The sequence below is a fragment of the Canis lupus genome, chromosome 36, assembly GCF_048164855.1.
Source record: "Canis lupus baileyi chromosome 36, mCanLup2.hap1, whole genome shotgun sequence".
Taxonomy (NCBI): Eukaryota; Metazoa; Chordata; class Mammalia; order Carnivora; family Canidae; genus Canis; species Canis lupus.
Genome location: NC_132873.1, coordinates 20,574,050 through 20,632,234, shown reverse-complemented (window position 1 = coordinate 20,632,234; position 58,185 = coordinate 20,574,050). Strand labels below are relative to the sequence as shown.

The 58,185-nt window shown below is 40.7% G+C and overlaps 1 protein-coding gene and 1 pseudogene across 15 annotated transcripts; one reads left to right on the top strand and one right to left on the bottom strand.

Annotated features, from left to right (window-relative positions):
* Positions 1 to 12,652: 12,652 nt before the first annotated feature.
* On the bottom strand, positions 12,653 to 17,847 carry LOC140625505 (L-lactate dehydrogenase A chain pseudogene; annotated as a pseudogene).
* CFLAR (CASP8 and FADD like apoptosis regulator) lies at positions 17,124 to 56,387 on the top strand. Of its 15 annotated transcripts, none has more exons than XM_072812796.1 (11): positions 17,241 to 17,450; positions 31,308 to 31,482; positions 32,377 to 32,785; positions 34,872 to 34,977; positions 36,538 to 36,673; positions 37,665 to 37,750; positions 41,481 to 41,538; positions 44,489 to 44,538; positions 45,309 to 45,390; positions 52,967 to 53,477; positions 55,163 to 56,387. In XM_072812796.1, the coding sequence occupies exons 3-11, from the start codon at positions 32,424 to 32,426 to the stop codon at positions 55,299 to 55,301; spliced, it is 1,530 nt and encodes a 509-aa protein (XP_072668897.1). In that variant the 5' UTR covers positions 17,241 to 17,450; positions 31,308 to 31,482; positions 32,377 to 32,423; the 3' UTR covers positions 55,302 to 56,387. The 15 variants fall into 15 exon arrangements, with proteins under 15 accessions (XP_072668898.1, XP_072668897.1, XP_072668899.1 ...); XM_072812786.1 differs by lacking the exon at positions 31,308 to 31,482 and adding an exon at positions 19,768 to 20,002 and having other exon boundaries at positions 17,243 to 17,450; XM_072812788.1 differs by having other exon boundaries at positions 17,243 to 17,462.
* Positions 56,388 to 58,185: the final 1,798 nt, after the last annotated feature.

Genomic DNA, 58,185 nt, shown 5'->3' with positions numbered 1-58,185 from the left:
CACTAAATTCTACTTCTGAAACGAATATTACACTATATGTTAACTAACTAGAATTTAAATAAAAACTTGAACAAGGGCACCTGGGTGGTCGGGTAAGTGTCTGGCTTCAGCTCAGATTATGATCTCCAGTTCCTGGGATGGAGCCCATCATCAGGCTTCCCGCTCAGCAAGGAGTTTACTTCTCTTTCTCTCTCCCTCTGCGCCTCCCCACTGCTCCTTCTCTCTCTCTCCCTCAAGTAAATAAATAAAATCTTTTAAAAAAAGACTTTTAAAAAGGGCAGCCCTGGTGGCTCAGCGGTTTAAGCGCCACCTTCAGTCCAGGGCATGATCCTGCAGACCCGGGATCAAGTCCCACGTTGGGCTCCCTGCGTGGAGCCTGCTAAGAGTACACTGATCTATTAAGTAATGATAGCATATGGTCATCATGATAAGCAAATATTTTTAAATGTTTAATCTTTGTCTTACCTTTAATTTCTGTGTATGTATAATTTTAATGTACATAGATGATAATATTTACATATTACATATAAAATGTTAAGGCAAAGATTGAGATTTAATATGATTTCTCATAATATTCTGTTGTGATTAAAAAATAGCATTAAAAAAAACTCATCAAGGGATGCCTGGGTGACTCAGCGGCTGAGTGGTTGAGCATCTGCCTTTGGCTCAGAGCGTGATTCCCGGCCTCCGGGATCGAGGCCCACACGGGCTCCCTGCGTGGGGCCTGCTTCTCCCTCTGCCTGTGTCTCTGCCTCTCTCTTTCTCTGTCTCTCATGAATAAATAAATAAAATCTTAAAAAAAAAAAAAACTAGAACATCTAATGGAAATTGCATTTACTCGCCAATGATTCTATCAGAATCTACTGCAAAAAGAAGTTTTACCTTAATTTTATAAATTGTGTTATACATTGAAGTATATACTAATATTTTTATGTTGTATTACATTATTGTATATTATAAATATTATATATAAGAACTATTTCAAATGCTAACTCAGATAAATATTTAATTATTAAGTGCCATCGCTTCTTAGCCTTTTGGCTAAGATCAAGTGAAATTATTAAATTTCATATATTGTCTTGGACTGATTTACCTTTGATATATACAATTTAAAACATAGCTTCAGGGGATCTCTGGGTGGCTCAGCAGTTTAGCGCCTGTCTTCAGCCCCGGGGTGTGATCCTGGAGACCCGGAATCCAATCCCACATCAGGCTCCCTGCATGGAGCCTCCTTCTCCCTCTGCCTGTGTCTCTGCCTCTCTCTGTTTCTCTCTCTCTCTCTGTCTCTCTGTGTCTCTCATGAATAAATAAATAAAATCTTAAAAAAAAAAAAAACAAAGCTTCAGTCATTTAAAAATAAAGACAAAATTGAGGTGCCTAGGTGGCTCAGTCCATTAAGTGTCTAACTTTCAATTTTGGCTCTTGTCCTGATCTCAGGGTGGTGAAATTGAGTCCCACCTCTGCTGCTTATACAACACTGAGTCTGCTTGAGATTCTCTCTCCCTCTACCTCTGCCTCTCCCTCTGCTTGCACACACACACACACACACACACTCTAAAATAAATAAATATATCTTAAAAAAAAAAGACAAAAGGTCTGTGTGTTTTTCTGTTTAATCTCACATGCAAAAATAAATAAGTAAAATGAAGTAACGCTTCTGAAATGTGGCCCCAAATTAAAAAACTAACTGAAAAGAATTTTGGTCATTGCTAAAGACTTATGTTTCTGAGAATCCATTACAAAATAGGAAGACTATATACACTTAAAATGTAATGTAAATCAGATTCTGTGCCATTTGGAAAAGTCATACATTTTCATTCTGTGTTTTAAAGCTGAATATATTTTTTTTTCATTTTTTTTTAAATTTGTTTTTGTAAACTCTACCCCTAACATGGAGCTCTAACATCATGACTCCAAGATCAAGCGTTCAGGCTTAGGGATCCTGGGTGGCTCAGCAGTTTGGTGCCTGCCTTTGGCCCAGAGTGTGATTCTGGAGTCCCAGGATTGAGTCCCATGTTGGGTTCCTTGCATGGAGCCTGCTTCTCCCTCTGCCTGTGTCTCTGCCTCTCTCTCTCTCTCTGTCTCTCATGAATAAATAAATAAAATTAAAAAAAAAAAAAAAAGGCACTCAGGCTCTACTGACTAAGCCGGCCGGGCACCAAAGAGTAATTTTTAATAATATTCCAAACAGTGCTCTTCAAAGCACATTATGGCTAGAAAGAAATATTTTGCTTTTAGAGCTTTACCAATTATAATATTTGTAAATTAATTAAATCTTATTATAAATAAGCATATACCCCCTGCAAACATTCCACCTACTCTAATTTTAACTACTCAATTCTCAAACTGAATGTGTAAATAATAATGGCATTAAAACTACATTTTCCTACTGATTGGTAATTTACCAAATATCTTTATAAATGTAGTTATTTAAATACATTAGTCAGGGATCCCTGGGTGGCGCAGCGGTTTAGCGCCTGCCTTTGGCCCAGGGGGTGATCCTGGAGATCCGGGATCGAATCCCACCTCCGGCTCCCGGTGCATGGAGCCTGCTTCTCCCTCTGCCTGTGTCTCTGCCTCTCTCTCTCACTGTGTGCCTATCATAAATAAATAAAAATTAAAAAAAATACATTAGTCAGACATTTTTACCTTATTGTAAAAGAACAAAGAGATTGGGGGAAAATGTTTGCATTATACATTTATTTTTTTTAAGTTTTATTTAAGTAATTTCCATACCCAATGTGGGGCTAGAACTCATAATGCCAAGACCAAGTCATAGGCTCCTCCAACGGAGCCAGCCAGGTGCATAATTCATTTACAAATTATGCATTCTTTTTTTTTTTTAAGATTTTACTTATTTATTCATGAGAGACACAGAAAGAAAAGCAGAGACACAGGCAGAGGGAGAAGCAGGCTCCCTGCAGGGACCCTGATGTGGGACTTGATCCCAGGACCCCAGGATCACGACCTGAGCCAAAGGCAGACACTCAACTACTGAACCACTCAGATGCCCCCAAATTACAAATTCATAATGAATTATGCAATTAAATGAATGTTGTGTGATTATAGCTCTTCTTGTGCTATATGTATATTTTATTTCATTTATTCTCTTGCTATAAAATTTTCATGGAAAATACTAACTGTTCAGGGAGATAATACTGAAAGCCAATTTTGTGGTTCATAGTAACCATACTGTCCTAAAAATAAAGAATGTCTGTGGTAGCACAGATGGGATAATTTCACTGAGGAAGAACTGGGTTCACAGACAGTGGTAGCACCTGGGCCTGGGAATCCAATGTCATAGTAATGTAATAATAAAGCATGAGGGTTTAACACAAATATAAAGTCTTAAAATTAGATTTTATACAGAGACTGGACTTTCTAGTGAAACAAAATTAAAACTAAACCTGTATCTGTAGATACTGAATAAATTCTAACAAGGAAACATGTCACAATTCATATATTTAACAATACAGGAATTAAATTCAAGGTATTCCTTAATTCATGAACTGTAAGTGCTTCCTTATATTTGATCTGGGTTTATCAGCAAGTATAAGTCTAATCTATCAATTTCTATGTTTATAAGATAATGAAAGAAATCTTTTATAACCTAAACCCTATATACACTTGAATTATAGCACTTATTCATTTACTTGCCTGTCTCTTTCATTAAACCGTGGCCTTCTTGAAGATGAGAACTATACCTGTGTGATAGGTGTTTAGGAAGTGTCTATTGAATGAATGAATTCGTTAGAGATATAAATATACAAGTGAGGTGACAGAGATGATTTGTTGCAGATCAACACCTCATTTATGAATCTATAAAGGTTTAGGGAATGAAGAATGGGGAGGTTTACATATTTTCCAATGTCTATGAGGCTTCCAGGATTCCAACTACCTATCAGAAAACTGACATTATTTACAAAAACCTGTGATTGGGGATCCCTGGGTGGCTCAGCAGTTTACACCTGCCTTCTGCCCAGGGCATGATCCTGGAGTCCCGGGATTGAGTCCTATATCATGCTCCCTGCATAGAGCCTGCTTCTCCCTCTGCCTGTGTCTCTGCCTCTCTCTGTGTGTCTCTAATGAATAAATTAATAAAATCTTAAAAAAAAAAAAACCTGTGATGATGACCTGGGCATGTGTACTGGGATTGGAAGCCCCTTCCCCAAAGCAATGCAAGGACATTAGAACTGAGTTAGGGCTAAGCTTTTGACATGTGCTATATAATCTTTTATTTGTTGAATTGCTGATACAAATACTAACCATCAGAAGTCAAGACCAATTTCCGCTGCATGGAACCAATCATTCTATGGCCATTGCATGCAATCAACATTTCTCCTTTAACACATTGGTCGTTTTTTTGTTTTGTCAAAATTACAGGGAACAGAACTCCCAAGTGCAAATGATGGAGTTTACTTGTCCAACCTTCCTCCAAGATCCAAGTCATAGAGATCCATGGAGTTGCAACAAGAAAAGAGGCAGACACCTCAGTTTCTTTTCTTTGAATTCTATTCATTTACTTAAATATTTAGTGAATTATTTAAATACACACACATGTGCATACATATATACCATATCTTTTTTATCCACTCATCTGCTGATGGACACTTAAGGTTGTTTCTACATCTTGGCTATTGTAAATGAGGCTACAACGAACACGGAGGGGTGAAGATATCTTTTCATGTTGTGTTTCATTTTCTTTGGATAAATATCCAGAAGGGAAATTTCTAGATCATATGGTAGTTCTACCTGTAGCTTTTTGAGAAACCTCCATACTGTTTTTCATAGTGGCTGCCCCAATTTACATTCCCACCAACAGTGTGCAAGGGTTCCCTTTTTCCCACATTCCCACCAACACTTGTTATCTTTGGTCTTTTCAATAATAGCCATTCTAACAGATATGAGGTGATTTCTCATTGTGGTTTTGATTTGTATTTCCCTGATGATTAGCAATGTTGGGCATCTTTTCATGTACCTGTTGGCCATCTGTATGTCTTTAAAAAAAAATCTATTCATCAGTTTTGCCTTTTAAATGAAGAGAATAAATTCTCATTTAAACTTTTTAAAAGGGATCCCTGGGTGGCGCAGCGTTTTGGCGCCTGCCTTTGGCCCAGGGCGCGATCCTGGAGACCTGGGATTGAGTCCCACATCGGGCTCCCGGTGCATGGAGCCTGCTTCTCCTCCCTCTGCCTGTGTCTCTGCCTCTCTCTCTCTCTCTCTCTCTCTCTGTGTGTGACTATCATAAATAAATAAAAAATTTAAAAAAATAAACTTTTAAAAAAATATTTTATGTATTTATTTAAGGCAGAGAGGGCATGGACCGGGGGAATGGGCAGAAGCAGACTTCTCACTGAGCAGGGAGCCCAATGTAGGGCTTGATCCAAGGACCCTGAGATCATGACCTGAGCTGAAGGCAGACGCTTAACAGACTGAGCCACCCAAGCGCCTCTCATTTAAACTTCTTATACACAATTACATCCATTGACTAATCCGCAAATCACAGGTTTAGCTCTAGTGCCATAAGAATTCAGAAGTTTACCGTCTAGTAACTTGTTGAAGCCCCAGGCTTCTCTGACTTCCCACATCCCTTTTCACTCCTTGTCTTATTTACTGGAACTAAATGTCTACTGAAATGAAAATAAAGTTGTGTTCCAGAACTTTTTTTGTCTTAGCCTCCTTTGGGATTACAAAGCTGCACCATCCATTCTGGTTTATTTTAGGATTGTACACATAAGCCATATATGACTCTACGTAGATACTTGAACATTGTTTATTCAGCAGAATAGCGTCCAAGTGTTTTTAGCAAAGAGCGATATGATCAGATATCCATGTACATAGGTTAATTTTTTAAAATTTTTATTTATTTATGATAGTCACAGAGAGAGAGAGAGAGAGAGAGAGGCAGAGACACAGGCAGAGGGAGAAGCAGGCTCCATGCACCGGGAGCCCGACATGGGATTCAATCCCGAGTCTCCAGGATCACACCCTGGGCGAAAGGCAGGCGCCAAACCGCTGCACCACCCAGGGATCCCCGGTTAATTTTTTAATGATAGCTATAGAGGCAAATAATCTCCACAAAATTAATTTTTGCAGTAGTACAAAAGATGTCCAAAAATACTTTATTCAACTTTATTTATATACAAGCATCATGTTACAGAGTTAGTATTTGTATCAATAACACTAGTAGTTATTGCTCAATTTTGATTGAGCCTGTAAGAATATAGCTACTTCTCTTAAAGCATAATTGATGTGAAGGCATATTTCAATTCAGGTTCCATATTTATGTAATAAATATGATTGAAATTCTCGGGAATCCCTGGGTGGCTCAGCAGTTTGGCTCCTGCCTTCAGCCTGGGGCATGATCCTGGAGACCCGGGATCAGGTCCCATGTCCGGCTCCCTGCGTGGAACCTGCTCTCCCTCTGCCTGTGTCTCTGCCTCTGTGTGTGTGTGTGTCTCTCATGAAAAAAAAAAATAAATCTTTAAAAAAATAATATACTTGCCTACTAATTCTGTTATCTGTGACATTTCTGGATATGATTCTATTGATTGATTGCTATCCTTATTATAGATTGTATTTTCCTGGTTCTTTACATTTTATAATTTTAAATTAAATGCCAGGCATTGTGAACTTTACCTGGTCAGGTGTTAGATGTTTTTGTATTCCTATGAATGTTTTTGAGCTTTGCCCTGAGATGCAGTTAAAGTATTTACCAACAGTTCAATCTTTATGAGGCTTGCTCTTAAGTTACATGAGTCTAGAGTAGCTTTGAGCGTAGAGCTAATTTTCCTCCACTACTTAGTGATCCATGAATTAAAAGATTTTCTGCTGTCTGGTGCAAACTTCATTCATTTTTGACTCTGGATGAGCTTTAAGAGCCTCTTCTTTCATTTTTTTTTAATTTTTTACTTATTTATGATAGTCACGCAGAGAGAGAGAGAGGCGCAGAGACACAGGCAAAGGGAGAAGCAGGCTCCATGCACCGGGAGCCCGACGTGGGATTCGATCCCGGGTCTCCAGGATCGCGCCCTGGGCCAAAGGCAGGCGCCAAACCGCTGAGCCACCCAGGGATCCCGAGCCTCTTCTTTCAGATAGTTCTTTCCCACACTTGGATGGTTTCTCCCTTCATATACGCTGAGTAGTAGTTAGCTGAAAACTTGAGGGGAAAAAAAAAAACTTCAGGGGAACTCTGAAGACTAGAGATGTCTCTCTGTACATTGCTCTCACCTCTGGTACTATGCTCTGTAACCTCTAGCCACTTTAGCCTCCCAGGACTCTGTCTCCTCAACTTAAGGAGATGACTAGACTTTGCCTGAATTCTTTCTCCCTGCGCCACAATTCAAAAACTCTTTCCAGGCAGCAAGCGAGGATAATCACAGTGCTTACCTCTCCTACACTGTTTGATGTCCAAAGTCTGCACACTGTTGTTTCATACATTTGGTTGGTCCGGTTTTTAAGTTGTTTCAGGCAGGAGGGGTCCTCTAGGCCTTCTTACTGTATCTTGCCAAAGAAGAACTATAAAATCAACAGAACCACCAGGGGTTGCATGAACCTCATCTGAGCTTCTCCACATTCTGAGATTTACATGGTATTGAATTTGCAAAGATTAAGGCAGTCTCAGAAGGATTATTTATTCATTCAACAAACATCTAAACACTGCGGTAGAGATGGTTAGCTGTGTACTAAAATCCACTCCCTCCATATTATAAAATTGTCCTTGGGAAGTGGCTTCCAGCTCAGGCATTGTGGTTTTCCAGACACCCCTTACCCTCCATCCATATACACACACATCTTGCTTCTCAGTATGACCATATGTTTGGTATTTACCAATGGAATGTGAGTGAAAAATGAGATGTATGATTTCTATTTTGTATGACAAGGATTTTAAGGCGCAGGTATGCCTTCTCTTTCTTTCTTTCTTTTTTTTTTTAAGATTTTATTTACTTATTCATGAGAGACACACAGAGAGAGGCAGAGACACAGGCAGAGGGAGAAGCAGGTTCCCCGCAGGGAGCCTGATGTGGAACTCCATCCCAGGACACCGGGGCCATGACCTGAGCTGAAGTCCGATGCTCAACCACTGAGCCACCCCGGTGCCCCACAGGTATGCCTTCTTCACACTCTTTCCCCTTCTGCTGACTGACTGTTGAAGATAACAAATACCTGGGGAATGATGAAGCCAAAATATGAAAGGAGTCTCAGTCTCTGAAATTACTGCATGGCAGGAAGCTGCCTGCCAAAAATACTTGCATTGTTTAGAAAGGTGATGAAATAAATTTCCATTGTACTAAACCACCACTATTTGGAGGCTACTTTGTTAGAGCAGTGAGTGTTACCTAGCTTAAATAGGGACCCACTCTATGCCAAGCATTGTGCTAAGTGCTGGATGTACAATGGGAAGCAAAGGAGCCATGGTCCCTGGTTCATGAATCTTAAAAGTTAGTCATGAAGGATAAAAATAAACAGGAAAAAAAAATCAAATATAAATAGTTACATCCTGCAAAGCACCTCCCTGATTCCTGTCTTCTCAGTGGAATATATCTTGCTTTTTTATATATATATATATCTTGCTTTTTAACAAACAAACTTCAGAGAACATATTTTCCTCTTGGTACACTGTTTTTTGACTAATATTTGTATAGGAAATATTTATATTTATATCCTTGCCCAAACTCAATACAACAATTTTAAAACAAAATGTGTATGAAATATCTTGCATTGCATTCCAAATACAATTGATAGAATATCAGAATCATATATAGATATTTTTTCAAATTTTAATTTTCAAGCATTTCAAGTCTGAAAACCTGAAAAGTTTAAAGAATACACATACACTTTTTTTAAAAAAGATTTTATTTGTTTTTTTGACAGAGAGAGAGAGAGAGCAGCAGAGGGAGAGGGAGAAGCAAGCTCCTACTGAACAGCGAGCCCAACATGGGACTCAATCCCAGGATCCTGGGATCATGACCTGAGCCAAAGGCAGATACTTACCTGGTGGAGCCACCAAGTGCCCCATATATATTTTCTTCATCTAGAGTCACCAATTGGTAACAATAAGTCATATTTGTTATACTCTTTCTCTACAGGCAGACACACACACACACACACACACACTTTGGTGAACCACTTGAAAGTAACTTGCAGGCATGATGATACTTTATCCCTAAATTCTTTAGTATTTTTTAAAAAAGATTTTATTTATTTGAGAGAGAGAGAGAGAGTATAAACTGGGGGGGGGGTGGAGGGAGGAGAGGGAGAAGCAGACTCTCGGCTGAAAAGGGAGCCTGATGTGGGGCTCGGTCCCAGGACCCTAGAATCACGATCTGAACCGAAGGCAGATGGTTAATGGACTGAGCCACCCAGGCGCCCCTAAATTCTGCAGTATTTATCTCCTGTGAACTAGAACAATTTTCTACATGATCATAATGCCACTATCACATCTAAGAAATTTGTGCTAAAATCCCTCCATTTGTCTATAGCTGATTTTTACTAACTTATTTATTATCACTTTATCTCCAAAATAGTACTTCTCCTACCCCTCAGTAGTTATAAGTCTTCTCCAAAACTGAACCAATCCTAGCTTGATCAATAAAATTCTGCGCAATTTCAAACAAAATCCTAGCAAATTACTTTATGGATATTGACAGGCTGATTCTAAAATTCATCTGGGGAGACAAAAGACCCAGAATAGCCAACATAGTACTGAAGGAGAACAAATTTGGGGGACTGTTGTTTTTTTTTTTTTTTTTTTATTTATTTATGATAGTCACAGAGAGAGAGAGAGAGAGAGAGAGAGGCAGAGCCACAGGCAGAGGGAGAAGCAGGCTCCATGCACCGGGAACCCGACGTGGGATTCGATCCAGGGTCTCCAGGATCGCGCCCTGGGCCAAAGGCAGGCGCCAAACCGCTGCGCCACCCAGGGATCCCCTGGGGGACTGTTGTTATCTGACTTCAAGACTTACTATAAAGCCACAGCAATCAATACAGTGTAGTATTGGCAATAGATAAGTGGAACAGAATAGAGAGCCCAGAAATAGACCTCCGTGAATATAGTTAACTGATTGTTGACAAAGGAGCAAAGATAATGCAATAGAGCAAAGGTAGTCTTTTCAACAAATTATGTTGGGATAATTGGATCATGTACATGCAAAAAAATTGAATCTAGACCCAGGTCTTACACTCCTCACAAAAATTAACTCAAGATGGATCATAGACTTAAATGCAAAATCCAAATTATAAAAATCCTAGAAGATAACACTAGAGAAAACCTAAATGACCCTGGGTTTGGCAATCACTTTTTAAATACAAAACCAAAGGGACAATTTATGAAATAAATAAATGATAAGATGAACTTCACTAAAATGAAATATTTTTGCTCTGTGAAAGATAATATCAAGAGAATGAGAAGAAAAGTCACAGACTGGGAGAAAATATTAGCAATAGATAGACACATTGGATAAGGGACTGTTATTCAAAATATAAAAAATAAATCTTAAAACTCAAAAAGAAAACAATCTCATTTAAAAATGGGCCAAAGACCTTCCTGGACATCTTACCAAAGATGACATTCAGATGGCAGATAAGTATATAAAAAGATGCTCCACAGCATATGTCATCAGGGAAATAGAAATGAAAACAATAATGAAAAAAAAAAAAAGAAAAAAGAAAACAATAATGAGATACCACTACACTTCTCTTAGAATGGCCCAAATCTGGAACATTTGACACCAAATGTTGGCAAGGATGTGGAGCAAGAAACACTCACATACAATGCTGCTGGGAATGCAAGATACCAGCACGTTGAAAAGTTAGTGCTTTCTTATAAAATTAAACATACTCTTGCCATACAATCCAGAAATCCTGCTTCTTGGTATTTACTCAAAGGAGTTGAAATTTGATATCCATACAAAACCTGCACATTGATGACTGTAACAGCTTTATTCATAATTGCCAAAACTTGGAAGCAACAACATGTTCTTCAGTAGATGAATGGATAAATAAACTGCGGTACACCCAGGCAATGGGATATTATTCAGTGCTAAAAAGAAATGAGCTATCAAGTCATGAAAAGATATTCAGGGACTTTAAATGCATATTACTAAGTGAAGGTAGCCAATCTGAAAAGGCTACATATTGTGTGTCCCTACTATGTAACATTCTATAAAAGGCAAAACTAAAAAAAAAAAAAAAAAGGCAAAACTATGGAGACAGTAGATCAGTGGTAGCACTATCTCCATAGGAAGTGGGAGGGGGGCCATTCTATTCTCAACATAGCTACCTCTAGTTACAACAGTCAACAAGCCTGATAGCCTGGGCTCTAGACTACTTTAGACTCCCTGCTTTTGAACTGAAGCTCTGCCAATTATTAAAACTCTGGTTACTTAATTATTACACCACTCTAAGCTTCAGTTTTTCGAATTAGTAAAATGAGGACAATGGTTCCTACAGAGAATTACATGAATTGATGGGTATATTAATATGCATATTAATGAGCATATTAATATACCCATGATAAAATCATAGCTATCATATGTCTATTCTCAAATGGTAGCTCTCCTTGTCAAAGTATCTTTGTAGGCCCCAGGGGAGATATGTGCATGATGGTCTCTCCACTGGAGTCTGCCCTGAGCCATGGGGGGTTAGCCCTATTTTTAACTTCAGTGTTAGGCACTGAAGCAGTGCGTACTCTTCGATGTCTGACTTCTTGCACTTAGAATAATATTTTCTTTTCTAACATTTTATTATAAAATGCTCAGTCAAAAGAAAAGGAAAACCAGAGTGTCTGAACATTTACTTTCTGTTAAGAAAGGGCTCCTCACTGTGGGGCAACAGCATGGAAATAGGTCAACGCAAGTAAGGAACAGCCCCAGTATGACCCTGAAATGCCACATCTGTACCTTGGCTTGGCCTCCATCTGCGTCAGCATCTCCCCCCAGGCCTGGGACATCACTGAACCAGCTGGTGGCCTTGGGCTCTGATGATTTCTCTTTCCCTTGACCTTGATTATCTCTCTCCCTGTACTCAACATATCCCTCTAGTGCTTCATGATGCAGATAACAGATAGGACTCCAACAGACCTAGGAGAAATCAGATAGACATGGAAATGAGAGAAACACAGTAGAGGAATGTGTGATCCCTGAGACAAAAGACAATTAGATCCTGGTTGACAAAAAGAAGAGGGTCAAGGACAGAGCCAATATTTAAGGAACAAACAAAGGAAAGGAAGTCTATCTATAGAGAGACTGACAAGGAATGACCAGAAAGGCGGGAGGTTTTCTGGAGAGGGTTGGCTCCTTTTAGGAAGAAAGCGTTTCAGTAAGTGGGGAGGGGAGCAGATCAATGTGTCCAACCAAGATGAGGTATGCCTCTCAGATTAGGAAATCTCATTGGTCTTTTTCCACTCCACTTGGGGAGTTCTGGAAGCCAGGCCTTTCTTTCCTTTGTAGGTGGGAGATTAAGAGTCATCTCTGCTAAATCTGAACAATTTAAAGGAAAACTTTGAACGTACTGACAATGGAGGTTCCCCAAGGAAATAGCTCAACCAGATACTCCACTGAGATGTTCAAAAGAGATTAGACCCATTTGGAAGCTCAGAGCTTCCAATCCACTTTTGTTTGCCTATTTGTTTTAAAATCAACTTTTTCAATGTGTAGTTTGCATAAATAAATGCACTCGTTTAAAGTGTATGGTTCAGTGATTTTTGACAAATATATACTCTCATGTAACTGCTATCTAATCAGTGTGCAGAATATTTCCATAACCTCAAATTTTTTCTTATGCCCCTTTACAATCAACACTTTCCTCTCAGGCAAATACTGATTTCCTTTCTGTCATTATAGATTTATTTTGTCTTCTAGAATGTTGTATAAATAAACCACACAGTACTTTGTGTACAGTAAAATAAACCATATTTGTACTTTTTGTGTGTCTGGATTCTTTCACTCAGCACAGTGTTTTCTTCCCAAACCTTTTGTTATAGAAATGTTCAATCATAGAGCAAAACTGAAAAAAATTTTACAGTAAACACCCATATATCTACCACAAGATTATACTACAGTTGACCCTTGAACAACATGGGGGTTAGGGGTGCCAATCACAGCCAAAAATCCACATACAACACTTTTTAAAAAAAATATTTCATTTTTTAAAAGTAATCTCTACATCTGACCTGGGGCTCATACCCACAGCCCTGAGATCAAGAGTCACAGTTTCCCCCAGCTTAGCCAGCCAGGTGCCCCCATGTATAACTTTTGATATTGTAGTATTACTATTTTTTTCATTCAAAGTTTGTTTGGTATTTTTGTTGGTATGATATTTAGATAATTGGTTGCATTGACTTTTTACATTATATGGTGATGTGCACTATTTCTGACATGTATAGTACACAAAACAAGATCCTTTAGAACAGTTATGCACAATACATGCAATATTGAATTTATACATGGGATCCCAGGATGTGACTGACTGTAGAAAAAAAAGATGGACTAGGCATGTTGAATGTTGGGTGAAAGAATCAGAAGTTATAGAACACCAGTAAATACACATCTTCATGTTCCCCAAGGACCCACCCATGATCGCTTAATGGGTGAACTCCCAGCCTTTCCCCCCAGTACAAACCAGGCTGAATGCAGTTTGCAACCACTTCCAATAACACGGTTTGGGGGGAAGCCACTTATCTTCCAACCTACATAGGTCAAGATATCCTTTGGCTTGGAAACAACAAGCAACTTACAGTTTGGGTTGTATTTTACAATATTAGGAATTATGATCTTAAAGATGTTCACATGATACTGGACCAGAGTAAGATGGCTTTCTCCCTCTTGCTGACATGCCCCAGCTGTGATAATAACCAGCTTGGTGTTTGCAGTCACATTATAGTCTTTGCCAGAGAAAATTTTTGGTGTTCTAAGGAAAAGGCTGCCATGCTGGAGATCCATCATCTCTCCCTTTAATTCGTCTTCCATGACATTAACAAGAGCAAGTTCATCTGCCAAGTCCTTCATTAAGACACTGATGGCACAAGCCATGCCAACAGCACCAACCCCAACAACTGCAATTTTATTCTGGGGGGTTGGGTCTTCCTTAAGAAGATTCTGAATCAGCTGATCCTTGAGAGTTGTCATAGTGTACTCAGAACCAAAAGGATTCAGGAGGGCTCATTGGTTGGTGTTGGTGGTGTGCAGGGTTGAGTCTTGAGTCTGGACTTGGAGGCAGCAGCTCTCCCAAGGTATTCCTGTTTAATTTTTGAGGAACCAGCATGCCTTAGGGCAGTGGTGGCTGCTGGTCCCCGAGGCTACAAAACATTAGCCTGGAGGAGCCCTCCACCATGTCCCACCTTGAACAACTACCTGATAGGTAGATGAGCATGCAAACAAAAACCTGATTGGGTGACAGGCAAGGGTTAATCAAATTTAAACAATCCACACGAAAGACCCCATAAAACCCCCCTAAATTTAAATGCCAGATTAGCAACCCTCTTGGGTTCCACCCTCTTCAGGAGCTTTGTACTCTCAACAAACTTTGCTTTACTATCACTCAATAAACTTTGCTTTGCTTCCCACTACTCTTTGTCTGGTTTACCTCATCATTCTTCAAAGCAGGCAAGACCAAGATCTGCAGGCACTGAAGGAAAAGAAATCCTGCAACAGAACTACCACTTCCTAGGCTCGGGTGAGGATGATTAGAACTCTAGTATTCTCAGCACTCCAGCCCCAGGTAGATCCTCTGTTCCAAGAGTGGGCTGGATGGAAAAAGGATCCTCCACTTCTCAACCACACTTATTCAGGACTTAGCCTTAGTATCAGGTAGTAGCTAGGGGCTTGGTGAGAATTGTTGACATCCTGCTCCTCCCACTGGGATTGTGGGGAGAAGAGGCTCTGTATTCTTGATTGCAGCAGATGGATCTCTGGTGAGTTAGGAGTTTGAAGTGGTCTTGATTGAAATACCACAGATTCTCACTCACATTTCTTATCAAATTTTCATAGATTTTCTTGAATATATGTTTTTTTTCATTTGCTGTTTTCTCATAGGACTATTTCCAAGGCTTTCAATGATTGTTTGTTGTTGGCTTGTTTTAAAATGATTTTCATCAGGAGCACCTGGGTAATTCAGTTGGTTGAGGGTAGGACTCTTGATTTCAGTTCAGATCATGATCTCAGTCAGGGTTGTGAGACTGAGCCCCACATTGGGCTCCAGGCTGAGCGTAGAACCTGCTTGGAACTCTCTTTCCCTCTCCCTCTGCCTCCCACCCCCACTCCATGCACGTGCAAGCTCTCTTCCTAAAAAATAAATAAATAATTTTCATCAGTTTCACTAGGGAGTGGGTCACCTGAGTTCCTCTAGTTGTCATGCCAGTAGTTAATCTCTTGGCATTATTCTTGTAACTTTCCTATAAGCTTAAATTGATTTCAAGAAAAGTTAAGAAATAAAAAAAAATCACAAAGTGGTTATTAGGAATAAATAGATTAAAATATAAAGTGCTTTCACATTTGTTATTTAATATTATTCCCATGCATTGATCACAAACACTAGCAGCACTTGCTTGCTCCTATGACAACCAGAACTACTTTAGACAAACACCCTAGGTTCGTAGCAGATTCAGTTACTGAGGAAGAGGACGATTTTACTTTACTATTCAAGTTTCTTTTGTCCGGTCTAAGAATTAAATTGACATATGACAGGAGAACATAAAATTTAATTGTGTACCTAGCAGGCAATCAGGCGAGTGAGGCTTACATGCTATCCAGAGAGGAGAGGGGATCAGAGGTGTGGGACTTCAAAGGGAAGGAAGAGAGTTCAGAGGAACAAAAGAGTAAATGGTAAACAAATGTTTGCTGGGCGGCACAGAAACAATTGGACATAGAGAGGAATTTTAACAAACAGACTTTGCTAAGTTCTTCCCGGTCTAAAACACCTAGTTCATATTATGCTGTAGTTGACTATGGTGATCTCTCCTTTCCCAGGGCAGGTCCTCCATCTATGTTCAGAGATTATATATATAATATATATCATATAATATGTAATCAGTTCTTGCAGCTGTGTTTTGGGAAGTGATTAAGCAATATTTTTCAAACCTGATGATTCTTGGGTATTTAGCTATTGTCCTCCAAAGAGTCATTGTTTCATGTTTTCAAAGATGTACTTTGTGCTGAAGGTTCATGTCAGTTATCCTGTGCTTCCAACACTCACCAATGTTTTTTACCTGATTGATCCGCCAAGGATTGTAGTTTGCTTTAACTTCAGAGTATTTTTATCTTCAAATTTATTTAATTTTGTTTCATTTTGTTTTCATAAGACAGTGTTTCAGCTATGTAATTGGGGCAAACCACTATAGGTTTATGTTGGATAGAAAAGTGAAATGTTACTAATGAGTTGAAATAACCGACTTTTGGTTGCCTATCACTACTGTTGATACATATATTAGAATGTATGTCTCAGAAGATGGTTTCTGTTTAAATTTTTTTTAAATTTTTATCTATTTATGATATCACACACACACAGAGAGAGAGGCAGAGGGAGAAGCAGGCTCCATGCACCGGGAGCCCGACGTGGGATTCGATCCCGGATCTCCAGGATTGCGTCCTGGGCCAAAGGCAGGCGCCAAACCACTGCGCCACCCAGGGATCCCGGTTTCTGTTTAAATTTATGGTCAAGTTACAACTGAATTCTAACATGGATTAAAAGCTCCACATTAAAAAACATATATATATATATATCTTGTCCTGTATATATGTATATGTCTTGTTCTTCTATATATATGTATGTATCTTTTTGATATATATATATATCTTGTCTTTCTATATATATATATGTCTTGTTCTTCTATATATCTATGTTCAGATATATATAGATAGATATATAGAAGGACAAGATATATATAAATCTTAACATATATAGGACAAGTTCTTTATATATATATAAAATATAATCAGTTATATAATATATATATTCAGATATATATCAATATATAATCATATATATATTTATATATATAATCAGTCAAATATATACTATCTATACACAGTTATAGGGAGGGTCAAAGTTCCTTCCAGAGTCTTGTTTCTCAAAAATAATCCCCTAAAGTAATCCACGTGCCACAGAGACCCATTTGCGGCCACAGTCTGCTCCCCTACACAGTGGAGGGGATTAACAGCTGGTTGGCTGTGGCACAGGAGTGCTTTAATTCACAGGGGCTCACTGGGGGCTGGTGAGTGGGGGGCTAAGGGGGTGTCTGGGCCCGACCCAGGGAGCGTCGGTCACCAAACCTCCCCAGCATGAACGCCGAGAGACGCCTCGAGGGAGAAAGGCCAATGGAGGCGGGCCAGCAGGGAGGCGACACGTCCGTTTGCAGGCTCAAGCTTTCGGTTTCCTTTTCTCCATCTTGCTCGGGATTTTGGGGCGTCATCGCCAGCGAAGTCGATAGGGCGCAGCTCGAGAAGAGTCCCGCGGTAAGCAGGCTGGTACGTGCCCAGGGCTTGCTCCCCCGGCTCGCGACTCCCCCCGGGCGCGGGCCCACCCAGCCAGCCGGGGAGGGCCTCGGGGGCCACCCCTCCCGCCCCTCCCGCCCCTCGCCGCTGCTGCTGCACTAGCTCCTTCCGGAGCTGACCTGGGGCGGGGGCCGCCAGGCCTCGGTTAGGGGAGCCGACGGGCTCCTGGCGGACGATCCCCGGGTTAGGGTCCTCCCTTGGCTTCCTCCGCCCGGGCCCGCGGGCCCTGCTCGGCCGCCGGGGGCACCCGCCAGGTCACGGTTAGGGGAGCAGACGGCCTCCTGGCGGACGATCCCTCGGTTAGGGTCCTCCTGCCGGCTCCCTCCCGCGGGCGCCCGCCCGACCTGCTCGGCCGCGGGGCCCCCACCCGGGGCTGCCGCCGCCCCCGCCGCCCCCGCCGCCCCCGCCGCCCCCGCCGCTGCCAGGCGCGCCCGGGCCCGCGTAACCCTTGCCCCACATCGAAGCTCCAGAGGACGAGCTTACTCCAGGGGACGAGTAAACGTTGCTTAAAATCCTCTTTGTGCAGGTGGCTCAATTCTTGGGGTAAACTGTTCCAAAGATTTGGCAATTAACTTTCGAAAAGCTGATGATGAGCCTTTTTCCCCCCTCCGTGATTACGTGTCTCTGCAGAAGCAGCCCGCCCGGCAGGAATTTTTACTTTATCGCAACAGTCTGGTGAAGTAGGTCAAGGGTTGCCTTTCACAACAGGGGACATACAGATCTTGAGAAATTGCAAGGAAACTTCTTTTGCTAAAGTTTGGAATGACTGGGCAAGGTGTTTGTAAAGCCGTCCCATGGACTTGCGCCCCGCGCCCCGCCTTGCCCCTCCTTCAAAAGGACTGGGAAGGAGACACACACATAGGCGGAGGGAGAAGCAGGCCCCTGGCAGGGAGCTGGGTGGGACTCGATCCCGGATTCTGGAATCATGCCCTGAGCCCAAGGTCTCAACCTGGTCTCAACCGCCCAGCCACCCAGGCTCCCCAGAGCTGGGAAATGTTGATTTCAAGATGTACCTGCTTGATAGTGTCCGGATTTGGGCAGAAGGACAAGTTCTTTTTAAACATTACAGGGGGGAAAAAGGAAAAACATTACAGGGGAAAGCAATAGAACAAAGGCCACGGAAGAGTGTTTTGGCCCTAGGGAACAGGAAATGAGTAGGGCGCGGGTTAGTAAAAGGCCCTAAAACCCCGAATTATTTTCATTTGTTGTTGACATTTGAAATTTACTTACACGATGAGACGGTAATGACAACAAAGAGATGGAATATGTCACCGACAAACCCGGATAATCTAAAACTAAGACTGGGCTCTGGTGGGCTTGGCCTAGTTTAGGTAAGATATTTCAGAGAAGTGGAACAGAATTTTTGGTATTTTTCCCTCCATGGTTCCCCCTAAGTAATCTTACAAAAAAAAAAAAAAAAAAAAAAGTTTCATTGGGAGAAAATTTGGCTGAACTCCAAAACTACAAAGAAGGCAAAAGAAAAGACTCGGGTTTGGAAGGGGATCTTGAATGTCACACGGAAATTTTTACTTTTCACGTATTTTTTTTAAAGGTTTTCTTTATTTATTCGTTAGAATACACACACACACACACACACACACACACAGAGAGAGAGAGAGAGAGAGAGAGAGAGAGAGAGGCAGAGACACAGGCAGAGGGAGAAGCAGGCTCCAAGCAGGGAGCCTGTCGTGGGCCATGATCCGGGTCTCCAGGATCAGGCCCTGGGCCGAAGGCGGCGCTAAACCAGGCTGCCCTCACTTTTCATGTTAACGTTTGTTTTGCTTTCAGCTTTTGAGATGCGTATCCTGATTAAAATGGCTTTTTCTTACGACTTCACGTTTTCTATTTCTGTTTGTAACTGACATTTGCACTTCGCTTTAACACTATATTCCTTACTAGCTTGCACCCATTTTCGACGGTGAAGCCGCCTGCAGGTCTGCAGGAGTGGGGTGCACCTTGCACCCCGCGATTGGGGGAGTGGGTGGGAGTATAGTCTCGGGCAGGGTTTTTGTGTGTTGTTTTTTTTTTTTGGTGGTTTTTTTTTTTTTTTTTCCGGCAGTAGCAGGGGCTTAGTGGAAGCTCGAAACCAAAATAGCTTTGGTCCTGGGGCACTTGAGTCACACAGCCCCGCTCCCTGCCAGGACATGGGGGCACAGCCGCAGCACCCACTCATTCTCCGCCAACAGCACGTAATTTCCCCCGAGTTCCACGTGGCGCTTTGCTTAGACAAAGAAGAGTTTCGGGACTGCCCCACGTACGCTTGCGGAGTGTTTTTTAGGTGCGGGGGCGGAGAGTTCTCGAACCGTGTCTCCTGTGGGCTGCCTGGAAGAGGCGCGCAGAGACTTAGCTGGATGCGGCCGTCGGGAGCCCGCTGGAGGGTGCACCTGCCGAGCGGGGCGACGCGGACGCCCAGTCTCTGGAATACCCGCAAGGCCTGCTTCCCGGAGCTGCGAGTCGGTCAGCGGCGGGTCTCACCCCCGCCCGAGGTCGGGCGGGAGCCGGGCTGCCCGGGCGTGAGTAGACTAAGAATCCCGTCCGCCCCTCCTCTCTCGACCTGCGCGTCGTGCTGGAGTCGCCTGGGCTCCGGGGGTGGAAGGACACTGTCCCCGACCCCCACCCCCACCCCCCACCCCCCGGAAAAGGATTGAACCGCTTTTTTAGCCCTTCTGGCCTGTTCTGGAGCCTTCTGGGGACTCACCTGCGGCAGTCAGATCACCAGGCATGTCACTTTTTTAAAATCTCAGGAATGGATTCCGTTTGGTTCTTTCTTTCTTTTGGGCCCCAAAGGCTAATTAAACTCGTGTTTATGGACTGAACTGCCTCCTCTCCTTTGATTTGATGTAATCCTACCAACATTATTGAGCTCCTATGGGCCAGGCCGAGTTCTGGGCGCTGGGGACCTAGAGATGGATCTGAACTTGGTTCCTTACCCCCCAGGAGCTCACAGAGCGGTTAGGGGAGACCGAGCAGTTACCTACACAGGTAGGTAGCCGTCCCAGGGGCCGCTGACAGCCACGAATGGGGGGAAGACTGTTGGGCCACGTTGGAGAAATAATGACAGATAACAGAGGGCAACGCCTACGTAATTACACTCATTCTTGCTTTCCTTACTATATATCAGTGAGATAACAAACATTATCGTTCTTGCAATGCCCTATTTCTCCTTTATGTTCAGCTCCTGTCACCTCCTCTCAGAAGCTTTCATAACCCACCACCACGTGTCCCCTTTCTCTATACTTTCATACACACGGTGGCTGTCTTTACGCTTACCATATGATTGCACTTAACACTCTGTATTGTAAATACTTTTCTTCAGAAACTTTTCAGTGAAGTTGTATTGTGATTATCTGTGTTTAAGTACCTGCAAAGTGAATAGAGAAAGCCCTCAGGAGCCCATTCCCTAAGATAAGAGAAGGTTGCAGTGTTTAATGTCTTTTTCAGACATTTAATGCACTTACATACAGACTTCTAAGTGTTTTAAAATATTTTTTTTCTTATTTTGTATGATGCTGTGTCTTCAATTGCATATCAGAACTGGTGTTTATTTTTTTCTATTAACATCTATGCTTTTCTCAGATGGAATTTCATTCGCCTCTAGCATCAGTGTTTCTAATGAAAGATTTTTTTCCTAATGACCACTTTCCTTGTTTTTGAGAACATATGTATCCATAATTTCCATTTAATTCATCTGCTTGTTCATATGGCCCCAAAGTTTTTTCTCCCTCAATTCTGGGTTCAGAGAAGTAATTTCTTCTTTGACTCCAAGTACATACAAATGAATGAATATATATGTCTATGTGTGTGTATGTATATATATGTGTGTATATATATATACATATACACAATATGTATATATATTCTTTGCAGATGAAACTGCTTCTTTCTCTGATGATCTCTGCTTTTAGCCACTTTGTCTTTATTTAAATTTTTGTGCAAAACAGGCAAACAGCTTCTTTGTTGTTTTCCTCCTATTGGGGTTATAATCTTTGGTAATTTAGTACTTAGAAGAACTAACCTTCACCCATGTGATACCACATTCATCTATATATTCAAGATGGTTTGTGTCTTCTGCAGTGAACTCTTCAATTGGAGAAATTAACCCACTTTATTTACATTAATATCTATATACTGAAATTTTTTTTAATTTTTATTTATTATTTATGATAGTCACAGAGAGAGAGAGAGAGAGGCAGAGACATAGGCAGAGGGAGAAGCAGGCTCCATGCACCGGGAGCCCGACGTGGGATTCGATCCCGGGTCTCCAGGATCACGCCCTGGGCCAAAGGCAGGCGCCAAACCGCTGTGCCACCCAGGGATCCCTATACTGAAATTTTTCAATGTAATTTTAAAAAATCCTCATAGCTACTTACTCCAAGGTTTAAAATGTTCTTCAGGCTAATGGCTTCCTTCTATTATTTGATTTTATAGGTGGGAACCCAAGCTTCCTTATCTAGCTGTCAAATTCTTGAGCTTTTTCTTTTTTTTTTTTTAAACTTCTTTTGGATCTTCCATTTAGCTTACTATATCTTTTTTGTTTGGTTTTGGTTTTGGATTTTACTTGAAGCTTCCAGAAAGTATAGTTTTAATAATCATTAATTTTGTTCTAAAGAGTAGGGACATGACAAATCTTGTTTGGATACTAACTATGAATAAACCAAATTCCTTGCAAGAATGACCAAAGCTTGATTCAAAGTTGAATAAAATAGGGATCCCTGGGTGGCACAGCGGTTTGGCGCCTGCCTTTGGCCCAGGGTGCGATCCTGGAGACCCGGGATCGAGTCCCACGTCAGGCTCCCGGTGCATGGAGCCTGCTTCTCCCTCTGCTTCTTTTTCTCTCTCTCTTTCTATCATAAATAAATAAAAATTTATTTAAAAAACAAAGTTGAATAATATAAATCAATAATAAGTGAATTCCTTCATTCAGCATTTACTGAGCACCTACATTTACTTAGTCTATCTTTTAGGTGGGTTGTCAACTGGAATGTCAAGGAACCTAGAAAGTGGGAGCAGACAGGAGATCAGAAGCTGGGTACCATTTAATAGATACCAGAGATAGTGATGGGGCTGGAGCAAATGGGGAATTTTTATTTTCTTCTGTACTTTTCTCCATTTTCCAGGTTTTCTTGTAGCACACAAGTAGTACTTTTTGTAATTAGAAAAAAGAATGCTGTGTAAAAAGAATTGCAAGATCTGTATATCTCTGGTATTATAGGTGACTTATGATTTTGAACAGGACTATCTCCTGATGGGCCAACCTTGGAGAATCCATTATATAAACTGAGCAAATATACCTGCTTGGTTGAATTTTTAATTCAAGCTAGTCTTGTATAAATGGGCTTCAGGGCAGAGAAATGTCTGCTAAATATTTTATTTTAGTGGGGCATAATTGATACCTTGGACATAGAGGATTGTTTCTTTTTTTTTAAGATTTTTATTTATTTATTCATGAGAGACACAGAGATTCAGGCAGAGACACAGGCAGAGAGAGAAGCAGGCTTCCCACTGAGCAGGGAACCTGATGCGGGACTCCATGCAAGACTTGATCCCAGCACCCCGAGATCAAGCCCCGAGCGAAAGGCAGATACCAACCGCTGAGCCACCCAGGCACCCCACAGAGGGTTGTTTCTTGAGCCTTAGATTCCTTTGATAAAAACTTAGAGAAGGATTGTATATTTTCCTGATTGTGATTGCATGGTGATAAAGATGACACTAAATGGTTCAGATACCTACAAAGAACTGAGGCTAGGTCACAGCCCTCCTTTGCAGTACTTGGGATTAAGATCTGATCTCTGAACTCAGGCTTTGCTGAAGCATTGAAATTTGGAATCTTGCTCAAACTCAGCTTTGCCTGTTGTTGTTTTGAGGAAATTGAAGCCTCAGAGTAAATTGATGAATGTAGGAAATGCTTCACACTGTCCTATGGCTGTTTCTCAATAACATGAGTGAAAAAGTGATAGCTCATGGACAATTAGTTGTGTCTTATACCATCTCATACAAGGTATTAGTAATTTTGGTGATGTCCTATTGAGGAAAAAATTCTTTAAATTTAGGCACTTTTGAGGCCATCATAGGAGATTTATACCACACACAGAGGACTGGCCCAGAGGTTTGGCAAAAATGAAAATCCTGAACATAAATCTTGTAGTTTTAGTAATTGTGATAAGTGCAAAGGATAGAATTTTAACTAAAGGAACAGGAGATATACCTTTTGTTAAAAGGCCAGGGGCTGTCCGGTGAGTCTGGCTAGAGACACTGGATTTGGCCTGTTCAAGATGAGGTCCTGCCAGCATGTAGGATGCCCTGCATGGCGGCTCACCAGGATCTTGCAGTCACACTGTAAGCCATTCTGAAACAATTGCATTGTTGTTCCTATATTTACAAAGCTTCCTTTCACAAGCTGTTTCCTGGATCTAACAGCCAGGTTCCAAGCATGATATCTACAGCAACACCAGCTCTGTCTTGCTTCATTGTAGGTTACGAAAGGATGAGTAGGCATCACACATGTGCGGGCTTGCTGGAGCTGTGTAATCATGACCAGTCTGTTCTTGGGGGGGTGAGCTTGACAGGCCTGGCCAGATGCACCACAGCCTAATGAACATGAAGGAGGACCTACCTATCCTCAAGGACTTTACCACATATGATAGATACCCAACTAGAATAAGATAAATATTGGAAGAGAGTAAAAACAGTGCTACAGAGCAGTGGGAAATGACCTGACTTAGGGATCAAGGTAAGCTTATGGAAGAGAAGCCTTGAAAGATGGGATAGAATTCCAATAGGTGGAGACTGGGAGGAGGAAAGGGGCTTTCCAAATGGAGGAAAATACTTAAACAAAAAGGTTGGGACAGAAAAGCTCTGTCCAGAGAACACTGAGATATTTATTTGTCATGAGTTAAATTACAAGTCGGGCAGAACTCTTAGGTATTCTTGGGGAGCTACTCTTAGGTACTTGGGCTACGTTGGAGAACTTTGCCCTCATGGAAGTTTAACTTTGGTTAAGATGGAATGGGCCATGGCGTACCTGGGTGCCTTAGTCGGTTAAGTGTCTGCCTTTGGCTCAGGTCATGATCCCAAGTCCTGGGATTGAGTCCCACGTTGGGTTCCCTGCTCAGTGGGAGTCTACTTCTTCCTCTCTCACTACCTCTCCCCTAGCTCGTGCATTCTCCTTCTCTCTCTCTCAAATAAAAAAAAAAAGTCTTTAAAAAGAAAGATGGAGTGGACCATTGCATTAAATGGATTTACTTTTATTGCGCCTGGTGATTCTGGGTATGTTTTTGTTGCCAAATGGATGTTTCATACTCTCCATCTAGATCCTTTCTTTTTCTGTGGTTCTTTCATCCTCTCATTTTCTACAACTTCTGTGCAAATGTTACAGATCAGGGAGGTGATTGGAGGTCATGTTATGTTGGCATTTGTGGGAGCTTCCCTGAGAGTCATGGGACTGAGCCTCATCAAAGAACTTTATAAAAGTATCTTCTAATTTTATGTCATTTTATAGTTGAGATTATCTGTTGTTTGTGGGCAATTTGCTATAAGTGAAATGATGACTTGTGAAGCTAAATAATGTTTTAATGTATATTTTTAGCTACTGACGCATAATAATGGTCAGTAACATCTCAAATTGGAAAGTGTTCATGGCTTAGCCTTGAGCTCAGCCTACATGGTCATCTAGACTATGTTTGAGTATGTATCTGCAACATTTCAGAAATCAGGAACCACATGATGATCTATTATTTATAAACCTCATTTTAAATATCTCTCTGTGTGTGGGGGTGTTATGCAAAATGGCATTTCATGCACTATCTTAGGTTTAAAATGTCTCAAATGGAAGAAGAAAGATGGGTTCATTATATTAGCTGCTTGAATTGTTACACACACAACCCACCTCCACAGATTCTGTACACAGAGAAGGAAGGTGGGTTCTGGTTTGAAATGACATCACAGAACTACATGAGATAGCCACATTCTTTTTGCCCAGGATCATGTAACCCCTTCTTGATCCTTTCAGAGTCTTTTGGGTGACTCTTTTAGGGACTTTATGTTCATGTTTCAGTGGGTATTTTCAGACACCTGACAGTTCCTTGTTTACATGCTAGTTTCTGCAGCTGGCGAGGCTGGCTATTCTCCATCACTACCCAGTTTTATGGTGTTGCTGGGAAATTACATTTACATTCATACTATGGCCATGCTTGTTTTCATTGCCATGCCATGGCTTTGCTTCAGGTAGAGAAGCAGTACAAAGAATGGAATATTCAGTATGTCTTTGGATAAGTTAAGGTATGATGGGAACCAGTCATGCTGGTGGCCGTGTTACTGATTACAGAGAATGTCATGTACTTTGGATACCAGACACTTTGGAGGCAAAGTTGACATTCTGTGAGAAAGATTGAGAAGCCTGACTTAAGTTAACCACATTTTACTGTCACCTCTTGGGGTCAATGCTGGGTACTAGGGAGGTATGTCCATAGCACTGTGATGATACAAAGAAGTTATTGGCCAAGTCCGTGTGAGTTCTTCCCAGGAAAGTTTTACACAGTATGAGACCTGAGAAGTGTTTTTGCTAGACAGGAAGTGGAAGAAGGTATTCCAAGCAAAAGCATAGAGGCATAGGAAAGAGCTCTGTGTTGGGGTTAGGTGGAAGCCAAATGTGCCAAGTGTGTATTAATGAGAGATGGGGCAGTTGCTGGACCACAAAGGGCCTTGAATGCAAAGAAAATTGGAACCTGCAATGGGAGATGAGGAATCACTGGAAGATTTAAATTAGGAAAATGACTTAGTTCAAGTGTGAACTTCAGAAAGTTCATTCTGATAGGAGATTGATTTGGAGGGGTTGAGACCATAGACAAGGAAAACAGAAAGGCCAGGGAAAAATCTGGGTGAGAGATAGGTGTTCCTTAAATGAGGATGTTTATGTTTTAATGTATATTTTTTCCTTAAATGAGGATATTTATCCTCATTTAAGTAACAGGTGCAGACGGAGGGTGCTGAGGACTCAGAGAAGGTTAGGGAGGGACTGTGTAGAATATAGTGGTGTGAGGTAAGCCAAAGGAGAAGAGTTTCCAGTAGGGATTAATCAGCAGTATCAGATGGGATAGAATACCCAGGTAAAAGAGAACTGTCAGGTGACCCTGGAATGTGGCCACTAGGAGGTCACCAAGTCCCCTACAAGAGCCACTGTCAGGACTGGGACACTAGGGTAAGCAGAGTGAGGCACTCGCCTCAGGCACAACCTTTAAGAGGGTGCTCAAAAACTTAATAATCAAGATAAAGTTTAGTGCAATGTTTTGAAAGAAATTGACACTCGTGCAAAAAATTCACAATGAACAAAATATCAGAATTTAAAATAGACACAGTGTTAGTTTACTGATTTTTCTTGTCTTGTTTCAGTATGGCTTGTTACTGAGTGTCCTTATGTAAAAGGTACAGCAAGAGGGAGGATGCAGGTAGGGGCATATTGAGGAGTGATTTGAAGTTGTAGGAATTGAAGCTCTGAGTGCAGACTCTTTCTTCATGAGGTTCTAGCTTTACATGAAGGGAAATAAAGTGAAAGGGTGGTTGGCCTCAGGATCCCAGGTGTAAGGTTTTTTTTTTTTTTTTTTCAGTTTATTTCTTTTTTTTTAAGATGAGAAAGACTTGAACATGTTACAAGCTGGAGGCAGACAGAGGTTGATGAAAGAGTGGTTGTAGGGGCTCATGGAGACAGGAGGGCACACAGGGAGTGGATGGCCCTGGCAAGGTGAGGGACAGAAGGTGCTGGCCCCATAGTGGGAAAGTGGAAGATTGTGGGAACTTGGTCCTGATAAGTGGCAAGGTCAACTGATAAGAAATGGCACCAGTGGGTGGTGTTTAGGTACAAGAAAGCTGAGAAGGTTGGAGCTGTCAGGCAGAGGTGGGAAAGGAGCTGACCAAGGTTCTGTCAAAGCAATTGCTGAGCAGCAATAAGGGGCCAGCTCTGGCTGTAAGCCACCAGGGTTTGGTGTGATCTTTCCCCCTTTCTTCAGCATGACTTGCTACTTAAAATGTATGAGTGGAGGAGGCTCACCGACAGAAGATGGGATACTGGGGTGGCCAACCATCCTGAGACTCCTGGGAGTGCGGAGTGTCCTGAGGACACAGATAGGACTTTAAGTGCTAGAACTGGAAAGTCCTGGCAAGCCAGGACCAGTCATATGTCGAAGGTGTTGCAGAGCTGGTGGTCAGGAGGCAAAAGGCAAGATAATTGAAGGTGCTGCTCAGAGAGAGAGAGTTCACATGTGCTCTAGGTCTAGTCTGAGGAGAAAAGGAGTGAATGAGGTCTTTACCTGGAAGGAATTTGTGAAACTCCATTTATTCATTGATTCATTCAACAAATATTGAATGCCTACTATGAGTCAGACACTGGGGTTCTTGCACAGGCTTTAACCACAAAGAAGGTATAAATGTCCTCATAGATTTTCCTTCTGTGTGGCTAAGGTCAGCTGGTGCTCATTCTCATCTCTATCTAGAGGATGGAAAGTTACAGACTGCATTTCCTAGACTCTTCTACAACTAGGATGTGAACTAGCCAACTAGGCACATTCAGGTAAGATGTGTAAACAGAAGTGAGGTAGAAGCCAATAGCTGGCTGCTTTTCTTAGTTTCTCTGTTGGCAGGCATGATGGTGGTGAGATAGGGATTTGGGCAGCAGCTTTGGAGGTGTTGGAAGCAGATGGGATGGTTGGCTGCTTTCTGAACTCTGGGTCACTTCCATACAGGTGAGTCCAGCACTCCCAGGGAAAGCCTCCTGATTCCCCACTGCCCTGGCTGAGACAAGATCTTTCAGGGTGCTATAGGTACAAGTAGAGTTGGCTTATAAATGATGTAAGAAAAGGATCCCAATTCCCCCCACCCCATATGCATCGGATAACCAGTTGTCCCATCCCATTTTTGGACATTAATTTCCTTTCTCTATTGATTGGTAGGACCACTTTAGTCATCTGTGTGTGGGTTGATTTCTGGGTTCTCACTTCTGTATTGGTTGCTTTATTTTATATCCCCATGCCATATTACATTTGTATAAAACCTTGATACCTGGTAAGGTAACTTCTTCCAACTGGTTGTTCTTAAAACTTGTATTGGTTATTCTTGGACCTTCTCCTTCACATAGATTTAAAATCAGCTTGCCACAGTCTGCGGCAATTTTTAAAAAATTTTTTGATTGTACTTATATTAAATTTATAAATTCATTTGATTGTTTATGTTAGCCAGTTTTTTCATATTATCTAGTGCAGGGTTTCTCAATCTTGGCACTATTGGTGTTTGCAATTGGATAATTCTTTATTGTGGGGAATGTACATCAAGGGATGTTTAGCAGCATCCCTGGCCAGAGGACCAAAAATGTCTCAAGACGTTTTCAAATGTCCCCTGAGGGGCAAAACTGCCACTGATTGAGAACTATTGATTAAGCCTCTTGTATTGAAAATTTTCCTTATTTTTCTTGAAAGTTTTCATATTTATTTAAATTCTTTCAGATTTAGATTCTTCAGATGTGAATTTTATTTGTGTTGTCTACCACCATGGTGATTTTTATTTTGTGCATGACAGTTTTTAAGCATGAACTTGCCTCCAGCAGAATGGATGTCTTATATATCTTGGGTTGTGCCTTGTGGGGTGGTTTTGAGCTTGCTTCTGAGGATCTTAGAGGCTTTCCTAGTTTGAGAGTGATTTTTATTTCTTGGTTTGGGATGAAAAGAAACCCCAACAAAGTAGTGATTACTTGGACCCTAACTCTACTTCTCCCTTTCATGTTCTTCTTTCTCAAGTGCCTGTCATCTTTAGCTACAATTAACTGTCTCAACACCACCCTAACATATAGACACTGGAATTTTGCTGCAGGTTGGTCTGACTCAGTACAGGATCTGTAGTTTTCCTTTTGATATTTTTTCTGAATATGCCAGATGCTACCACTGAGTAATTTGGATTTTGCTGCCAAACTATACCTCCATTAGTACAGAGGGAAGACAGCATGCCAGTTCTCTTGCTGGGTGTGCGTGACTGGCAGAAAGCAGTCCTAGCATAATGGTTGGAGGGAATGAACTGAACAGATTTTTTTTTTTTTTTTTTTAGCAGATAACATTTAAAAAAATGATTATCTAATTCTGGTTAACTCTTGACGGCATTGTTATATCATTGATGACTATGAATTACAAAAGTTGGCTACTGTTTTTAAAAATAGGAAACATTTAAGTCATGTGAATTTGGATAGCATCTCATTTATTCCTCTTGTGTTTAATGACTTCTGACTTATTTTATACCTTCTGGTGTGTATGAATATTTTATAGGTTGATTTATAACAACTACTAGCAAAATTGTGATTTTTAGTCAATAGAAAAAAATACTCACCTTCCTTCCACAGAAACTAGTGGTTAGGCTAAAGGATTGTTAGCCTGGGAATAAAGAAAGTATAAATGTAGGATCTCTGGGATGCATAAAATTGTTATTAAGCTTTCAGATTAAAAAAAATAAAGTAGTCTGAGTGCCAGTTTTTCTACTTTCATTGAGCAGTCATTTAGTAAATTCCATTTCTCCAGTTATTCATAATGGCCATATTTAAGTGAAGTTTGGATGAATGGGCAGGGGATTGGCATAGACACACTAATACTTATTAACAACTATCCATTAGGTAAAATGTCTATTTTTATTAAGAACTCACCCACTTAGGAGCACGTGGGTGGCTCAGTAGTTGAACATCTGCCTTCAGCTCAGGTCATGATCCTGGGGTCATGAGATTGAGTCCCTTATCAGGCTCCCCACAGGGAAACTGCTTCTCCCTATACCTGTGTCTCTGTCTCTCTCTGTGTGTCTCTCATGAATATAAATAAATAAAATCTTAAAAAAAAAAAAAACCTCACCCATTTAGCCAATGTGGAAGATATAAATGAATGGTCTACTTTAAAATAAGGCATTTAAAATTTTTGAAATAAAAGTTAAAATAAATTTGATTTTGTTACTTTTAGACACTGAAAATGCTTATTATTTTAATTGATGGGGAACTCTGGATCTCTATAAATTGTGTTTACTCTAAGAATCTATTTTGTCTTTTTGTCTTCGACAGCAAGAACTATTTAATGTCCCTTATACCTCTTTTCACTTTGACTGCCAGGAAACTCAGGGACAAATTTACAGTCTGCTAAAATCTGTTTAGGCCATTCTGGCCTGTATATTTGCTTTGTCTTCTCTATCCTTCCACCCCATTTTGACATTCTAACTTAATAGTTTCTTAACCTAATTTTTCCCCCTTGTCTCATATAAAATTTTTCTTGTACTTATTGTTGCTATTATAAGATGCCTCAAATCTATTGTGGACTGGAATTGTACATAAATAAAATAGCTTCAGTGTTCCTTTCATTAAACATAGTTAGATAAATATAGCAATACACTTGTACACAAATACATAGTAACAGCAGCTCTTAATGGGGTTGTGTTTCCATTTTTTTTTCTGCTACGATGTACTTTAATCTTAAAATGTTGTCTAACAGAAATAGACAAGATACTCTCTCAGAACACAAGAGTTTACTTAACATAAAATATAGCTATAAGGGCACCTGGGTGGCTTAGTTGGTTAAGCATCTGCCTTTAGGTGAGGTCATGATCCCGGGGTCCTGGGATCTGAGCCCTGTAGCAGGCTCCCTGCTCCGCGAGGGTAATGGGTGGGCCTGCTTCTCCTTCACCTCCTTGCTCATGCTCTCTTTTGCTATCTCTCTTTCTCTCTCAAATAGACAAAATCTTTAAAAATACAGCTATGAAACTATGGAGTAGATAATGACTACCATTTGTAACTTAAATTTTGAGAAAGAATAGGTTGAGTTTCAATGGAAGCAATTAAGAATATGTCCTTGGCATTACCTCCCATTGCTCCCACCCAAGTCCAGCCCTGGATCAAGAACTTTCCCCAGATTTTCTGTTCTACTTCCTTCCTTCCACTCATATCATCAAAAACTTGTGATAATTGCTGACCTAAAGCAGTGTATTGAGAGTAAGGGGCCTCTGGCACTTCTGTGGGCTCAGGGTCTGAAGCAGTGATCAGAACTTTGTTCAGCTAAGGTGGCATGTACTGTGAGCATTCATGATGAAGTTGTAAAAAGGACCCGGGACTTTGAGAGGATAGCAGCAGAGATTTCTGCTTCTGAGGGGTTTTAGGGCAGGAGACAACTGGAAGAAAAAGGGTAGAGTAGATCTGATACCCTGGAGAAGGTTTCTTGTCAAGACTTGTATTTGCGGGGATCCCTGGGTGGCTCAGTGGTGTAATGCCTGCCTTTGGCCCAGGGCCTGATCCTGGAATTTGGGACTGAGTCCTACATGGGGCTCCCTGCATGGAGCCTGTTACTCCCTCTGCCTGTATCTCTGCCTCTCTCTCTGTGTCTCTCATAAATAAATAAATAAATAAAATCTTAAAAAAAAAATCTTAAAAAAAAAAAAAAAGACCTGTATTTGTTCAGATGTACCTTATTGGTATCACCGAAAGTGGTATTTAACTCTGTGATACCAGTTTTTCTAGTCCAGTTAGCAGCTTAGTCATTGGGCTTTTTCTTCTTCCTTCCACCAAAGTTATTAGTATGTCATTTAGTTATTAACTCTGTCATTGTAACTTTCCTCTTACCGTCTTTGACATTCTCATAAATTCTGATAAAGTCTGTGGGATTTTTGGGAGATAATTTGTTTCTGGTTTCATTTCCTTTAAAATGTAGTTTATCTTCTTTGCCTGCCTTGGTTTTTTGATCAGTTGCTTTGCCTACTCTCTAAAGACGTAACAATATAAATTTATTCTGCTAGGTTAGAGAGACCAGCAAGAAAGGAAGAGCCTATACCTTGAATTTTAGCAATTGGTTACTTTGATAAGAGGATTAAAAAAATTCCCTTTTAACCATAGAACTCCTTTGGAAAGCAATTTGAAAGAAATGAAGAAAACCATCAGAAATGAAGACAGAAGCTTCATGGCCTTTTATTGACTGGAGTGGAGTTTTATTACTGCAGTTTTTTGGAATGACACTGTACAGAATGTCTGCTGAGGTCATCCATCAGGTCGAAGAGGCACTTGATGAAGACGAGAAGGAAATGCTTCTTTTTTTGTGCCGGGACGTTGCTGCAGATGTTGCTCCACTTACTGTCAGGGACCTTCTGGATATTTTAAGTGAGAGAGGAGAGCTGTCTGCCATGGGCTTGGCTGAGCTGCTCTACAGAGTGAGGCGGTTTGACTTGCTCAAGCGGATTTTCAAGATGGACAGAAGGGCAGTAGAGGCCCACCTGCTCAGGCACCCTCGCCTCATTTCAGACTATAGGTAATTAATTCATCAGCTCTTCTCAAGGCTGGACCTGGTGGGAGGGAGTGAGGTGATGTAGGCTTATGAACAATAGAAATGAAGGAAATAAGAAAAGCAGCCACGTTGCTTTCTTTACCCACAGATTCAACTGCCTTATGCTGTTACTTCAGTCCTTTGAAGTCTTTGAATTCTTAGAACCTGTTTGCTTAAAGTAATTGGGTAGAAGACCATAAAGAAAGTAGAAGGTCTGGGTATTATGTATTTGCCTGATGAACAGAATGAGAGAGATGACTAAGAGCTCGTAATTCTTGCCATCCTCTGGCCGTGAGATCTGCAGTGGTCTTTCCTAGCTTATTTTCTATGATGTCAGACTGGCAAATTCTGAGACTGAGAAAGGAAATAACAAGTCTGACAATGATCTTCCTGACCTTCGCAAAGCTCTGTGATCCCTCCCAAGTCCCCTTTGGCCTTTCCCCTCCTGAGGAGGTTAGTGAGGTGAACTCCCTTTCTTTGAATTTCTGTAACGTCCTTGCCCCCAGAGGCTCAGTGGGGCAGGGATGCAGAATGAACATCCCATCCATTAACCAGCTGTAGGTCCCCTTCAGTTCAGAGAGGAATGGTCACTGGAGTCCCCTTTAGTTCAGACCATCTTTGAGTTTTTCCTTCCTCATGTTCAGAGACTACTCTCTTGGAGGTTCAGAGGAGCACAGAAGCAACAAGAAAGGCTGCATTCCTGGAGATAGGAAGATACTTTGTAACCTTAAATTAATGGTTCCTTTTTCCCCAGACCACTAACCTTTAATTATATCAATGATGCACTTTTGGAGAAGATGTGTATTATCAAAAACTATATTAAAGAGAGTTGAAAGTAGCATAGACCTTGGAGAGGGTCTGAGATTTGAGGTCTAGAGGCCTATTTCAAGTCCTAGAACTATTAGCTACAGGCCACACAGGCTGAGCCAACCACTAACATTGGTTGGGCCTTCATTTTCTTACTTGTAAAGCTAAAAACAATGAAACCTGATTTTACAAGCATGTTGGTGAAGATCAATTATGATAATTTAGCAGGTGAAGTACTTTTAAAACTGTGAAGCCCTCTATAAGTGCAAGAGTTCGTTATTATTGTTGTTATTCTTGATCATCTTCTACGTCTTCAACTACCATATAATGTCTGTCACGTTCTTAAAACTTTTTCAGAGGCACTGGGTTTCAGTGAATAAGTTAGGGCACTCTCCATTTCCTGTCTCCTTGCTATGGTGAGTGTAGACAGTTCCTCAGAGCCTCTGGGCAGAGAGTCTGGGCAGTGGGAGGGGATGCTAGATTCATTGACTCATTTCTTTAGTGGCCTTTCTTTTGGATCAACATATGCCAGGTGTTTGGTCAGCGGTAGAGCAAAATGAAGGGAGCTGTCCTCAAGAATTTGAGAGCCTAATTGGGAAGACAGCTTTCTAAGCAGTGATGACAATGTCAAGGCAATAAAGCCAACCACAGCATGTCCTGGGAGCCCAGATAAAGTGTGAGGGTGGCTCCCCCTGGAGTAGAGGTGACTGAATCAGGAAGGACTTTCTAGACAAAGACATTGATGGTCACAATCTCCAGGCTCTCCATGCTTTTTACGCTTTGAGTTGGATACCCCAGGTATAACTTTGCTGTAAAAGCTTGTGACTCAAAGTATGATGCCTGGGTCTATATAGCATCAGCATCACCTGGGAACTTGTCAAACAGAGAAGACAAGATCACTTCGAAATCTATTTATGTCTTCCATCTTAGTCATATATGTTTTTTACTTACTTCATTGTAACATCTGGGGGAGCTAGGGGATTCCTTAGGGAAGTTTTTATTCTCTGGGTTGTTTTTAGAGCAGTTAGTTGGAAAGAGAGGTACTATTTCCTATTGAAAGTAGGGGAAAGGATGAACTTCCTTTTTGAGTTCCCTTGAGATATCTTACTGGGATAGCCTAGGCTTTCTGTTTGATGGGGGTATGTATCAGATGGGGGCCTGAATAGTCTTTTAACTAATTATTGGCATAGCAGAGGCATAGGCTCTTGGTGTTTTCACTGGGAATGGTATCTGAATTTACTTTAAAAACTTGTCTGGTTTCCAGGGTGCTGATGACAGAGATTGGTGATGATTTAGACAAATCTGATGTGTCCTCATTAATATTCCTCATGAGGGATCATATGGGTCGAAACAAAGTAGCCAAGGATAAGGTGAGTTTTCTCTTTCTTGGTTGATGTTCCCAAGAGCCTATCAGAAGGCCGGCTGTGGTCTCTAAGGTGTGAAGAGTGGGGAGAGGCCCAAGCTGGGGGTAAAAGTAAGAAGTGAGAAGAGTAACGTTTTTTCTTAATAACATTGATGGGAAGAGCATTGGTTTCTCAGTTGAGAGGAAGTAGAGTGGCCCTGGGTGTTTTCTTCATCCTTGTATTTATCTTATTTCTATAAAAGCCAGAGGGGTTTCTGCATTAGTTTCTCTCTCTCATTTGATAGACCATCTGGGAAGTTTAGGAAGTCCCATCTGCTCATGCCGAGTGCAGACACGTGGGAAGTGCGAGTCCACTCCTGTCTTGCCCTCCCACAGCCATCTATTTCCCCCCTCAGCTAGCTGAGGTCAGTGTGAAGTCATTAGGCTCCATGTGGAGATGGGGTGAATATTCTAGAATATTCCACAATATATTTTTAAAGGATCTGCCTCTGAGGATGGTCCTTTGGTAAGTTGTTACCTGAGAATTTCCTTATGTTCCTTAATAATTGTAGGTTTGTTTCTGAAATCTAGGCATATAGGACGACTGGATGCCCCCACCATCAAATGCATCTGATGGGAAGGAAAATGAAAAAATAGGACTTCTTTTTGGTGTCCCTAAATCAGTTTATCTGCCAATCACTTATATCACTTTCATGTTGATGATTATTTTAAAAAGTAAATATAGAGCCTCAGTAATCAAATGTTAAACAGAAGGGAAATAAAAGGCCAAAGCAATGAGTATTTCTGAAATATAGTTCTTTAATAGTCTCTTTGGTCCAGGGCAAGTGAGTAGTAATATCACTTTTTAATTTTGCTTCCTCGTAACTCTTGAGTCAGAATGAGTTGGAATGTCCAGAATTGATTAAAATATTTTAGGAACTTCAAAATCACATTACTGGAATTTTTTTTTTAAAGATTTTAATTTATTTATTCATGAGAGACAGAGAGAGAGAGGCAGAGATACAGGCAGAGGGAGAAGCAGGCTCCATGCAGGGAGCCCAATGTGGGACTCGATTCTGGGACTCGATCCTGGGCCTCCAGGATCACACCCTGGACCTCCAGGATCACGCCCTGGGCCTAAGGCAGGCGTTAAAACCGCTAAGCCACCCAGGGATCCCCACTGGAATTTTTCTAATAAGAACTTTCCCCCAGCTATCTTCTCTCTTCCCCTTTTAGGAAAGCCTGGCCTTTTGGAGGAGAATGACCTCAGGAGGTTTTTATTTTTAGGCCTGCTCTCTTGGTACTTCTTGATAACATAAAATGGCCCTTGTGTCTATCCCCAACCTAAGTACAGTTGTCCACCAAAAGACTTACCACCTCTTTCTCAGTAAAATCCAGGAGTGTAATTTGCCCCTGGCCTTCGAGGGACTATAAAGCAGAGAGGTCTGGTGTAGGATCACTGAAGATCATGGAAGGGGCTCTTCTTACTACATTTTCTTGCTGTCACAAATCATACAGCTTGAGGTTTGCATTTGGGGCTTAATAGTCAACCTTACTGACATTTGTGTCTTGTTGGTGGCTCTTTCAGAGTTTCCTAGATCTTGTGATCGAATTAGAAAAACTAAATCTGATTGCTCCAGATCAATTGGATTTACTAGAAAAATGCCTGAAGAACATCCACAGAATAGACTTGAAGACAAAAATCCAGAAATACAAGCAGTCTGGTAAGTAGAATTTTGGCCTCTCTGTGGCCTAAGGAAAGTACCCTGTGCATACTGGGTTTGGTTGGTAAAAATTTGTTGGATAAGTGGAGGGAACAGAACCCGAGTGTCATCAGCCCCCACTAGCCTATGGCTAGAGATCATATCCCTTTCTATCTTTCACATCCCAGATCTACTGACTTCATTACCCACACCCATGATCACAGAGTCTAAGCCCTCTGCAAAGCCCTGCCAAGAAGTTCTTAACATTTGGACCTTCAAGAAATAGTCTATATCTCCATTTTCTGCACAGCCTGGCAGCATTGTGGACACTCAGGGCTTTTGGGTATATGCCAAGCCCTTCTGTCTTGCTCCAGTGTTGGGCCTGACAACTATCCAATTCTGAATGACATCCTGTCATAACTGCCCTGCATGTGTCCTGAGTTTCATAAAACCTCCTCATGGAAAAGGGTACTTGACTCCCTTCATAAAGAAGGCTAGACTCACATTGGCCTTCTTTCTCATGCCACCCCTCCCCCATTGTCTTTTAGACTCAGTCTCAGCATGGGCTCTGTTAGCAATCCATTGCCACCAAAGAGTCACAGCCTAAAGGGCATAGCTGAGACTCAGTGACCTACAGATAACCTCCCACGCCCCAATGACCAATAAAAGACCAAGGGTCCATGTAGCATTTTTCGTCCTTTCTTGATGACAGTGGGAAAGTCATCCGATCTGATATTTTTGTTTTGTTTTAAAGATTTTATTTGGGAGAGAGAGACAGAGAAAGAACATGCATGGGCACCTGGGGGAAGAGCATGAACAGGGGGAGAGGGAAGGGGAGAAGAGGTGGGGGGGAGAGGAAGAGGGGGAGGGACAGGAAGAAGCAGGCTCCATGCCGAGCAGGAGCCTGAAGTAGGGCTCCATCCCAGAATGATTGACTCTGAACTGAGCCACTGTTGAATATTCACTTGACAAAAGCTTGTAAATCTTGTCAATACCTCTCTTCTGTTTACAGCTCAAGGAGCTGGAACAAATTATACAAATGCACTCCAGGCATCATTCCCAAATTTGAGTCTAAAGGATCCTTCATGTAACTTAAGGGTGAGTCTGGAGCAAATGTTTGGAATTCCAGCGTGAAACAGTTTCAGAACTTTGATAAGAATATACATATTCTTACAGCATGTACTTCATTTAATGTCTGAAAAAAATGATAGAACTGTGCATTTTAAAAAATATGTATGCCTTATACTTACAGAGCTAACCTGTGTTCATTGAAAGAATTTGGAAAGTACAGAGAAATATAAAAGAAGGAAAATAAATCACTTCTATCCCATCTAAAAATAACAACTGTTAATATCTTGACAAATTTCCTTCTAGTCTTTTTTCTATGCATGTTTGTGTATCTGTACATATATACAACTGAATGTTTTGTTCACTGTTCATTTGGTCTTCAGAAAATTTAGCTTTTTAAATATAAGTAAGTAGGGCATGCTTGTCAACAAAAATTTCAAGGTGTGCTAAAAGAATTTTTAAAGTATGTTTTCTCTGACCCCAATTCCCTTCCCCAAATGGTTGTTAACCATTTCCTTCTGTAAAATCCAGAGGTAATCTATGCACATATCATATTTCACTTTTTTTTTTTTTTTTTTTTTTTTTTGCAAATGGTAGAACACTGTACCCATTGTCCTGAGCTGAGAATTCTTAGAAATTGTTCTGTATGAGTCATATGGGACCACCTCTATTTAGTCATTGTTTCTAATGGTTTTACTTTCTGGATGTATCACAATGTGTATGACCCTTTTTTGTGTGTATATATTTAGATGCTTCCCAGTCTTTTGTTACTACAGTAATTCAAAATAAATATCAATATTTTCAGCAGAAGTGTTTGTGTTATTGAGTTATATTACTGAGTGAATGATTTGTGACCATACAACATAGTCACTTCTGTTTGTTATATTAGTAAATAGTGCAAGGTATTATCATAATTGTTCTTGGTTAGTTTTTTATTTTGAGAAGTTAATCCTACTATAATATCCTCATCCCCATATACAGATATGTGGAATTTGTAGTCAGGCTTAGGTCATAGTGCAGTTTTGTGGTTAAATTGTAAACCCTTTCATAAGAGTGTGTGAGGAAAACATTAACTACTCCTGGAATAGAAAGTTTTGTTGGAGAATGTGAGCTATGAGAGATAAACCTTAGCAAAAGAATTTCAAAGCTGAAGTGGGTATGAAAGATTATACTGTCCAACCCCCCTCATTGAACAAATAAAAAATTTAGGCCTGAAGTGCACTAGTGATTGCCCACTTCAAGGGACCACCAGAACTGGTCCTAGTCCATGCTCCTTCTTCTATACCATGGTATATTTAATAAACTACATACCAATCATACCATAGCTTAAGCATATCTGTCATTTTTTCAAGAATCAAAGATACTTCCTCTTGTCCTTCTGAATCTCTGTGATACCAAGAGAATAATTTCATGGTGTGATACCATGAAACAAAATTGATTTAGGTTTCAGATCCAGATTTCCTGAGCTTTTTCTACTGTTGTATATCTAATATAAATTATACTGTCACTCTTAGTTAAAAGCTTGCCATATTTTTACTATCGCCTTTCTATTTTGTTGACGAAAGTCAATGTATTCACTGTCTATGTGGCCTACTGGGAGCTCACATACTCTCTATATAAAACTCTCTTTAATTTGCTGTATTGATCTATGACCCTGATCATTAATTCATTTAGTAAGCAGAGCTGTGGCATATGGATTCAGTGAATTTCTCATAAAATTAGAAAGTGAATGCCTGGATGTTAACTCATGTAAGAGTGCAAAGTGCTTTAAAGATTATAGTGACATTAAATGACACATGGCACAACATATTATGGAATAAAAAAGTTGTGTCATTCTGCAATATAATGCTTTTTTAAACCTAGCTTTGATTTGATGTTATATTTCTCTAATGGCTACATAAATGTGAATGCACATCCATGTGAGGTTCCAAATTCTGTGTAGTATTAAGCCTCTGGCTAAGTCACTTATTATTCATGATAATAGCAACTTACATGTTTTTTTTTTTTTTTTAATTCAGACACAAAGATTTAATGAATAGTATACTTCTGTCTTTTGGCTAGGATAGCTTCAGAGGAGAACTGTCATTTGAAAGCTGAACCTATCAGATGGTTGGCAGTATGTGGTTTATGTACCTTACAAAGGACTTGTCATCCAAGAAGAGAAAGGGTCGGTTCAATCTTTCATTCTCTAATTTTATTCTAGCCCTCAGAATTGGTAGCTGATTTTTTTTTTTTTTTGGTAGCTTATTTTTAAGAACCAAGCCCACATGTGGTTTAAGTGCAGCTAGGCATTATAGGAAAACAATAACTAGACATTATAGAAACAAATTAATATGCTAGCACTTTGCTACATGTTTTGTGTAACATTTAATCTTCACAAAATATTTATAAGATGGCTACTATTATTATTCTCATTTTGAAGATAAAGAAACAGATGTAGAGGTTAAATAACTTGCTCAAGCTTTCATGGTTAGTAAGTGGCAGGATCAGGATTCATAGCCAGGTTTTTCTGGGCTAGAACTCCTCATGGTATTTTATTTTATTTTATTTTATTTTATTTTATTTTATTATTTTATTATTTTTTGAGTATAGTTGCCACAAAAATGTTACCTTAGTCTCAGGTGTACAGCATAGTGATTCCACAGGTTTATACATTATGTTACACTTAACAGGAGCACAGCTCCCATCTGTCACCATACAAGCTAATATCATTGACTATATTCCCTATGCTGTACCTTTTATTTCTGTGACATATTCATTCCATAACTGGAAGCCTTCAACCATTTTGCCCATTTTTCCACCCCCCTTCCCCTCTGATAACCAACAGTTTGTTCTCTGTATTTATAAGTCTGATTCTGCTTTTTGTTTGTTTATTCATTTTATTTTTAAGATTCCACATATGAGTGGTATATGTCTTTCTCGGTCTGACTTATTTCACTTAGCATAATATTTTCTAGGTCCATCCATGTTGTCACAAATGGCACAATCTCACCCTTTTTGTGGCTGCATAATATTCTATTATATATATAACATTACATATATATATATAATATTTTCTTTATCTGTGTCTGTTCTTTATTGACAGATCCTTAGTCTGCTCCCATATCTTGGCTTTTGTAAATAATGCTACAATAAACATGGGGTACATATATATTTTTGAATTAGTGTTTTGTATTTTTTGGATAAAAATACCCAGCAGTGGAATTACTAGATTAAATAATATTTCTATTTTTAACTTTTTGAGGAAATTCTTCTGTACTGTTTTCCACAGTGGCTGAACAAATTTACATTCCCACCAACAGTGCATGAGGGTTCCTTTTTTCCCACATCCCTGCCAACACTTTAGAATTCTCGTTCTTAATCATACCATACATTGCCTCTGTGTTAAAGGATCAGGAGTAAAATGTCAATCTGATATTCTAACAGCTTGTTCTAACTTGGAATCATTATAGCAACTCTACAATACTATAACATCTGACTTTATTGCGCTGTTTTAAAACATTTTAATAAGCTAACTTAGGATATTGCATGTTCATTGTACTTTCACTTTTTAAAAAGAAGAATTGCCTTGTTTTTGGTTTAGAGATTATGGGATTTATGGAGTTAACCACTCTTGCTATTCTTCTTTAGATAATTTAACTGTGAATGTGATACTTTTTTTTCCTGTGCAAGAATTCTATTGAGATATTTAAAGAGGTGTGATATAACATGCCTCTGAAAAAACTAACAGGGGATGTGACCTTATTCTTTATATTTGAAGCTCCAGAATGGAAGAAGTAAAGAACAAAGACTCAATGTAAGACAACTTGACCTTCAACGTAAGCCCAATTTTTCTTTTTATTCATTCTTTATAAATACTTGATAATTCAAGTACCAATTGTTGCATTTTGGGAGTTTGCCATTTCCTTTATCTACATATTCTGATGAAGCTCTCAACATAAATAGCAGTTAAATTCTTAAAATGTAGTCAATGGCATTTCTAATTATTTAATGAATTAGCTTTTTTGAATGCAAATACCTCTTACTCTATCAGCTTCATCATCTTGATTGTATTTTAAAGAGTTGTGCTATTTATTCCTGAGATGGAACCATAACCAGGCTACATTAAACATTAATCTAGGGCTGCCCTGGTGGCGCAGTGGTTTAGCTCTGCCTGCAGCCCGGGGTGTGATCCTGGAGACCCGGATCGAGTCCCACGTCGGGCTCCCTGCATGGAGCCTGCTTTTCTCTCTGCCTGTGTCTCTGCCTCTCTTTCGCTCTCTCTGAATAAATAAATAAATACATCTTTGAAAAAAAAACTGAAAGAAAAAACATTAAACATTAATCTAGCCATGATAATGTTAATGTTAAACCAAATAACTGGCAGTAGGAAGAAGAAAAGTTACTAGGATCTTGTCTTATAGCACATTTAATAAATTTAGATTTTGTACAGATGACATCCCCCTACTCCTAAAAAGAAAGGAAAATACAATAAAAAAACTAATCATTTCAACCCATACGATCTCTCTCTTCTCTCTTAAAACATCAGCACTTGATCCCATCACATCATTTTTTTTAAAGTGTATTTCTTTTGCTAATCTTGAGTCCTCCTTGAAGTGAAGAATGAGACTTGGTCTTGCACTGCAGTGTAGCTGATTGAGCCTCAGAACTTCAGGAGGCAGTGACTGATAGGCAGGTAAGGAGGGCTTAGTCCTCCCTGAGGAGCTTAGAATTTGTCCTGCGTGCAGAGGCAATTGTGGAGCAGTGGCCCGATGGAAGCCTTCTTTGTGTGGCAGGCCTCTTGCCAAAATCTTATGAGTCAACCTACATGCTGTCTGCCTAAACCTAGAAACTGAGAAGCATTTCCCCCAGATTAGCCAGATGGTACTGCTCTTGACTGTCATTCCCTACCTAGTATTCCGCTCTCCAGCAAAAGCTACTGAGAAGTGAATTTATTCCTGAAGTGACAGCGTGTTTCTCAAAACACTGATGAGGTGGTGAGAATTAGCCTTCCAAAAGCTGTTTAAAAAGAAAATAAGGGACCTGGTAGATTTGGGTAGGAATGAAGAACAAATGTTGTTCTTTCCATAGTGTACCCTTATGGCAGGTTTCTCCTTAATTTTAATGATGGGTGAGGTGGGTGAGGCTCCCAACACCCATTGTGATCCTTCGGAGACCTAGGGACCTGCTTTTGCCTGGACCTGGTTTATTTGTGAATAAAGAAAAAAGCATTCATATATGGACTTCCAAAAAGATTTCAATTGGATGATGATGATGATCACTACAATTTATTAAGCTCTTACTAAGTGCCTTAACCCCACATAGGCATATTACATAGATTGTTTTGTGGTTTTTAAAATTCTGTTAATCCACGATTGCTTAAATACAAAATGAAAAAGAAAAATTTCCTTTTAATCCCAGGTATGAGATAACCGCTAACAACATTTGATTTGTATACCTCTAGACTCTTATAAGTGTGTATATGTATGTGTAAGCATATACACACAAATACATATTTTTAAGTGTATGAGATTAATATTATTCATGTTATTTCATAATCCATTGTCACTTAATATATCCTGCATATATTTTCATGTCAAATACATAAAGATCTTTCCTATCCTTTTTTTTTTTTTTAACATGTATAGTACCCATTATGTGTACCATGATTTGTTTAGCCAGTTTCATGTTGGAGAATTTTTAAGTATTTTTCTGGGTTGAGGCCATTATAAACAATTATTCAGTAGGTATTTTTGCATACTTGCTCCATTATTTCCTTAGGATAATTTCTAGAAGCAGAATGTTAAGTGTATTGCCAGTTGTCCTTTAAAAATACTGTTTCTTTTTTTTTTTTAAGATTTTATTTTTTTGAGGTAATCTCTACACCCAACACGGGGCTTGAATTTACAACCCCAAGATAAAGGATCACATGCTCTACTGACTGAGCCAGCCAGATGCCCCTAAAAAGACTGTTTGAACTTACAATTTGAAAGTACTCATTTCCCCCAAACATTATAAATACTGCCATTTTCTTTGCTTGTCTTTAGATATTCTCATTTTTGTAAGAATCTTATAAAGGAGATGTCGGTATGTTCATCTTAGGGATTTAAAAGCAAAACAAAAGAAACACTCTGAGACTTTAGGAGGAACCTTGCCTAAGATCACAGAGCTCCTCAGTGAAGGTGCTAGGGTTTGAGTCAGCCATTTATGACTTCAAAACTGGTGGTTTCTCTACCTCTCTGAGCTAATAAAGTCATTTTTACCTAATATTATTGGCTTTAGGCTCATCTACATTTGTTATACTCACGGCTCTCTATCTTTGCCGTTGTCATTTTATTTTATGATCTCTCAATATCACTGGACTAAGAAAACATGGCCATCTGTTGCACAAGTGACAAGTAAATTTTCCCTGCTCTCCAGTCTCTAAGGCTGCCCCCCTACGCATTGCCCATGGTTTCACACATGGAAAAAAGCTACCGATGTTGTTGGGTGACAAGATTATTGGATTCTCCTTATCAGTTTAAAAATTCATAAGTCACCTGGTGCTTGCCTGGAAAAGGGCAAAGGAGAGCCTTTTTTCCCTTGTTATTTAAGCAGTTTTTCTATACCCCCTGCATAGCATGGGAACTTGTGTTTTCTTAACAGTCAGGTTCTTCAGGGTGAGGTTGGCACCTTGGGGCTGACTAGAGCTGGGGAAGAGAACAACTGAGATATAAAGAAACCCAGTCAGCATGGGAATGGGCTCAATTCTCCTTCAGCTTTGTAACTGATTTCTCTCTCATCCCCCAGGAGAATCAGTGAAGGCATCCGTCCAGGAGTCAGGACCATTTCTACCGAGGGTACAGAATAATTGATCTGATTTGGTATTGTGCTGTATGCGCGGTATCTGTAGAGAACGCTGGCTTCTCTTTAAAATAGCTGTCCATTAATAATTCTCTGTGACAAGAATAGGACGTTGAGAGTTCCATTCTCCCGAGAGAGCTCTCCTAGGGGGATAGAGCAAAAAGAAAAATGTTGAAGTGGATTGCATTTGTGAACTTTGGAATGCAGGAAATTCCAGAGTGGCACTTCTCTCCTCAGTGAGTGATTGCTGAATATATAAGTAAGCAGTGACGCTGAACCTTGACTTGCTCTGGCCTTTTAAAAAGGCTGAAACCAAAAAAATAAAATAAAATAAATAAATAAATAAAATAAAAAGGCTGAAACCCATTCTCCATAAGGAGGCAATAGAAGGCCTTCTTTTGTGCTGGTTTGGAAAAATATACTTTTATAAACTCAGGTTACTGTGGAAACATGTGACCCATCCTTTCTCTCAGCTTTAAATTGTCTTTATCCTGCAGAGCTAAGTCATGTGTAAAGAGACTGTGATTTTCATGAAAATTAAATAAAAACTGAAACAGCTTGTCTTAAGCACATTACCTAAATAGAGAAAAAAAATTGAAATTAATGGGAAATGTCAGCTGTGGTGACTTCAGGCTGTGTCTATTGAATGATTCACCTGGCAACGGGAAGCTTGAGGAAATCCAAAAGAAAAGATAGTGTGTGTGTGGGACCTTATGTAAACAGAGCAGTGGCGAGAGTTTTTAACAATCCCTGCTTTCCTTTCCAGCACATACCAGAGGAGAGATACAGAATGCAGAGCAAGCCCCTAGGAATCTGTCTGATAATTGATTGCATTGGCAATGACACAGGTGGGTATGGATGCTGCAGTTTAACTGGTGCCCCACGGTGAGGTCACAGCCCAGATAAGCTGTGCTCATCAGTGATCAAGCTGTTAGAACAGACCACTGTGGAAGTCGGTAGCTTCACATAGCAAGGGGTACTTCCTCACTCGTGTCACAGCTTAGTGTGGATTGGGCTAGAGTGATCATTCAATGACTCCACCATCTGAAGCCTTGGGGTTTTCCACAGGATCCTCTGCATCTGGCTGATGGATGAAGGAAGTACGTGGAGGATCTCTCAAGAGGTTTTAGGGACTAGTCCTGAAAGTGAGATGAATCATTTCCATCCACATTCCATTGGTCAAACTCACTTGTGTGACCCTACCTAACTGCAGTGGATAAGAAACTCAGACTGGCTTTGTGCCGGGGAAAAAAAAATGGAAGGGGATTTGAGGAGCATATAGCATTGTCTCTGGTACAAAGGTGTAATTGGCAAAAAGTTGGGGAGTTTCGATTTTGCTTTCTCATGCTAGATACTGTGGCAGGGAGGAGTCCTCTGGGATCCAGAGTGGGATCTAAATGGAAGGCTCCCTGGCTTCAGTGTTATTAGATGTCCCATCATTTCATATAGATAGACTGTGGAAGCTTTTCTGGGGAAAAATTAAAAATACTATAATTGTGTGTTCACTTAGAGGCAGTGTGTCACTTAGTTCCGCCACGTTGTACTTGAGTTGTTGGCCTGAGTCAGTACTACTTGTGTGTTACTGTTGTTTGGATCTGAACTGATTCTCTTGCTCAATTGCTGTTGGATGTCCTGTTCAAACTGAATCAATCACTGGTGATGCGTCAGAGAGAATAAGAATCTCATTGTGAAAGAACATGTTTAATCATTTATCCCTTCCTCAGAAGGGCTGATAATCACATTCCCACGGTTATCTTGCTTTTTGGAATTCTTGGGATGAGTCAGATCTGTCTTTCAGGCTCACCTAAAATGTTGCCATGGTGAGTTTTATGGGAAGAGAGTCTAAGAGAAGGTCAAATTAGCAAATATTAGGTTGAATTTCCCAGGATTTCAAATATGATCTCATTTTTCTCATGTCCTATTTTTGGTTAGATGTGAAACATGCTGTCTCTTCAGCTGTAGAAAAGTGTCCGTTCTTTCTTAGCCACTAGTACCCATATAAGAATGAAAAAATATTTCCTCGGTGAGTAATTTCCTCCTTTAAAAAAGACTGAGTAATTGTCTTCTACTTTCTATTATAATCAGTTTTGTTTCATTTATTGGTAGAAAGTTTCCAGCTGTAGGATATATATCTATTGTATGAAGAGAATCATAAAGCCATGATCTGCTGTGAATTTGTGACTAAAACCCAGTGTGTGTGTTTGTTTCTCTTGCTGAGTTGTGGGCCTCTTGTGTGCAGGGATTGAATATGTATTTGTGTTTTCCTGTATTATAGGAGCATGGTCAGAGTTGGGCCCTTCGAATGACTGTGTGGGTTTGAATCATGGCTCTGCCATATCATAGCTTGTGACCCTGGTTATTTTTCCTAGCCTCTGTAAGCCTCAATTTCTCTCTTTCTCTCTCTCTCTCTTTTTTAAAGATTTGAGTGAGAGAGAGAGAGCGCGTGAGAGCGAGAGCGTATGCACTTAAGTGAGTGAGTGCACGAGTGGGGGAAGGGGCAGAGGGAGTGAATCTTCAAGTAGACTCCCTGCTGAGCATGGAGCCTGATCTGTGGGCTCCATCCCATGAGATCATGACCCATGAAATCATGACCCATGAAATTATGACCTGTGAGAGCATGACCCATGAGGTCATGACTTGAGCCAAAACCAAGAGCTGAACACGTAACCAACTGGGCCACCCAGGAGCCCCTCAGTGTCAATTCTATAAAATGGTTAGATAACAGGACCTACCTCTTCGTGAGGTTGGGAGAAGGGAGTGAGTTCATACTTATAAAGGTCCTTAGTAAAAGTATACTTAGAGCCCATACATTACTATTTCTACAGCAAAATGAATGGAAGTTCACATTAAGTGTAATAAAGACTATCAATAGGTTCTCCTTGGTTCAGGAAAGATTTGCCACAAAATGAATCAGGGAAAAGACCTTAAGGTTTTCAGAGCCTTGGGGGTTTTTGAATTGTGGATAAGGAGTTATGGATATGTGGAAGAGTACTTTGTGGCTGCCTGAGGTACCCTAGAAGCCTCTTTGACATGCAGTAGACAGGCTTATTATGGATATTGTTTTCTCCTAAGAAAAGCTAGTACAGAAGGAATTACTAGTAAACATTTGTACTTTAAAAAGAAGACATTTAATAAGTAGTTTATGATGTTGAATGAATGTAGATTGTCCATTAAAACCTCCTGACTAAAAACAAACAAACAAACAAACCAAAAAACAAAATCCCTTGACTGGTCTATGGAAACAGATGACAAGTCAGACTCATACGAGACTGTCTCTACTACTGATTTCCTCACTCACTCATTCTTCTGTCCTTGTTTATCATCTTCCCCCTATCTCTCCCCCCCCCCCTTCTATTTTGTCAGGCCCAGTTTAAATTAGGCCTTTACCACAAAGTCATCACAGGTTTCTCAGACTGCACTGATGGCTCCTCCTCTCCGCTTACTTTACCTAAAATCCCACTGTACCATGTGACATGTCAGTCATTCTTTTGTGCATATTTAGAGGTTTCTCCTACTAGATTATAGGTTTCTTGAAGGGCAGGTACTTCATCTGTGTTTCCCAACTTGCAATACAGGGTTTCTGCAACGTAGGAAGAGGAACTGCTTAAGACATTAATTTTGGGGTCAGTTGGATTTGAAAAATGATGAATCATTTGTTCCTCCTTTGGAGGTTTGCATATGGGCCTTAACAACTAAGCAGTCCTCCTGTAAAGAAACTTAGTTAAGTCTTAATCAACTTTGCACTTCACATTTATGTTTGACCTCGGAACTCCCCTTCTCACTAAGAATATCCTGCCCAATGTGGGTTCCATTTGTGTGCTTCGTTGTAATTAGAATGGGGCTCATTCAAGGTACTAAGTGGTGGTAAATAGACTGATGAAACACTTCCTCTGTCTTAGTTATTCTATACATTAATTTAATGGACTTCCTTTTGTAGATTGTGGTGAAATTAATGCAAACTCTTTTTGTTTTAAGATTTCATTTTTAAGGAATCTCTATACCCCAGGTGGGCCTTGAACTCACAATGCAGAGATCAAGAGTCACATCCTCTACCGACTGAGCCAGCCAGACACCTGCAATGTGAACTCATTGTAGATGAAAACAAATTCTAAATGAATGGGGGGCATAATTTTTTACTATATTTAGTTTTTTTTGGATTTCATCTCAATAGCCCCCAAACCTGTGGGTGGTGCTGACCCTAGCCCTTGTACTAACTGTAAGGCCGCAAGAAAGCTCATCATTTCGGGAAGTTGAGGTTTCCAGAGGCAAGGCTGGGTCAAGAGTGGGGTTTCCAGGGTGCAGGGAAGGAGAAGTGTGACTTCTGCAGTTGTTGAAGTTTTATTTTCCAAACTCAGCCTCCCAGTTATTCTTCCCCTATTTGAGGGAAATGACAGGGCAGTTATTGTGATAAATCAGACCTAGAATCTGATGGCTCTCAGACCATATTAATGTAGGCTGAGAGACTTTCCTCTGGACATCCCTTCTAAGGAGAAGCTTCCATGAGAGAGATGCTCTGCAAGCTTCATGATGTGGTAAAATGGCTGCCTTTATTTTTTATTTTATTTTTATTTTATTTTTTTCCTTTTTTTCCCTTTATTTTCTTTAAAATTAATATCTTACATTTGAGTAGGCACTCATAGTTTGCAAAGTGTCTTTACGGAAATCTCACTGGATCCTCACAGCCACCTTTTGAAGAACATGGTATAGGCATTAGTATTAATCACATTAATTACAGGTGAATAAACTAAGATGGTTAATTTGTTCAAACTCATACCGTCATTACTCCCTCGAGCCTGTAAATCATACTGGGCTATGTATCCATGTTCTTGATGGCCCAAGAAAGAAAGTTGCAAATGCTAGCTAGCATCAGCCCTCCCCATCTGATAGAGGAAAGATGTGACATGATGGGAAATATCAAGTATGATGATTTCAGGCTGTGTCTACTGAGGTGACTGTGTTGCCAGAGGGATATTTAACAGGTGCTCCATCTTGGTCTGAGGGCCATCCAGATCTGCTGTTCTTAATGGCTTTTGGGGACCTCCCCTTTATCCTTCTTTCTCTTGTTCTTTAGGGAAGCACTTCCTGCCCTGGACGTGAGATTCCCATCCTCTTCCTAGCCTCTCTGTTGGCGTAAATTAGCTTTTCTAGGACCAGGCAAGGTTCAGACCCAGCAAATAGGTAGAGGAACCAGGACTTAAAACTCAGATCTTGTGATTCCAAGACTGGTTCCTCTTTGCTGGTCCCATGCAAGCTGCCTTCTTGCTGCTGTGTGACTGCCACACTCTAGCCAGAACCCGCAGGAACCCAGAAGAAGGCAAGAGATGGAAGGCACAGGACAGCCCTTGCGGTCCCTGACCTCTGCACATCAGCGTGGACAGACTGTGGCTTTATTTCAAGGACTTTGATAAGGCAGGAAATCTTTCGGTGAAGAGAGGATTTTGAAGTGAGTCAAAGTAAACAAGCTTTGAGTCTTGTGTTTTCCTGTTTGCTTCTGCCCCCTGGAGGAAAGAATGCCCCATGACATGTGAGTCCCCGAAGCCTGAGGCATAAAACAGTAGTGATGGTACTGGGGTCCTTGCCTACACCTGCTGAGGTGAAGGCCAGGGGGCAGTGTCCGTGGGCTTTTTCTACTGCACTGAGATCCTGTGGGGACAAGCAAGCTATGAATAGGTTATCCAGCAACATGTATCATGTCCTTCATTTCCCTCATGATATTTACTTATCATAGGGTTTTAAGGAGATTGACACCTTCTTTATATCTCTCCATTATTATGTGATATATAATTATTTTTCCCCCTTACCTTTGGGCCAGATGAAAAGTATGTAGCCTAACTACATCCTTAAGTAATAATTATTATCATTCCCTTTTCCTGATTTACCTGGTAAATTATTCATCTAATAATGTGTGCAAATTAATATTTATTTATTTATATATCTCACAGTTTCTGTGGAGCAGGAGTTTAGGAGTAGCTTAGCTGGGCTGTTCTGGCCCAGAGTCTCTTGGCAGATTGTGGTCAGATTTCAGCAGAGGTCATCCAAAGGCTTGGTTGAGATTGAAGGATCCTCTCAGGTGGCTCACTTATGTGGCTGTGGAGCTGGTGCAAGGCCGGCCTTAATTCTTCCTGTGGGCTTCTCCATAGGACTGCTTGAGTGTTCTCATGACACGGTAGCTGGCTTCCCCCAGAGTGAGCTGTTCAAAAGAGAGAAAGAACCAGGTCCTTTTTATGATCTAGCTGTGGAAGTCACATAGTATCCCTTTTGCCATATTCATTAGAAATGAGTTACCAAGCATGATCTGCATTCAAGGGTAGGGGAACTACACTCTTTTTAAGGAAGGGGTGTCAAAAACTTCATGGACGTATTTAAAACTGCTATATCTGGTAGATGTGGGGCCATAATTAATCACAGCTCTCCTGAATGGGAAGTTCTACTAGACTCGATGTGGACATATCCAGGTACTGCCCGTAGGCTGGGCAAATTAAACTCAGAGCGCTCAAGTGAGCTCTTATTTGTCCAGTAGCTGTTTATTCCAGCTTTTGTTTACCTAAGGCTGGGTTTCTTTTTCTCTTTTTTCCTCTTCTTATTTCCTGCTGAGAAGCCAAAAGAGAAATTGCGATAGCTAACTTTCACTTTTATAGTTTATTAGTGGTCAGTGAAGTTTGCAGGGCAAGAAGGTCGAAACTCTTGGTTGATGCTAGGAGTCTTTTAATTATTTGTGACTATTCAGACTTCAGACCCGTTTAATGTAGAGAGTTGACAATTTGTGGCAAACAAATTGTAGTAATTTCAAGGAAGTTATTTACCTCTCCTTTCTGTGACGCCTACACTGGTATGAGACAGGGCCCTTTTTTGTTCCTTGGTAGAAGTTATATCTGTTCTTTTTTTTTTTTTTTTTTTTTTAAGTTATATCTGTTCTAATTAGTGTTGTGTTGTTTGGTTTGGGGTGAACGCAGTGGTAAACTTCTGGAAGACCACATCCCTGGGGGACAAAGAGAGGTGGGTATATAGTCATGAGACATGAAGAGAAATCCAGAAAAGTTGGCTGGCTGAGAGTTCGAGTAATAATCTGAATTCGGAGATGCCTGTCTAGCTTAGGGCAGAACAGTTTTTTTTTGTTCCACAAATGAATTAAGAAGTGGAGGCATCCCTCAGACAAGGAACAGAAACTTAAAGGGTGGCTCAAAGGGATGTGGAATTTTTAAGGAGGAAGAGAAAGATGTCTGCCTCTGCTATTAGAAAGATGTGACAAAGCAGAAAACTATTTCTCTGATGAAGGCAAACTGAGCAGATGGGCAAGAAATGGACTGGGTAGGATTTCTATGGTTCCAAGGCTCTAGAAACTTCTAAGAGATGGATACAAGATTTTCTTTAAAAAAGGAATAGAGTCCCAGGAGCTTTATGTGTATTATCTCACTTAATCCTCACAGCATGCTCATAGGCTGAGTATCATCACCTCTATCACTTCCACCATCACGCCTCGGTGGCTCAGCAGTTGAGCATCTACCTTTGGCTCAGAGTGTGATCTTGGTACAGGGATCGAGTCCTGCATCAGGCTCCCTGCAAGGAGCCTACTTTTCCCTCTATCTCTCTGCTTCTCTCTCTGTGTGTCTCTTATGAATGAATGAATAAATAAATAAATAAATTCTTAAAAAAAAAAAAGCTAGGGAGCCCTACTTCTTTGAGGTCATGCAGCCACAGGTATGGGTAAGGTCAGTGTTAGAAGGCAGGCTTGTTCACCCTAAAGTCTGCCTTTTCCACGCCCTAACACTGCTTTTCCAGGCAAAGCCAATCCAGAATTTCTGGAAACTAAGAGAAGAATTCTTGGGGGCATTACAGGGAATCTTGGTCGGAGGTTACACTGGGAAGTGGGTCATGAGAGCAACTGGGGAGTCTGGAAATAGTCACGCCTTGGATGGAGGTGCCCGCAGCTGTAGCAGCCCACAGCTGTGGGGATGAGGGGACTCGTGACCTGGGCCACCCTTCCTGCAGCCATTTGGATCTAGGTGCGGGTCTGCACTTTGCAAATGCATCCATTCCTCCTTACTTGTGTGTGAGTTTAAGAAAGAGCCTTTTGGAAAGTCCCCAGCTTTGTTTTGGTTGAAGAGAAAAAGTTTTGTTCCCCTGTTGGTTGCATTGGCCTAGAAGTAGGCTCCATCCATGCCTGTGGCCACGTGTGCTGGTGGCCTTGGGCAGGGAAGGTGGTATAATGGGGCGGATGGTAACTGAGATCCTGGGACATAAATGTGTTTCAGGTTGATTCCTTCCTGCCCCCTGCTCCGGTTCTTTGAAACCTCAAAATATGGCACAAAAGCAGAAACGGATAAGGAGCAGAGATCAGCCCGTGCTTAGGATTGCTATCCACTGCCTCTTAAGTGTTTCTCATCCTAGTGTTGTTTTCCCTGTGTGTTTGTTTATTTTATCCAGATTTTCTTCGGGACACCTTCACCTCCCTGGGCTACGAAGTCCAGTATTTCTTATATCTGAACGTGGACAGTATAATCCAGATTCTTCGCCAAGTTGCCCGCATGCCCCAACACCAAGACTACGACAGCTTTGTGTGTGTCCTGGTGAGCCGAGGTGGCTCCCAGAGTGTGTTTGGTGTGGATCATACAAACTCAGGGTTCCCTTTGGATCAGGTCAGGAGGATGTTCATGGGAGACGCATGCCCTTTTCTCTTAGGGAAGCCAAAGCTCTTCTTTATTCAGAACTATGTGGTGTCAGAGGGCCAGATGGACAGCAGCAGCTTCCTGGAGGTGGATGGACCAGAGGTAAACAATGTGGAATCCAAAGCCAAGCAGCCCGGGCCCTGCACCATTCACCGGGAAGCTGACTTCCTCTGGAGCCTGTGCAAGGCAGACGTGTCCCTTCTGGAACAGTCCTCTGGTTCTCCATCATTGTACCTGAAATGCCTTTCCCAGAAACTGGGGCAAGACAGGTGAGCCGCCTCGGTGGTGGCCCATCCTTGGACCACTCATCAATTCTCTTGCTACCAAGATGGAGTTTACCACTGTGATTACCACGTGGGGTGCTCTTCTCTTCAGGCAGAAAAGGATTTTTCATTCCCTGTTGGGATTGCCACAGGAGATACATGTTTTGGGAATGCTTTGTGCTTCGGGAGGTCACTTGCTAGTCAGCTTGTAGTTTGGATATTGGTCTTCAAAATAAAGAAATTTTTAATTGTCTTTTTTTTTAAATGACAAAAGCAGTACATATGCCTTATTGAAAAAACCCTATGAAATATACGTGCTGAACCCAGAACATAACAAACAGTTATAATCCTAGTTATTAGAACCAATCTCTGTTAGCCTTCCAGATCTTTTTTGGTGTTTTGCCTTCCAGGTCTTTTTTTGGATACCTGCACAATCATATCTAAATGTTTTTTTTTAAAAGATTTATTTGTTTGTTCATGAGAGACACACACACACATAGGCAGAGACACAGGCAGAGGGAGAAGCAGGATCCTCGCAGGGAGCCCGATGCAGGACTTGATCCTGGATCCCGGGATCACGCCCTCAGCTGAAGGCAGACGCTCAACCGCTGAGCCACCCAGGCGTCTCATATCTAAATGTTTTTTAAACCAAAATGGAATCATCATCCACTATTACTTTATAACCTGCTTTTAGTTGGTGTAACAGTATATCCCATATATTTTACATGTCAGTAGTCACATTTCTACAGCATCATCTTAATGTCTGTGGAGCAGTCCAGAATATGGCTATGGCATAATTTACTTGACCAATTTTCAGTCTTTGGAAGGCATTTTGCTTTCATACAAGGAAAGCATTCAATATCTCTGTAGCTCAGTATTTGTGCTCATCCGTACTGTTTTCTTGAGCAAAATTCCCAGAAGTGCTGTGTCAAACAGCATACATTTGGAAAGGCTTGGATGTGTCTTATCAGATTGCCCTCTAGGACAGTTACACCCACTTTGCACGAGAGTGCCCATGTCCCCAAATTCTGCTCGACACTGCACGCTCTTTTATTGCCCCGTTTTGACAGTTTGATAGGTGGAAAATGGTACCTGACTCCCCACATCTGCAAGTCTGTGTTATACAGACATTTCTGATGTTTATTGGCAAGAATACTTTTCTAAGGGAAAGCTTGGTTATCTGGTTTTTATTTAAGATTATTTCCACATAAGATTAGCAGTCCTTTTTTCAGTTGTTCACTCGTTACAGTTTAGAATGATGTTTCTGAGCCATGTGTGAAATGCATTCTGTTGTAGTTCTGGGGACCCCAGATATATGTCTCATGACCTATGACCACCCAACCCCTTCAGTAGTGGTTCAGCAGCAAGGAATAGGCTATAGTAGAAATGACTCAGCCTTCCATGGGCCAGCAGTGTTCTTGGCATCCATCCTACATTTGCATTATGATCCAGGTAAGTTATCATCTGGCTGGAGTGTCCCCAGGATAAGATGCTGTTGCCCCTTGGGTGAAGGGACTGTGGTCATTGGGCAAGCTGATTTGGATTACTCACTCAGTAGCTTGTAGAGAGAATTTAAAAAGAAACAATTGTAAAGCACTTTCACATCTGTTGGCTCATTTCACCCTAATGACAATCTGTCTCCTCTTTGATATCTGCATGGCATTAATTTTTGCTTTTCTCATTCCCTCCAGAAGACGCCCACTCTTGGAACTCCACACTGAACTCAACAGCAGCGTGTATGATTGGAATAGCAGAGTGTCTGCTAAGGAGAGGTACTACGTCTGGCTGCAGCATACTCTGAGAAAGAAACTTATCCTCTCCTGTAAATGAATGGCCAAAAGCCTCTCTTAGCTTAGCTCTGTAGTCTTCATTACTAAACTTTCCTAACCAAACTACCAGAAGTAATTTCAAGATATGTGGGTAAGATGGGTCCTGTTATCCTGTTATGTATTGAAAAGACCCTCTGTTAGGAATGTTGTCAGGAAAGTTTGTTTTTTAAAAAAGATTTTATTTATTCATGAGAGACACAGAGAGAGAGAGAGAGAGAGAGAGAGAGAGAGAGGCAGAGACACAGGCAGAGGGAGAAGCAGGCTACCCATGGGCAGCCTGATGTGGGACTCGGTCCTGGGACCCTGGGATCATGCCCTGTGCCAAAGGCAGATGCTCAATCACTGAGCCACCCAGGTGTCCCAAGAAGGTATGACTCCTTGTCAAGTCCAAGATTAAGGCGCTAGCAGATCTGGTGTCTGATGAGGACCAGGTTCTGGGTCTACTGATGGCCATCTTCTCATTGTGCCCTCACATAGCAAAGAGCAGAGGGGGGAAGCAAGCTGTCTTGTAATAGCTCCACCTTCATGAGCTAATTACTCCCAAATTCTCTGTCTCCTAATATCATCACATTGAGGATTAGGGTGTCAAGCTATGAATTTGCCCAGGGTCACAAACATTGAGTCTGTAACTGGCCTTGTAATTTGAAATATCTAGGACTCAAGTGATATTTTATAGCAATCACATGTACTTTTCTTTCTTGGATTTGAAGACCTAAAACCAGATCATTATTTAAAATAGCATTTAAAGTTTTTAAAAATTTATTTATTTTTATATTTTTTGACTTAAAAAAAGAGGTTATTTATTTATTCACGAGAGACACATAGAGAGAGGCAAGAGATGTAGGCAGAGGGAGAAGGAGGCTCCCCATGGGGACCGCAATGCAGGACTTGATCATAGGAACTCTGGCATCATGACCTGAGCCAAAGGTGGATGCTCAACCACAGAGCCACCCAGGTGCCTCTTGACTTGGTTTTAAATGATGTGTATCTCTATGCATAAATCCAATAAAATATTAAAAATGTTAACAGTCGTCCCAGACTGATACTTAGTCAAGTGTTCAGTAATAAATGTATGGTTGTGACGATATCACTGGCTGGTATTTTATGTAACCATTAAAATTATGTTTATAAATAATAAGAGCTTACATTGGGTTGTTAGCTCATTACATAAATTACATGAAGGATTTCATTCAATCCCCTCTCAGAACAGCTCTATGAGGTAGGTATTATTGTTCTCACTATTTTTCTTCCATTTTATAGATAGAGGAAAATGGGCCAAGTAATGTTAAGTAGCTTCCCTATCATCACCCCATACTAGGATATAAACTCAGGCCATAAAGAGAGACACTTTGGGGCCCAAGTGCTTAACCAATTCACAATATGGCCTTAACAGAACATCGTAGTGAGGAAAAATGCTCATATATTCATGTTACCTGAAAAAGAGTACAAAATAGTATGTTTATTACAATTTCGCTTAAAATAAAACAAAAAATACCTCTCAGGAAAACAAAAGGTCATTTTCCAAAGTGGCATATAGATGGCAGGACTATGACTGATATTTTCTCTTTCTGTTCTCCAAATTCTCACCTATATCTGTCTATATATTTCAGAATATTGGCTCCTGCCCTAAAGCTCTGGTAACTCCTTTCAACTTTTAAGTAGTTGGTTCTTCATCACTAACAAAACTACCCTCCTCTTCTTACTTTTGTCCTCACTTCTCTGTCCCATATTTACCCCCTTTTCAGACACAGGACCCCCGGACTCACTGCTGTTTTTCTGAGCCACTGGTCCAGATGACTGACTAGTCAACCCCCAGTTGACCCTCACTTCTTCCCCTGTTCTATCCCATTCCCTGTTCTATCCCATTCCCCAATTCTTTCAATCCTCTTCCATGAACAGGTCATAGTAGGGGTCACCGGACACCTTCTTCTATCTGCAGGGTTTGATATGAGAATCTCTTCTTGCCCTCTGAGATTTTAGGAGCAAGTTTTCAGGATTAAGGATGTTGTTTATGCTACCAAGACTAACTAAAATAACGCTGTATATTAACTATATTGGAATTAAAATGTTAAAAAGGGAGTTGTTAAAAAAAAAGGCAGTTGTTTTTGCCCTTCACCTTTTCATCCCTTCCTCTATCTTGCTGACTAGAACACGAATGTGATGGCTGGAGCCTTAAATTCCATCTTGAACTGTGGGATAATGGCCACATTGTAGGGCCAGCTAAGTGGTGAGCAGGAAGTAGCCTTCTTGGATGAAGGCAGAGTCTAAGGCTGGTACAGCCTTAGACTCTACCTACCTCCAGATTTTTATGTGAGAGAAAAAAGATTTATACTTCTTTCAACCTACACAGTCCAACTGATGCATTATTAGATTAAAATGTTTAGAATGTTTATGCATGTTATAAGTTTAAAAATTTATCTAGATGATTTTAATTTTCTATTATTGTTTAAAAATATGTATGCACTTAAAATCTGAGCTACCTACATATTTTTTGTTTTTTTTTAACCTACATATTTAACATGCATCTTGGTTACTTCCGAGTTTTGACATTGTGAATAAGGGTGCGATAAACATTTGTATGCTGATTTCTTTGTGGATATAAGTTCAGCTCACTAGGCAAATACCTAGGAGAACAATTGTTGAATTGATGGTAAGCTTATGTTTAACTCTGGAAGAAACACAGACTGTATTCCCAAGAGGCTATACCATTTTGCAGAGTTCCTGTTGCTTCACATCCTTGCCAGTATTTGGTGGTCAATGTTTTGGATTTTAGCCATTTTAATAAATGGGTAGTGATAACACATTTGAATTTGCAGTTACCTAATGGCATCATGGTGAGCATTTGCTTAAATCTGTGTATCTTCCTTGTTGACACCCATTTTTAA

Excerpts from the sequence above, each read along its gene's own strand:
- CFLAR (XM_072812797.1), top strand. The coding sequence starts at position 32,424 with ATGAAGACAGAAGCTTCATGGCCTTTTATTGACTGGAGTGGAGTTTTA. Across the intron at positions 32,786-34,871 it reads CGCCTCATTTCAGACTATAG|GGTGCTGATGACAGAGATTG; the intron begins GTAATTAATTCA and ends TCTGGTTTCCAG. Across the intron at positions 44,539-45,308 it reads CAGGACCATTTCTACCGAGG|CACATACCAGAGGAGAGATA; the intron begins GTACAGAATAAT and ends TTTCCTTTCCAG.